At 39.9% G+C, this 72089-nt stretch overlaps 1 protein-coding gene across 7 annotated transcripts; it reads right to left on the bottom strand.

Moving 5' to 3' along the window:
* Positions 1-29215: 29215 nt before the first annotated feature.
* LOC307014260 (NACHT, LRR and PYD domains-containing protein 12-like) lies at positions 29216-68711 on the bottom strand. Of its 7 annotated transcripts, XM_079642130.1 has the most exons (17): positions 68622-68691; positions 65994-66165; positions 65525-65656; positions 64960-65064; positions 60280-60384; positions 59023-59258; positions 57095-58898; positions 56422-56589; positions 55475-55648; positions 53060-53233; positions 50078-50251; positions 47017-47190; positions 43964-44137; positions 41627-41800; positions 39290-39463; positions 37846-37886; positions 29216-31543 (listed from the first exon to the last, which is right to left on the bottom strand). In XM_079642130.1, the coding sequence occupies exons 3-16, from the start codon at positions 65632-65634 to the stop codon at positions 37880-37882; spliced, it is 3753 nt and encodes a 1250-aa protein (XP_079498256.1). In that variant the 5' UTR covers positions 65635-65656; positions 65994-66165; positions 68622-68691; the 3' UTR covers positions 29216-31543; positions 37846-37879. The 7 variants fall into 7 exon arrangements, with proteins under 7 accessions (XP_079498256.1, XP_079498255.1, XP_079498257.1 ...); XM_079642129.1 differs by lacking the exon at positions 65994-66165 and having other exon boundaries at positions 68622-68711; XM_079642131.1 differs by lacking the exon at positions 65994-66165 and having other exon boundaries at positions 57095-58895; positions 68622-68711.
* Between the last annotated feature and the right edge of the window lie 3378 nt (positions 68712-72089).

Below are 72089 nucleotides of genomic sequence, written 5' to 3'. Positions count from 1 at the left end.
ACTGGTCGTAAAGAACCGGGTGATTTGCTACCGTAATTTCTCGTTTGGAATATGAGGAAATGAACTGCGGTCTGGCTCTCCCAGCTTGCACGCGGTTTGATAGGCTAGCGCTTGCACTGTCAGATTTGCATAAACGGGATTTGATTGGCTGATGCTTCCAGCTCAGCTTCAAAAGTTGAACATTGCTCAACATTTGAATCCTGAAAATCCTGAAAATCCTGGAAATCTTCGCTTCGCTTCCCCACAATGCAGTTTGGCGAAAAGCGAGGCGAAGTGACGTCACCCCCATTCAAAGTCAATGGGCAGAGAAGCGTTGGAAGCGTTGGAAGATTTGTTTAAAGCTGCTGTGTGGAAGTACCGTAAGACACAGTAACTTCAGAAGTGACACTGCAGTGAGATATCGGGTCTTGTTTTTAGACAATGCATCATCTTGTTAAGTAAAATAATCTTATTTTGAGTTGTATCTCAGATATAACGCATATTTTTTTACATATTTATTAGAAAATCACCAACTAACATCAGAAAACAGAAAACCTTTGAGCATTTGCGGCTTATATTGTAACAACATCTCCTGATTCTGGTCAAATATAGTTCAAAATGAGTTCTCCCAGCTAATTACAAAACCTGATTTATCTAAATATCCCTTCTTATTTCAAGAAATCTTACCAAGCTAATTTTCACTTGTTCTTTTGGCAGATTTTTGTACTTATTTCAAGTGAAAACAGCTTGTTTTCATATTTTCCAGTGTATGATATTACGATATCCAAAAATGAAGAGGATATCCATTCCATATAACATTGATATATCACCCAGACATTAAGCTATTCTAATTATCCTTGTGTGAAGTCTTACCTCTCCTATCGGTTCAGTCTTATTGCTTTTCCTGCAAAAACATCTGAATTCAAAAAAGGTTTATCTTATCTTACCTCGGTTGCATGTAGGTAGATATTGCGTGTGCAAACTTCACAGACTTAACTTTGTGTGTATAAGCATTCATGTGTTTTTCTTTATTGTCTTTGCATGCATGTTCAGAGGCTTTATGAATCTGCTGTTTGCATATGCGTGTTTGCATGTGTATTCCCCCTCCCCCTCCTCTCTTCTGGTTCAGTGCGTGTTATGGCACACGGATCTCTGCTTTTATTACTCTGCACAAACTCCTGCTAATAAACTTGGTCACAGTGGGCAAACACACAATTTCCAAATGCACTTTGCCTGTCCAAACAAGCTGAATTCTTCCTATTAAGTTCCAATTCTGGGATTTCACACTCCAGTCTATTCTGCGCTCGGCTTTCCCTGCTGAAAAGCAAAAAAGGATTTAATCCACATATTCATTTTTCAGTTGAGTAATCGGTAGGCTGGGCGTTTAGACTACGCTTTCAATATAGCAATTGCAATAATAGACACAATATCTCCTGCTAACACACAAGGCCCACAGCAGCCAGGCAATAAATACACATGCATTGACTCTTACTGCAAAATATATTTCTATTCCCAGGCCTGGCTCTGCTTTTCTCTGATTTTAAAATGAGTTACCATTTTCACAGCGGCTGGTTTTTAGGTTTTACAGCACATTTCCTGTGAAGTACAAGCTTTCAAAGTTGAAGAATAGCTGGGTGTCTACGCGAGCTGCAGAAATAATCAGTTTTGTGTCCTCAGTGATATTCAGCTCGTATCAATGTCTGGGAATTGAACCTGCTTTCTATGACGTCTGCAGACCTTGCAAGTACATACCCTTCTCACAAACACTGATTTGGTTTAGAGTCATGAGGTGTTTCAGGCGGGGGGGGGGGGGGGGGGGGAGAAGAGTGTGTTTGAGAGTAACACAACAATATGTTTGCCTTAACAGACCATTTACCTCAGGGATGGGGAACTTGGATGGTGGTGGGGGCCACATCATGTATACACACAGACACACACACACACACACACACACACACACACACACACACACACACACACACACACACACACACACACACACACACACACACACACACACACACACACACACACACACACACACACACACACACACACACACACACACACAGATTCCATGTAGGCCTATTGTATGTAATTATGAACAAATATATTAAGTCTGATATCTTCATTGACATTTTACAATCTTTCTCACTAAACAAATATCAGTTCACAGAAATGTTATTTAATTTTTACAAGTGGCATGTTTGTATTGAACAGGTTATTTAACAGTGGAATACAACTATTTGAAACTATTGGAAAGCACGGAAATGTGTGTGCATTGAGATTAACCATTACGATGACATAAACATGAAGTCATGAACACTAACCCAGACATTAGTTGTCTAACTTGAACCTGAGACACTTGTAGCCTGTCTCTGCCGACGCACAATAAGGGGAATGTCAACACAGACACCTGTCAACCCGCATTCTGCTGTTCCTCAGCGGCGCTCCCCCTCCCCCCCGCTGAAATTATGAATGAAAAGCGTATAGTAATCATAGATAACACGGCAGGGTCCATGACAGTTTGTTTTCATCTGATTTCAAATAAACAAAGTCTTGGTTTTTAGAATATTAAACTTTTTTCGCCAAATTCAGATGATAAATACAACTTTTAAGCTTGTAACGGCATAATTACAAGCGGCAATTTAACGTCACAGCAGGCATAACAACAGCCGGTGTTTCTTGTGAGGGTTTCCCCGGGAAACAAACACAATACACACAAACGCGTCACAGATTATTTTGCGGTATTCGGCTGCTGAACGAAATCATGTACGCAGTTTGCGATGTAACTAGGAGTCTAGTGGACGGTACCAGTACTACAGGCCACCATTTGCCCATCCCTGATTTACATGCACAAAAACGTATACAACACACAGTAAAGTGAAAGCCTCAACAAGAATAATAGGGCTTATTTAAAGTCTAATTTAAGTGCAAAATAAACTCAATAAAGTAGACATTTTACAGATTAGCTAGCTTTGTTATTTTTCTTTCCATCAGAAATTGAGTTTACCATGAGGTACAGCAAAAAGAAAAATTACATCTTTGCCTTTAAGAAGCTACATCAAGTGAATGTTGGACTTTTTAGCTTAAAGAACAGTCAGTTAACTTTTACCACAAAAACTTATATAACACACTACAGTAAAGGTAAACAGTCCAAAAGAATAAAAGGGCCTCTTATAAATGTCAAACTTAAGTTAAAAATTAACTCAATAAAGTAGACATTTTACAGATGAACTAGCTTTTTCTTTTTCTGTCTGTCACTCCAAAGCCCAAAGAAATTGAGTTTACCATGAAGTACATTACATCTTTGCCTTTAAGAAGCTACATCAAGTGAATGTTGGGCATTTAACTTATTAAAGAAAATTAACAAAGCGCTGTCGGTTAACTTCCTTTCTCCCGCTGTAGGGACAACACTCACATGTTTCCACCAGAAAGGAGATTTATTTTACATGAAGCAGCTTTTCGAGCAGAGACAGTTTTCTTTCTGATACTGAATTCATTATTCATCATCGCCCCCTGTGTGGAGCACATTTCCTGTCAGAAAACCAGATTCCTACTGCGTCTGAATTTGTAACGATGGGATGCATTTCTCTGTTGCCATGGCTGCGTGTGATATCGCTGAATATTGCATCAAAATATGCTCGGGGCCCGGGCATCGACGCCAGCAGTGATTAGGCCTCTGTTCCTCCTCCGTCATCTATCTCCCTCTATTGCTCTGTCACCTGTTTCCCATCATCACACATCATCCTCTCTCCTCCCTTCATCATCCTGTCTCCTCTCTTCATCATCCTCTCACCACCCTTCATCATCCTCTCTCCTCCCTTCATCACCCTCTCACCTCTCTTCATCATCCTCTCACCTCTCTCCTCTCTTCATTATCCTGTCTGCCTTTGTCCTCCCCTGCCATGCAGCAATACACCTGGGACCCTCTTCAGCTCCATATTCATCATCCTCTCACCTCTCTTCATCATCCTCTCTCCTCTCTTCATCATCCTCTCACCTCTCTTCATCAGTCCTCGCTTATGATTTCTGCTTCAGAATCAGAATATTTGTCTAAATATGGAAAGTTGTATGTTTTGTAACTTCATGCTATTCTCAGTTTCAGGTTTTTTCGCAGTGGATCCCAACCTGGGGGGCGCCAAAGATTGCAAGAGGGGCGCCAGGCCTCAGATGATTTGAGGCCAAAAATCATATTTAGAATTTTTTTTAATTCAAGTTAGTAGCTATTAAAGGCATAAAAAGACAGAAATGTATAATTTTTTCTTTAATAGAAATGTTTCTTCTGCCCGTAAAGTGTCCAAACCAGGCTTTTCTGGATAAGCACATTTAAAAAACATAGTCATTGTCCATGTCGGTTTCAGTTGGATTATTTGTCACAGTTGCTCCGATCAGATCGGTCTCCTCCATTTTGTAGATTATTTACGATTTTAGAATCCACATAAACACATCGGCAAAATCCGGCTTACTTTGAGCATGTGTTTTAAACAGTTTAATCCCTTTGTGAATTGTCCTTTAATTTCTTCATACAGCGGGAATCCATTTGGGGGGGCTCGTGGGAAAAAAGGTTGGGAACCACTGGCTTAGAGGACCTCTAATGAGTCCTTAACCCGGTGATGAGTCAGCATTTTAGCACTCTCTTGTCTCAAAGTCAATGTTTTGTTGAGCATGCTTTAGGTTATGACGTCATGTGACTGCATGGTTACTTCAGCCCTATGTTTTTTACTTCGAGCAATTGCATTTACCCTTAAGAAGTCATAAGAGTTGTTTAAACACATGGCGACTAACTCATTGACCAAAATGTGAAAATATATCATAAACATTTGTTTTCCACAGATCTGACTTTGTGCAATAATTTAAAATGCAATTGGCTTTTTGTTGAGGTAACCAAGAAGATGCTAACTATGTCGGCCCCCCAAATAAACGTCATCACTGAACACATATCACCATTTTTGATTAATCAGTTGTTTATATTCTTGATTTACCGAGCAATAATGTGGTCCATAAAACATTGGAAAATAGTGAAGTCACTTAAGGTGAAGTCTTCAAAAGTCTAATTTAGTTTGATAACGGTTCAAAACCCAAAGAGATTACAATTAAAGTCATGAAAGACTAAGAAAACTGGAACATTAGGAAAGTGATATCACAAAAATGCTTAAAGGGCCCATGTCATGCTTTTCTGGTTATCACCCGTCCCCTTGTGTGTTATGAAGGTTTTTCTGCATGTAAACGGTCTGCAGAGTCAAAACCCTCAAAGTACACCCTGTAGCGAGTAAAACTCTAACACAGAAAAGACCTGTCTATGCTGCCCCAGAACGCCTCGTTGGACATTTATCTTTTTCCATTGTTTGCCCAAATGGACCAATCCGCTGAGCCCCTCACTCACCAGGATCTCTTGGCTAACTAACAGGGAGTCCCATTGACTTGCATAGAGCTCCCTGAACGCTGGTAGACGAGTTGGGATGGTGGAGAAATGCTCTCCGCAGACCCATGCTCTCAGCGTTATAAACCTTTTTCTAACTCAATATCAAGCCACACTTATTGTTTTTACTTCGGCTGTGAGTGTTTGTGTGTGCTCAGGATGAGTTTCGCTTGTTCTCGCTGTATCGTCGACCCGGAAACCTGTCCGCTCCTCGCAGCAACGAGCCTCGCAACGTCCCGACCAATCAGAGCACACTGGGCTCACAGGGAGGGGGAGGGGGGACAGGAGCTCCAACAAGCCGTGTAGGACAGAGAGTGAATACACATACTTTACAGAGATGCTGTATGAGAAACCAATGTGAGTTTGGAAAATTGCACAATATAAATCTATTCTAGTAGACCTCAACAATGGAAATACGATCAGTAGAAATGGCCATGACATGGGACCTTTAAAATAATTGGCATTTTGGTTTGAAATTCACTTAAATAATGAGTTGCTCGCTAATGTAATCCATTTTAGTGTCAGTTGACTAGATAATAAATCAACCAAAAAATCAAGAAGCTCTCAATCAGTCCCCCAACAGTGAAGATACATTAAACGCAGTCTTTTGAACTCGACTTTAATCTTTCTTCGTTCAGATACGGTTCTTGTTTCAAACCAGCTCCAACTTTTGATCGTCTGATCTCTGCTTGTTGTGTACGTCTTGAACTTCTTCTGCCTCTATGAATCAAACATGAGAACAGCCCAAAGATAGTGGGATTGATAGATTGTTGAAGTTCACATTCCCTCATGCTCCCCTGGCTTCCCCCCCCCCGCAGTGTGACGGAGAAGACTTTGACAAATCTGTAGCGCCATGGAGCGATTGGTGTTGGGTTACCGCGGTGATTTCAGCAGAAACTCCTGCAGTTTCTAAACAGAAGGGGAGAAGACACCCGCTGTACCTGATGTTGTTCTGACTTTCCAGGAAAATGTCATTGAGGATTTGGAGCTTTTGCAAGTTATTCGGGAAATAATGTGATCATACAGTATATTTGAGATGTTCTGAAAACAAAGGAAGCTTGCAGACGGGGCTTATCTGTCCAAATGTCATCTGTTGATCGAATTATGAAAGTTTAAACCACCTCTTTACCTCTCTTCATCATCCTCTCTCCTCTCTTCATCATATTCCTCTCTTCAAGTCAATTAGCTAATCATATTGTAGAAAATGGTTGAAGTGATATCTTCAGATTGATTGTGTCCAGTCAAAACATTTTTTGTTATTGATGCAAAAGACAGGAACGAAGCAAATGTTCACGTTGAAGGAGAAAGTAGGAACCAGTGAATGTGTGGTAATTAAAAGAGCAGTTAATTGATTATCCAAATAGTTGTTTATTCCAGTTTCTGGTGTTTTTATTTAGTATGTTTAACCCTGATTCAGTGGACATGTTTCGCCCGTTGACCAGATATGATTACAACATTCAAAAATGTGAAAGCAGTCAATTTAAACTCATCAATTCGTTAAACATTGATAGTTGATATTGGGTACTGCTTAGATAATACTTCAGTTCAGCTGATTTATGTGGGGTCTGATTTCAGCCATCATGTATGAAGCTGTGGCTGGTGAGGGGGAAGTCTGTGGTTTCTTCTATCTTTTCAATCTTTCTATTACTTACTTTGAACATCTTTTAAGTGCCTGACAAGAATCGCCTAGATTAGCACCGTCTGACCTCCAAACTCGTTCAGTAAAACATCTCATTGCCTTTCCAAAGACTACGTCATTGTTTCCACCAGACAGGCAGACTCAACGATGATTTACTATATATTAATAATGCTCACGTTCATTATCGACCCCTCAAAACTGGAAGTGAACTGTAATACATAACCTACATGGTGTACAACTATAGAGACAAGATAAGGAGACACACAGACACACACACACACACACACACACACACACACACACACACACACACACACACACACACACACACACACACACACACACACACACACACACACACACACACACACACGTACACACACACGTACACACACACGTACACACACACACACACACACACACACACACACACACACACACACACACACACACACACACACACATACATACGTATAGCCTACATACATACATACATACATACATACATACATACATACAGACACACACACACACACACACACACACACACTTCTTTGTCCTTGTCAGACTCACCCGCTTTGTTTTCTGATACAAAAAACAAGCAAATTGATAACGTTGTGAAGGTGTAAGAGACAGAAGGGAACTATTTGGAAGATAAGGAGACGTGATTGAAAGCTTCAACTTGTGAGAAAAGAAGTCCCTCAAGGATGAGAAAAGATACATATGGGCCACTATGTTTATGTACAGTGTTATCACATAAATCAACATATTACACCGCGGAGGACGCAGCTTGCGAAATGAGACGGTCTACGGAGCATGTCCTTGTACGTCACCGGCAGTTACCCCTACATTTTGGGACAGCTTTCGTTTGGCGGAAGTGACGTGTGCGGTCTCCGAATGCATCCTCAGGAGGATGCGGCCGCTGAATTGGGACACAGCTACGGACTGATCCATTATTTTCATAGGAGGGTAAATGGTATGGCGTGACGGGGTTGAAACAAACTGGGGGACGTGAGGTCAATATTGGAATTTCATAGATAATTCAAGTATTTTTTCCGATTTTGTTTCTGTTCAGTTAAAGTTGACAACAGCTTCTACTTGCAAACAGCTCCCGACCAGGATCACATTCACTTTACATTGTGGAACACAAAGAAATTCCCTCAGCTTTAAATGAACCTGCCTGATCATCTCTGACTGCTAAATCTGTTTAATCTTTTAAATCACTTCTCAAAACCCCTCTGCTGCACAAAAAGCGTCTGTTAATAACCTCAGATTAATTGTTCACGAGTCCTTTCTTTTTATCTTCTGCTTTGAAGTTTTTTCGGCCGTTCTTTCATGTTCTTTCCTCTCTTATTGCTTTCACTGTTGATTTCGTCCTGATGGTTTTCTTTTAAGTATGAATTCATAAAGTTGTAATAAGAACAGTCAAGAATCTGCCAGATACAACCAATGAGCAGCAACTTATATTGTCTTCCAAAAACTTCAGACAACTTTTAATTTATCAGAAAAAAAGGAAGGCCTTGCAGGTACACAACATATATATATATATATGCTTAAAATGACAGATACTACGACGGCATGTCTCTTTAATTTAGGCGTTTGTCACATTTGTCTCAGATGAGAAAGTGTTTGAGAAAGTGTTTGAGAAAGTGTTTGAAGGCACATTTTATGCAGGTGCTGTTTGAGTTAGTTTCCAAACCAAAGCTGGACATATTGAGGTAACTGTGTTTTATTTAAAGGTCACCTATTGTGCAAGATCCACTTGTTCCTGTCTCTTCTACATCAACATGTGTCCCTTCTTCTTCATGTCTCTTCTACATCAACATGTGTCCCCTCTTCTCCATGTCTCTTCTACATCAACATGTGTCCCTTCTTCTTCATGTCTCTTCTACATCAACATGTGTCCCCTCTTCTCCATGTCTCTTCTACATCAACATGTGTCCCTTCTTCTCCATGTCTTTTCGACATCAACATGTGTCCCCTCTTCTCCATGTCTCTTCTACATCAACATGTGTCCCCTCTTCTTCATGTCTCTTCTACATCAACATGTGTCCCCTCTTCTCCATGTCTTTTCGACATCAACATGTGTCCCCTCTTCTCCATGTCTCTTCTACATCAACATGTGTCCCCTCTTCTTCATGTCTCTTCTACATCAACATGTGTCCCCTCTTCTCCATGTCTTTTCGACATCAACATGTGTCCCCTCTTCTCCATGTCTCTTCTACATCAACATGTGTCCCCTCTTCTTCATGTCTCTTCTACATCAACATGTGTCCCCTCTTCTCCATGTCTCTTCTTCATCAACATGTGTCCCTTCTTCTTCATGTCTCTTCTACATCAACATGTGTCCCCTCTTCTCCATGTCTTTTCTACATCAACATGTGTCCCCTCTTCTCCATGTCTCTTCTACATCAACATGTGTCCCCTCTTCTTCATGTCTCTTCTACATCAACATGTGTCCCCTCTTCTCCATGTCTCTTCTTCATCAACATGTGTCCCCTCTTCTCCATATCAACATGTGTCCCCTCTTCTCCATGTCTCTTCTACATCAACATGTGTCCCCTCTTCTCCATGTCTCTTCTTCATCAACATGTGTCCCCTCTTCTCCATATCAACATGTGTCCCCTCTTCTCCATGTCTCTTCTACATCAACATGTGTCCCCTCTTCTCCATGTCTCTTCTACATCAACATGTGTCCCCTCTTCTCCATATCAACATGTGTCCCCTCTTCTCCATGTCTCTTCTACATCAACATGTGTCCCCTCTTCTTCATGTCTCTTCTACATCAACATGTGTCCCCCCTTCTTCATGTCTCTTCTACATCAACATGTGTCCCCTCTTCTCCATGTCTCTTCTACATCAACATGTGTCCCCTCTTCTCCATGTCTCTTCTACATCAACATGTGTCCCCTCTTCTTCATGTCTCTTCTACATCAACATGTGTCCCCTCTTCTCCATGTCTCTTCTACATCAACATGTGTCCCCCCTTCTTCATGTCTCTTCTACATCAACATGTGTCCCCTCTTCTCCATGTCTCTTCTACATCAACATGTGTCCCCTCTTCTCCATGTCTCTTCTACATCAACATGTGTCCCCTCTTCTCCATGTCTCTTCTACATCAACATGTGTCCCCCCTTCTTCATGTCTCTTCTACATCAACATGTGTCCCCTCTTCTCCATGTCTCTTCTACATCAACATGTGTCCCCTCTTCTCCATGTCTCTTCTACATCAACATGTGTCCCCTCTTCTCCATGTCTCTTCTACATCAACATGTGTCCCCTCTGTGGAAAGAGACTCTGAAAGTTTTAGGAACAAAGATTCTCTCTCTTTTTGATCCATTTCTATAAAAAACCTGTCTGAAAATGAGCTGATCAGATTTTCGCCACTTTATGATGTCATAACAATGTTTTGTCTTGTGTAACCATTAGCCAATCAGCAACCAAGGTAACCCCCCCCCCCTTATCACCTGAATCTCCTCCTAGAGCACCATTGTGTTCTTTGTAACCAAATGTCTCTCAGAGGGGCGTGGGGAGGGGCTCCTTATTTTCATCTAAAGTAACAGACAGAGAATCAGCACTTTTGAAACAGGGCTGAAACAGAGGGGATTATGGGTAATACTGCAATGATCTGTTTGGTGTTTGGAGCCAAACACTTCAGAGACATGTTTTGTATATATCTGAGACCTTTCATATATTGATGAAAAACAGTATGATAGGGGACCTTTAAAGCAGCCAGCTGTTTGATTAGATTTAGCAATAAGATCTACGTCACATACTGTAAGGAGACAACACTCTACACAAAAGCTGCCCTGGCCGCACAAAAGATGTGCACACCATCTGTTTTCTGAATTGTAGTAAAGTTCCCCCTTTTCTCATTTTAATTCAGGGCTATGTTTCATATCCTATGTGGTTAAAAGCTGCAACTATGCTGTTTCATTAAATGAACTGACTGTAGGTCAAACACAGACGGAAATCTGCATTCAAATAAAAAACTGAATTAAGTAAGAATTATTTATTCGTCTTATTTCTAAAAGTTTTGTCAAAAATTTGCTGGACATATTATAATAGCTTATTTTGTCAAAATTCCAGATTCACATTTTGAAATATATATACATTTTTGTTCACAATAAAAGCAGCAAAATCTCCAGTTGTAGGAAGTCTTGATATTTTGTCAATCAATCAACTATCAAAATATGTTCTGTTGATCAGCAAATCGCCCAACTGCTGATTTATGATTATTTGAAGGTCTACTGATTGTTGCAGATAGGATAAACATAATTTTATATCCACAAAATGTGATTTATGCAAACTGACAGTAAGCAAAGTGGAGACATTTCCCTGTTCAATGACTGGTTAGTGTGCTCAAACAACATAATGATCAGCATACACCGAGAGAAGTTCCCCCTATTAACTGCTGATTTGTGAAAATGTGTTTACACAAACAAACAGCATATTCCTCATTAACGTTGGTTTTATATGGTGACTATCAAAGCTGTAATTGGCATGTGGGGAACCTTAAAGATATTTAATGAAACTATAAATATACGGTAAGTAGAATAGGCAGCGTTTATAAAAGCAGACGGAGAGTATTTACATATACAGTATAGGGTAATACACACATGCTGCAACACGAACCTCATTTAAATAATCCTATTCCATGTGTTTATGTTGTGTCAAGGTCTTCATTGCTATATTTAATATAAAGGGGGTGGTTTCAAGGTTGACGGAGAAAAGAAAGAAAGCAAATGTATTTTATGAGATGTTGTTATTACAGATTATGGTTTTATAATATGTGATATTTATGGCTCTGTTTCGTAGCTTTGTATAATTTACAATACATGTTTTTTTACAAAGTGCCTTATATTTAAAGCAGAAAAACACATATAAACACCTGCATGCTTTTAAACACTGTATTTGATTAGATAAGATGTACTTTATTGATTCCAAATTGGGAAATAGTTTTGTTACCGAAGCATGTTTACAAGACAAGAGGCGCTTTCACACAAAGTACTTTTCCCAGGAATAGTTCCCGGAACTTTTATTTCCGTGGAACTATCTAGTAAATCGCATTCACACCGGAATAAGTCCCTGAGGGAGGATTACGTAAATGAAGCCGCTGACATCACTTCTTCTTCTTCTGCTTTGGCAGGTCGCAAACAACTTCATTGCATTTTACTTTTATCCAAAGCCACTTACACATTCAGTACTGTGCACAATCCCCACGGGAGTGAAGTGTGTCAGGGACACAACGACATGCTTACTGCAGTGGGAATTGAACTTGCTACCCCCTGATTTGAAGTCCAGCACTCTATCCACTGAGCCACAGCCGCCTTCACGGCGTATACTCCCACCCGAAGTCCCGGAGTCCGGGGCTTTGGGTGGCAGTAAATCGCCACCCAAAGCCCCGGGTAAATTGCCAGAAGCACCGGCACCTCCTCATCACTCCACCGATCCCACATTTTATTTTGTGTTGCCATAAGTTAGTCTCTCTCCGTTGGTGCGCTGGGCTAATGCTAATAATGCTAATGCGAGGAAATGAAATGGCGGCTTCAAAAAAACGTTTCGGGTTCGAGTTTTACGGGGAGCGGTTTGCAATCCGCCCAGCCAATCAGAAATTGGAACCTTTTTTCCCCCAGGAAAGTTCCACCTCTCTAGCAGGGACTAAAAAGGGGGTGAAAAGGTTCCCAAAAAAAAAGATATTTTTGGTGTGAACGCAACATCCCAGGAACTATCGGAACTATTTCTGGGAAAAGTACGGGAAAAGTACTCCGGTGTGAAAGCGCCTATTGCACCTGAGTTAAAATGTTTTAGAATAAAAACAAACACACAAATAAACACACATGATACTATATACAGATTAAAGACTTAAAGAGAACATATAATGCAAATTTTCAGGTTCTTATTTGTATTTTGTACCTTTTGACGGATAACTTAGCCTTTACAGATCATTTACATGCACACTTACTGTATATACAGGAAAGGGAAAACCCCAATAGGCATAACAAAGGCTCTTTTAGACTCAACTCTTACTTGGTCCTCCAAGGCTTGACTTGGATTAAGAGTTGCATTTGGATAAATGTTCTGTTAGTAACATTACCCTGCATCATGTATTGGGGTTAAAATCCCCTCGTAGGTGGTCCTATTGCCTTCGCCCCCCCCCCCTTACTTTGGTGTTCGCGGTCAAATTTGACCGGTCCTGTTTTAACTGCTATTAAATTAACACAAACACCATTAATCATCACCAAATTTCATTTAACACCCTTTCAAACTGTACATATTGTATCAGACTACTGGTATACATGAACAACTGCAGTAAACATACAAAGAATAGACACTGAACATGTATTGCGTGTGCCAGGTGTGATCCATGTGGGGGGATGGGCACATAAGGGGGGGGGGAATCTAGAGTATGTGTGTGTGTGTGTGTGTGTGTGTGTGTGTGTGTGTGTGTGTGTGTGTGTGTGTGTGTGTGTGTGTGTGTGTGTGTGTGTGTGTGTGTGTGTGTGTGTGTGTGTGTGTGTGTGTGTGTGTGTGTGTGTGTGTGTGTGTGTGTGTGTGTGTGTGTGTGTGTTTGATCTGATACAGATGGTTGCTAATTCCTTTTCTTTATGGCGGTCTTTTTTGTTTGTTGACTAAATCACCCAAAATTCAATGAAAGTGGTGATCAGCAATTTCATATGTTTAAATGTCTACTGTGAAGGATATCATAAAGCCTTAATGCAATCGAATGTAAAATAAAAAAGTTATGATTTATGAAAGTAGTAAATCGGTTAGATTTGACCCGAAGACAACAGGAGGGTTAAAGTGTCCAACGCGTGCCGTTTTGGTTTCAAGACCCTGGTTCGCGGAGGACACAAAAAAAGTCCTATAAAAGACAACTTAAACTTAACTAATGTGCATTTAAAAAAGAGGAATAGTTTTGGCGAAAACTAAAAGGTACCATTGGGTACAGGAATTTCGTTTTGGTTTCAAGACCCTGGTTCACGGAGGATACCAAAAAAGTAGAAAGACAAGGTCAACTTAAAGGTGGGGTAGATCAGTTTGAGAAACCGGCTCGAGATACACTTTTAGTTATATTCAATGGAATGCTCTTAACATCCCGATAGCAATGAATATCTTAAGTGCTTTGACAAAAAATCAATACAAAAATGTCATCTGTGGAAGCCGTGGCGCTGTAAAAAGCACGACCAATCATCTGAGCCGGTCCGGCTAAAGTAACTGGATGGCCTACCTGCCTGTCAGCCTTCCATCTGTGCACAAACTTATCTCGTGCCCTCATTGGTCATGTGCACGTTCGTGTGTGTTGGAGGAGGGGCTATGTAAGGAAGTCTGAAGGAAGTGGCAGATTTTTTCCGGCTGTGTATTTTCAAATTCTTGCACACTCAAGCTGGTTTCTCCAAAATGACCTACCCCACCTTTAGCTATGAAAAATGGAAAGAAAAGAGGAATAGTTTCGGCAGGTACCGTGGGGTCAGATTATAATGTTCCAAAAGGGGGTAAAACACACTCTGCGTCTGAGGTGTTAAGTGTGGTATTTCCAATGTTTTTATAACCAATATTTCTACTTGCAGTCAACACAAACACAGACATGAACTTACACATGAATACAGATCTGAACCCCTCCTCTCTGTCATATCTGGATAGGGAAGGTCATATGGGATACACTTTGGTCATTCCTGCATGGACTCAAATGATCATGGCCGCCTCTCTTTGTAATAAAAGACATTATTGGACCCATAAAATTCACTCTTGGCCTCATATTGACACACAGGGTGAGTATTGTGAGACTCATGTTGAGACTATATCAATAATAAGGACAACAAGTCAATAAATGTATGTCTATTGAGAAAAATGTACTGATGTGCATGCATGTGTTCCTATAGATCAGGGGTGTGAAACTCAAGGCCCGGGGGCCAAATCCGGCCTCTGACTTAATTTCCTGCGGCCCCACAAGACCTTGCAAAGAATATAATATGCTTATTATACGGTTACATGCCGATTTACAGAAACACGTTGCCCATTAACTACGTGTCCCACAATGCATCTCAAATATGCCTTTTTTCTCAGAATTTAACTTTTTTTTCTTCAAAATATGCTTTTTTCTTAGAATATATATATTTTTTCAAAATGTCACTTCTTTGTTTACTTTTTTTTCAGAATGTGCCTTTTCTATTTAAATCACTTTGACTTTCTCACTGAAGAGACTTGCAATTATTTGCTCTAGAATTCTGCTTTCAGACGTAGTTAATGATGAAGTTATTACCCTATCCAATAATAATCCAATGCAGAGGCAATAATGTAATACAATACATTATTTTATATATATTAAATATTTATATATGTATTTTTATAAAGTCTGAAAGTTACAACCGGCCCTTTGAGTGCAACCATAATGCTGATGTGGCCCGTGATGAAATTGAGTTTGACACCCCTGTCGCTTCGCTTCTTTTGCGTTGCTCGCTTCAAAAGTTGAGAAAAGTTCAACTTTTGAAGTTTCGATGGAAGCGTCAGCCAATCAAATCATATGCCAGTACAAGCTCTAGCCAATCAAACCGCGTGCTTGTGTGTCCGGGGCGGGAGATTAATGTGATTGGTTGTTGGTCGAGTTTCAGACACGCTCACCGGCAAGCTTCAACGCACACCGCCGTTTTGACACTGCGTAATTCAACGACCACTTTAAAACCTCCCTCACCCCACACTTCAAATGTTTTTTCTCGTCTGTGCCTCTGTATTATCCTTATACTGTTTTACTTGTGATGTCTGTCTTGGAAAAACAATATGAATATGGCCTTTAAAGGATTATATGTTCCTCAACAAATCTGCTAATCTTACAAGATGCATCGCTGGGTCATCAATACTGAAGACAGTGAGGGCACAGGCTGTTATTCCCCGTGCTTTCATCATAATGACAGGAGATGTATATCTGCAGGGAGAACAACAATAATCCTCCATTCATCATGGTTTAGTAGCCTGGGAGAAAAGCATGTTTTTATGCATGTAATACACACATCAGCGTCAGTTTAACCCAGATAATGGGACCGTTAATAAGGTCAGAGAAGATGTACTGCATCTAGAGAGATACACAGTAATTGTATGAGCTTGGTCGCCAACTAAGTAGATCAGATGCTCAGTGAGCGAAACCTGAAGATAAATGGCTTCTCTATAAGTTACGTTTATTTATATAGCACATTTTGGCTAAAGGTAATTCAAAGTGCTTTACGAAAAAACACTACAAACATCAGGATTACTTTGAAATACATTTAAAAACAGTCAAGAAAAAACACTTAAACACAATAGGACAAAAATACAAGAATTACAATGTAAGATATTGAAAGTTATTTGATTTATTTAATGGCAGCAGCAAACAAGTCTTATTAGGCTTAATATAACTTTAAATAACAGTTCATATTATTTTTATTTGAGTAAACATAAGAAACAATAAAATATCAGTGTAAAAATGCTAATCCTCCTTATTATCCTTTCATTTTACAGTGTTTTTAAGCAAAGCAATGTACTGATTATGTATTTCTTTGTGTACAGTTGTGTATTTAGTTTGGTTTAACACTCACCCAACAAAACAAGCAATTAACATTACCCTGTAGCCCCCGATTCTCTCCAACCTCCAACTGTAGTAACATTGTGTATTAAGTATTGAATTGTGTGTAAATAATGCCATTTTATCACAATGGTAGTAAGGCTTTGGTAGAATAATGTGGAAAAAGGTCAACGGGCCCAAAAAGGATGAGCAGAAATATGTAAAAAAGTGAAGAATGAGTATCAAAGGAAAGCATTAAGACAAACTGAAGAAAGATACAAGAAGATTGAAGTTAACAGACAAAGTCAAAAGTCAAAGTCAACTTTATTGTCAATCTCAAAATATGTTGTGCACACAGAAAGATCGAAATACTGTTTCTCACAGTCCCGAGGTATAAAAAACTCATACATTATAATGCAAGAACACTCAATCATTTACAAAAAAACACAAAATAACCGTTTACTTCAAGTAAGCAGGATGTATACATAAAAAATATGATGTACATACTACATAGTGCAGATGAGTGCATTAGAGAATGCAACAAAAGGACAATCATAAAGGATGCAAGAAAGGAAAGGAGAAAGCCAGAGGAGATGTGGAAAAGCGTATGAGCATTAATCCGGTGGAAATGTTGCGGTGGTGGTGCTGAAGGCTAAGCCAACAGTGATGAATTAGTCCTGTCAGGATAAGCCAAACAAAGGGAGATCTGTATAGTGTCTGACATGCCTCCTCCAGGCGCTGAACAATGACATTTCCCCACACACGGCATAACGATGGCGCCACAGATCTGGCAGGACATGTATGTTGTAGGTAGTCGGCTGTTTATCTTGTTGTCTGGATGTGCATTAAGTCGACATATCTCAGTGTTTCAGTAGAGGCTTTGGACCAAACATTTCAAACACTGCTTTTTCGAAAAATTATGTTTATTATTAAAACTGCATAATGCAAGTGACGCTGACCGCTAGAGGGCAGGAAGTAGACTCTGAGTATATTAGACTTGGTATATTATATCAAGGTCTAATGTCTTATGTGTTAAAGTGCGCCTATTATGTTCATTTTCCAGTTAATAATTGTGTTTAGTGTCTCTACTGGGACATGTCTCCATGCTTTAATGCTCAAAAAGTTCTTTAATTTTCTCATACTGCCTGTGCTGCAGCACCTCTTTTCACCCTCTGTCTGAAACCAGAGCCCAGTCTACTCTGATTGGTTAGCTGGCCGGCTCTGTTCTGATTGGTCGACCGCTTAAAGATGTCCCGCCCCTTCACGTACAATGTGTTGGAGTGCTATCCTATAGTGATGATGTAAGGCCAGAGAAGTCTATGTACATATGTATTGTCTTGCAGCTAACTTTCTGCTAAGCTAACGTTCTGCTAAGCTAACTGACTAGACACATACAGTCCTACATTTGTGCAATTCAAGTTCATGCGAGAATCACAACATTACCGAAGAATAGCTTTCCACAAAATTCCTTCTACCATTTTTGAAAAGAGACAAAAGAGAAGAGAGAGTGGGGAAACGTTTTGGCCTGAGGCGTGTCTCAGAGTGTTTTCATGTTGTCACGCTTGCCTCAGCCGTTCTGAAGTCAGCAGGTTGTAACAGAAGCAATTAGCAACCAGGAGGTTTTGGCAGCAGAAGAGTTCATTCACACTGACTTACATGCTATCATCACAGCAGTGCAGTAATGTACAAGAAGCTCTTCAAGTCAAACTGATAAATGAATGTTTCTGCTTTTTCTGAAGACACATTGGGTGACATGAAGTTGGTTTCCATTGCTGATAACATTGTTTTAATACCCTGCGGATTTCGTATTCCATCCTTGTCTTTCCTTTAGAGTCTTCTACAGTATACAGTATTAGGGCTGCACGTATTTTCCAATCTTTTTTCTTCTTTCCCATGTCGATTTCTGTTATTAAAATGTCTTATTTCGTCCTATCCATAGTCCACAAGCCTGCATATTCAGTTATAGTCGACGCAAAATAAGCAAAAGCTTCAAATCAACACATTTGTAATGATCGAACTTGTAAATATTTGGTGTTTTGGATACCATTCAACATTAAGAATCAATCACAATCAACCAATCATTTTCCATTTTTAAATGATCAACTAACTTTTATCTGCGTTATATATTTAAGTTTATCCTTGGCACATTATGAGAAATACTTCATCTATGATAGGTAACACAAATATACTTCGTTAAATGTTAAAATTGTCATTACAATGGTGTGTATTCCTGCGTGTATTGCTTATTATTCTTCTGCATGCATTGTTCGTGATGGAAAATGTCCGACTGGTTTAAGGATTTCTCTCAATCTGTAGTCGGTCCTTGTTTCAATTTTGAATGTTTTCCCAGATAATTTGAAATCTGTCTGCATCCATCCAGCTCCATCTGACTGTCAAGCTGTCTTGGGGAAGAATTGCAAATACATGTTGAGTAGCTGCAGATGAAGTAATGATTGTCACTGATCTGTTATTGAGTAAGGATGAATTCGTTGTTGAAATGAATCGCAGAGTGTGCCTTACGTTCACATATCAATCACCGTCCTTTTGAAGAACCTGTCACATTGTATCTGCATTTTCTTATTGCATCACTTTGGCGGCAGAATATTTTAGAGAGCACTTCAAGAAAATGAAAAAAAAAAAATCCCAAGTCAGGGCTTCAGTTGCAAACATAAATGTGTCAGTGTCAGTGTTGGATGTCTTGAGATTGTCCAAAATGTGCTTGAACAGCTGAACAAGCTCAATCCGTTTATCATGGTCACAACCCACCAGAAACTAACCTCACCCTCGAAACTCTTCTGTCACTTAATTCAGAAACACAACTGCAAGATTCACTATACGATATGTTATCTTCTTAAAAAAAGGTGCATGTTGGACTATACAAGAGTTAGGGTCTATTTATAACAATGTACGAGAAGAACCAATGGCATTCATAATACGACTAGGCAAACAAGTATGAACCCAAAGGCACGACTCCACAAACAAAGTACAAAAGAAAGTCTTTACTGAAAAAATTGCACTATGTGTACAACAGGAAATCACTCCGTAGAGGTAACGGGTAAATGACAAAAAAAACACTCTTACGAGGAAAAGGTAACCGAGGTAGTTTCAAAAATGCAAAAGGATATACAGTATTATACATTGGTATATTCCAAAACTCGGCTCTTAGCTCTTAGTAATTATGATACCATGATAAAAAGACATGGATTTGACGCTGGCTGTCTGACACATGGGACTAAACAAACTGGCAACAAGACAAGGGAGACAGGAGGTGTTTCTCAATGTCAAGGAAGGATGCTCCAGAGCCACTTTTTCAAGGATGCTATGTCATCGAGTCCCGCCGAAAGACTGTTCCAATGTCCAGGCTCCTTGGAATTCTACCGAGCCCGGCGTCCTTCGTAGCGAGACATTTCGAGGCCGCACATGTGTATCCTCCGCGGTCTTAAAATCCCCACAATGCTTTGCGCACGGACCAATTTCCAAAATCTTTGGCGGAAGTCGCGCTCCATTTAAGGCGGGGCCTCTCATATGACGCATAGCTGTTAGCCTGTTCCACCATTCTTCGTTTTCCGAGGCTAGGAAGGATTCTTGCCTCGCTTCTGAAGGAAGTGACTCGGAAGACATGTCTTACCAAGGAAGCGTCCTCAACATTGAGAAACACCCAGGAACTATACAGGCTATGGGCCACAGATGCAGACAATTAGGGTGGGGTCAACAACCACAGTGGAGGGAAAACACACAAAGGGAGGAAGTGAGGTGATCTGCAACAAGAAGGAGAGGTTACTACAAAATAAAACAGGATACAAGACTGAACTAAATACATTATCTTAACAGATTTTACGAGACACAACAAATACTTAGTTATTTAGCTATGGAGTATCGATGTAAGAAAGTAGCAGAAAGACCCTTAAGCAGTGATATAAGAGGTGTTGGGATACAGTGTGTGGAGACTTGCTTTACTTTTACTTAATTGCAAGTAGAAATACATGGCTAAACAAACTCAAATCAGATAAAGGTCCTTATCTAAAGGTTTCTTTATTAAAAGGACATAAGTATTAATGAAAGTCCTTATCATTTTTCATGTAATCGTTTATTTGGCAGGGACAGTGCACAGTGATGAACACTTAAAACATTCAAATGTGTCAAGCGTAACAGTGCCAGATTTAGCTTTGAGCTAATTTCTATCCGCAGTCCCTCACATAAAACATTTAAGAAATACAATTTTTACAAACATAGCAAAAACAAAATACATGATATGCAAAAAGGTGCAAAAGAGCAAAAGCAGCATACACAAGTATTTATGACATGGCAATACAATATAGCAGTTACGACATAAAGATATGACTACTTTCACAGTGTTTTATTATTATAGAATACTTTCTATCAGTATCAAATATATGTAAGAGCATTATAAGGTTTAGTTCTTCATTGTTAGGAAATGTATTTAGTTGTGATGAACTGCATATCATGAAAGCATGAAATATGGTTTTAAAAAGACTGTCATCCATCCAAAAATGGCTGCATATTTTATCTCTGTGAGCAGCTTGTTACGAACAATATTCCTGCTTGTTGACAGGTGTTGACCTATAGTGGCAAAAATCTGTTTACGTAGCAAAAAAACTAAAATAATCTGCAAACGGAGGAGATGGGGGGTGCATAGGATACCGCTAATCATGTCCAATGTCAAACTAAAAGTCAACGTTGACCTATTTAAAACTTGCGTGGCATAATCAACTTGCAAAGCGTGTTTATGTGACATAACAAACGTACACATGTTATCCTTATCCTGATCTTTTCCTATAACTAACTAAGGATATTTGTCCCAACATCAACCACATGTTTAAAACTGCAACTGTTTCACAATGTGTCTGTCCTAGTTTTTTTTTAATGTAAAAAGTAATGTGTTGCAATTATGCAGTCAAGTAAAGAGTGCTCTGACGCACTATGAAATGTAGTGGAGCAGAGTAGCATGGCAAGGAAATACTTAAACATACTTAAACTTTATATAAAAAATATCACTCGTCACCGCCTTGGTCTTCAATATCAGGATACATGTATTTATTAACCTTGCAAGAATGGAAGTAGTCATCACACACAGGGCTGCGTGGAACAATAGGCGCGTTCACACCGCAGTATTTTTCCCACTTTAGTTCCAATATAGTTCCGAAATGTCGCGTTCACACCAAAAAGAGCCGGAACTAAAATGAGTTAATCAGAACCTTTTTACCCCCTTTTCCGTCAGTTTTCGGGGACGTGGCAGTATACGCCGTGAAGCTGTTTGGCCTGCCAGTAAAACCAAAGCAGAAGAAGAAGAAGTGACGTCAGTGGCTTAATTTGCCTAATCCACCCTCAGGGACTTATTCCGGTGTGAACGCGATCTGTACTTAGTTCATGAGAACTAAAGAGTTCTGATGAATTAAGTTCTGATGAACTAAAGTGGGAAAAGTACTGCGGTGTGAACGCGCCTAAAGATTACCCAGAGTATAGACCTTCCAGAAAAACGCGGGCTAAATTCCTTGATTTTGCGATTAAACATGCAGGGTTTTTATGTGATTTTATGCGGTGAAATTGCGGGAAGTTGCGAAATAGAATAGATTTTTTTTTAAATATTGGGCTGTCTTATTTATTCTCTCTCACACAACCTGCCACTATCGTTAAACCCCTTTCCTATTCAATTAAACACATTCAATGTTTAATTATTGTAAAAGCAATTGGGCTATTTTAATCACACCCCCCCCCCCCACACACACACACACACACTTCTACGCCTCATTCTGTTTTCATTTACTCGTTCGTTATCTGACCAGCTTCAATCTTGTAGGCTACTCACTTCGTTTCTTGTAGCCCTCGTGAGTTGTTTGTCTTTCTTGTCCGCAGCAGCAGGAAGCATTTTCGAATGTTTGAATGAATCAAAGTGGGTCGTCACCGTCGACTTTCTCTTATGCTCCAACACACAGTTGCACAGGGTGCAGAATAGTTTCCCCCCACTTTCGTGAAAGACATCGGGGTACTGCTTTGCCCGGTCTTTAGCCGAAATGTTCGTCGGCAAATGAGATGGATCAGATTTTTTCATCTTGGTGTTTTCTCTCTCGTGTGAGCTCCACATGTTCGCTCTACGGTGTTATTTACCTTCTGTGATGCGCGAGCTGATGACGTCACGTCATCATCATCACTACTTCATGTCAAGACGAGTTCACTTTTTTTCCCCTCAACTTTGTGTGGGAAAATGCGGGGATTATGCGGCCTTTTGATAAATATGCGGCCTTTTAAAAAATTTGCGCCATTTTGCTGATTATGCGGTAAATTCTGCGATCGCAGAATCGCGTTTTTCTGGAGGGTCTAAGAGTAGAGTCCTTGATATGCTGATATACAAGAGAGGGTGTTACAGTCCACAAGGTGGAAGAATACTGGTTCAAAGCAGTATTCTGACATTAGTTAAGATTAGCTAAGACCTGCGTAAGCAATAAACATGACAGTCATATGTCTATCTCCTTAGAGGCTGAATCATCATGTTAATCACAGAGCTATCATATGCCTCAAACAATCCTGATGCTCTTCTAGGTAATCACACATCTGGTTACGTACAAAGCTACGTAGGGCCTTTGCTATCATGTGTACTCTGATATTAGAAGAGAACATTCAGTATTTTCCCATCAATAAGTATAGTACTTGAGCAAATGGGGTCCAAACAGATCACAGATGTCAGGGGGAGAGACGGATGACAAACGGATGAAAACAAACAGATTGTCCCTATGGTGTCGAGACAGGGAGCTCTTGGTCCTTGAGAAATGTCAAGTTAAACATACATCAATGGAGGCATGCAGCGCTGTCAGGGCGCATTAATGCAACACGCTGATGTTTTAGTAATGAGGACATGCTGCACACTGTGGCAGAGATGCAGGGATGCAAACAAGTGCCGGAGAGGAATGGGCCGTCACCCAGAGAATCAGACTCTCAGAGGGAATCGGAAATGGAGGCGGAAACAAACAGACAGGGAAACTGCAGGGAAATAGAAACAGCAAGTCATATATTTTGATTTGATTTGATTGGATTTATTTCGAATGTGTACAAAAATAATAATTCAAAAATGTCAAATTGATATACAAAAATATTACTGATTCTAAGTTATGTATTAATAAATAATCTACTTAATTACACATCCGAAAAGGGATGGGAGGAAGTTTACACTTATTTAATCCCACCCCTTCTCCCAAAAATTAAATTATAAAAAAATAAAAATAAATAATAATAATCTTAAAACGATTAATAAATAAACAGATACATAAACAAACAAATAAGCTAATAAATAAACAAACAAATACATTAACAAATACATAACAGCGGTAAATGATATTCAAGAAAATATAAATATATATAGTCAAACAGAGGAGGACTTTCTGGAGGAGAGAATGTTATATTCAAAGCATTATTTGCATGCGTTTTATTGATATTAAGCCTTGTTTTGGAAATCAAGCAAATCATTTTTGAAAAAGCCTTAAGCCATTTTTCCTAATACAGAACCTTTCTGCAGGGGTTTACCTCACTTAGACCCACTACTAAACATATTTAGATTAACTGAGTTTGGGGCTCTGGTTATATTGATTGCTGCAGTTGTTTTCAAAGCAAGAGTTTTAGGCCCCGTCCACACGGAGACGAAACCAATTTCGAACCGAAGTCAATTCCAAAAAAAGTCTTCCGTCCACACGGAATCGGCTCAAGAAATGTGTCCGTCCAAACGAAACCATTCGAAACCGCTGGAGACGCCGTAGTACATATGCCGAGCCTGTAAGTGGCACTGTACTTCCGCCACAAAATACACCAAAAGCAGCGAATAAGACCTTCCGAGCATGGGCATAAGGCATAAACAAACAAACAAGGTATCATGGTCGGTAGGGTCTGTAGCACGAACGCAACCCTGTGATCCGCCATTGTTGTTGTTGTTAGCGAAACGCACCAGCAATGACGCGGGGGTCAGCAGGAGAGGTGGGGAGAGGCGGGGCTATGGCGTCATCGATCCAGGAAAAGGTCGTATAGGGCTCCGTTTCGGCTTCGTGTGCACGAACCGTCTATACGATAAAGAACTTTAGCGGATACAACTGAAATCGTCTCCGTGTGGACTTAATTGCAGATAATTTGCTTCATCATAACATCGGATTCAATTTAGCTGACATCCAAAGCTTACAGGATACAAATTCAGAACAGCAGCTTGCTTTTATGTGTTTCTTGGAAAGCCATCATCACTTGTTTTATGTGCAGTTATCAACTTTACTGAAAAAAACCGATTTCAAAACTTCTTTATTGCCAGGTCATTATTCATTTGTTGAAATGCTTTCACCAGAGTAGTTGTTTTTGCCATCTCCAAATCTCTTCTCTGAATGCTTTACCCTGCTGGCTGAATTATCTGGGAGTTAAATTAACTCATCAAACATTTAGTTCAGTAAAACGTGTTGTTGCATCTATAGTCGTTACACTTTAACTGACTAATTCTCAGAGGGAAATATTCACAAGCATATTTTATCTACTCTCCAAATGCTCTCGTTGGAACACCACAAAAAAACAATCGTAGAGAGAAATAAATCCCATCTGTTGTCATAAAGCTAATCCAATGAACAGTTGGGAGATAATGTCCTGCTGAATCCTCATCGTTAGTGATTGTAAATGTAAACGTTTCATGAGTAATGGTGTTATAGCAACATTTAGAGACAAACATATTTCTTCAGAAGTTAACTGAGATATATACATGCCTTTTTATTCTATCTACTCTCCAAATGTGCTCATTGAAGAATCATCTATAAGTTGAATTTCACTTTTCTGTTATTGCTGATTGTAATTCACTAGAACATTTTGGTCTCACCTCAGTCATTATCATTGAGCTAGTTTTCGATTTTTTGTGTCAAAAATGTCAACTGAAATCTTCCGATTTTACTTGCACTGTATTCTCTTTGTTCTGACTCAGAGCCCAATCTTTCCTCAGACATTTTTGTTTCTGCAGCCCATACAAACAACTCATTACTGATGGCTAAGCTGCCAATTTTCTTGAATTTAAAACTTGTAGTTAGACCCATAATGCCTCTTCAAACAGTAAGACTTAGACTAAATGACATTACTATATTTGTATGTATGTTTTCATTGGAAATATACCACCCACAATTTCCTCTGAATGTTTAAAGAGACTCTAATATGCTCTACTGGGACATGTCTTCTTGCTTTAATGTTCAAAAAGCTCTTTATTGTTCTCATACTGCCTGTGCTGCAGCACCTCTTTTCACCCTCTGTCTGAAACCAGAGCCCAGTCTGCTCTGATTGGTTAAGTGGCCGGCTCTGTTGTGATTGGTCAACCGCTTATAGATGTCCCGCCCCTTAGCCTATCACATACAATATGTAGGAGCGCTAGCCAATAGAAGTGCGAGTGTTACATAGTGATGTCATTACGGTAAATGGTAAACCCCGAGAAGCATAACAGTGCCATTTTAAAATAAAGGTCTCTCTGAAGTATCCTATCAGTTTTGCAATACCATATTCTCTTACACAACTGCAGGGCAATCGGAAGTTTATTTAACTTTTGCAATCGTTCCTAAAGTGACATTTCCCCCCAAACCTTCTGACACTTTCTTCTGGGCTGTGCTGCATTTGCAGAAGAAAAGCAATTGTGTTGACAAAATGGAGTCCGTCCAAGTGAAAACTCTCTGTATTCATTAAATGTGTTCGGTCTCCCAGTCGGCAGCAGCAGTCATCAGAGTGTCAGCTCATCCTGTTATCTCCACATCAAATGTACCGTCGTCTTCACTTCAGCTCCACTTGACCCGCCTCACAACTGCCTCTTCATTCACTCTCAGAACTTCATTAAACTCTTTCAAAGTCAGCCTCTGCGTCACTTGTTCTCGCTCTCTGCCTCTCTGACTTTTGCTTCACTTCTTATGAATGTATTAAAGCACTCGGATGGATCAAACAGTAAAACGAGACGTGCACATTTAATCGGATTTCCGGGGGTAATTCAGAGTCACACTGAGAAAGGAAATTAAACGTGCAGAAAGGATCAACTAGCGCCGACCCTAAGATGTTAAAAATATTGGATGAAAGCTAACTGTTTCCAAAGGGTACGTGATGTAAAGTGTTGTAAGAAGTGCACCGTTTAAAAGATATATCACAAGAAACCTTTCCATAAAAAGGATCACAAAGACAAATGAATCCCGTCTGTGAATCGTAGACAGAATCCAGCGAACAGTTGGAGGAAGCCACAGGGTGAGCAGTGGTGTTATATCGACATTTATAGATATCATGTTTTTTAATTGAGATTCATTTTCAAATGGAAGCCGCAACAACCACAAAAACATCTCTGTATCGTCTGTATGATATGTTTTCAGTATGTGTGAATATGATGTTTTTCTACTAAACCCACTCCCAGTCAAACAAGCACTTGATAACATCAGTTTCCATACATCTGAACAACAAGAATTATCTCAGCAAAATATACGTTTTAACTGTACTGAGTGCTCATTTTCAGGGGGACGTTTGGACCAATACAAATAGTTTGATTGCTCGATAGCTGTGGCGCTCCACAACGATGTGTCAATTCCCCTTTGTTTCCCGTGTGTGAACCTAAAGAGGACATATTTTGTTAATTTTCAGGTTTTATTTTGTTATTGTTTTGGAGAGAAACTCCTTCTGGAGGGAACTTTGGGATTTTAGCCTTTTCAGACCATTTCAATGCACTAAAACCTATAACACACTACAGGAAAGAGAACGTTTTATTTTTTTTATTTAAACTATTATCAGTTTTATTGTGTTGCACTGTTGGAGGAGGCTTGGATCTAAGAATTTCATTGTCATAACTAAACTTTAGCTATGTACAAATGACAATAAAAGCCTTGAATCTTGAAAAAAAAAACACAAAGCATAATAGGGCCTCATTAAGGAGGCTAAGGTCATTAGGAGACAGGAAGGAAGGGCTCAGTTTGATCTTCCTCTCCATCATTGAAAGCGTCCTGCAGTACGGAGGCTCATTCTGGTTCACTGGCCTGTCAGTTCGACTTAAAGCTGGGGCAGTACGGCTCCTCAGGATCTGCTCGGAGGTGGTTGGTCACTCTGTGGGAAACTCCTAAACAGCTGCATTAACTGAACCCTCAGACTGTCTGACTAAATCACCCCGGACTCTTCACATGTCTTACATCAGGAGCACCAACGTCTGCCCTCTGGGAGGCTTTTCAAGAGCCAGCATGAACTGAAGTCAAGCAACAAGCCCTCCCAACGTCACTGTGGTCATGGTTCAGCCTTCGGATTTAAAGGTCACCTATCATGTAAAATCCACTTGCTCACGTCTCTTCTACATCACCATGTGTCCCCTCTTCTTCATGTCTCTTCTACATCAACATGTGTCCCCTCTTCTCCATGTCTCTTCTACATCAACATGTGTCCCCTTTTCTTCCTGTCTCTTCGACCTCAACATGTGTCCCCTCTTCTTCATGTCTCTTCTACATCAACATGTGTCCCCTCTTCTTCATGTCTTTTCTACATCAACATGTGTCCCCTCTTCTTCATGTCTCTTCTACATCAACATGTGTCCCCTCTTCTTCACGTCTCTTCTACATCAACATGTGTCCCCTCTTCTTCACGTCTCTTCTACATCAACATGTGTCCTCTCTTCTTCATGTCTCTTCTACATCAACATGTGTCCCCTCTTCTCCATGTCTCTTCTACATCAACATGTGTCCCCTCTTCTTCATGTCTCTTCTACATCAACATGTGTCCCCTCTTCTTCCTGTCTCTTCGACATCAACATGTGTCCCCTCTTCTTCATGTCTCTTCTACATCAACATGTGTCCCCTCTTCTCCATGTCTCTTCTACATCAACATGTGTCCCCTTTTCTTCCTGTCTCTTCGACCTCAACATGTGTCCCCTCTTCTTCATGTCTCTTCTACATCAACATGTGTCCCCTCTTCTTCACGTCTCTTCTACATCAACATGTGTCCCCTCTTCTTCACGTCTCTTCTACATCAACATGTGTCCTCTCTTCTTCAAGTCTCTTCTACATCAACATGTGTCCTCTCTTCTTCATGTCTCTTCTACATCAACATGTGTCCCCTCTTCTCCATGTCTCTTCTACATCAACATGTGTCCCCTCTTCTTCATGTCTCTTCTACATCAACATGTGTCCCCTCGTCTTCCTGTCTCTTCGACATCAACATGTGTCCCCTCTTCTTCATGTCTCTTCTACATCAACATGTGTCCCCTCTTCTCCATGTCTCTTCTACATCAACATGTGTCCCCTCTTCTCCATGTCTCTTCTACATCAACATGTGTCCCCTTTTCTTCCTGTCTCTTCGACCTCAACATGTGTCCCCTCTGTGGAAAGAGACTCTGAAAGTTTCAGGAACAAAGATTCTCTCTCTTTTTGATCCATTTCTATAAAAACCTGTCTGAAAATGAGCTGATCAGATTTTGGGCACTTTATGATGTCATAACGATGTTTTGTCTTGTGTAACCATTAGCCAATCACCAACCAAGGTAACCACTACGAACATTTGCTTCAGCGCCTGGCGCACTTCCTGAAGGGAAACGCAGATAATCAAAAGAAGAACAAGAGTGTCAGCTAATGCTTTCCAAAAAAGCAAAGAAAGAAAGGAAAGAAAAAGAAAGCAAACGGAGGGAAAACAAACTAACAAATTTATTTCAAAAGAAAGTTGAACACAACAAACGCAGTTTAAGAATGATTTAAGCTATTGTTTAGATGAATGCAGGATTCTAGTGTGGACTATATTTACATTGTATAACATGAATTAATCAGTATCATGAATTCATATATCGTATGACATAACAATGAGCTAGCAAAGCTTAACATCATAAAACACATGGCCCTTAGTTTCAGAAAGAGCCAGAGAGAGTGGAGCAGCGGCAGATCCCTCATTTCCTGATGATGAGAGACCAGGTGAGCTCATATAGAAGTTATTCCAAGCAATCAATTGTAGCAGTTACCACTATTACTACTACTTATACTTTAGTTCCACTTTATTTCATTAGTGACTAATAACCGCTACAGATTTATGTGTACAGCTGTTGGCTCAATCATTTGTAAATACATTTCAAAAGCTGCAAGAGAAACATGGATCAAGAGTGGAAGGGGGCCCACAGAGACAGCTTATGTATAGGGCCCAGAGTTTTGTGCTACGCCCCTGACAATGGATCACTGAAGGACAGAAAAGAGCAGGCTGCAGAGAGAGGAAGAGCCTGTGTGTTTCGACCGTCCCAAGTAACGAACATTCAGGTAAGACGGGTTTGCCATCAGGATATCAAACATTATTCACAATTGTAAATGTATTATCTCTGCCCGGGTGTTGTAGTTGGGTATTTGTTGTTGTCAGTCCCCTCAGGAGAGAAAGCTTCATGTTGTCTCCGTCCATAGAGTCAGGTGTCAGCAAACACAACCAGCAAAATGTGGTATAAAAGCACAAAAGAAAAAAATACAAATAAATTCATCTAAAACTAGATACATTAAAAACATGTGATAATAACAATAATAACATTCAGATCAGAATCAGATTACCTTTATAAGTCCCACATATAGGAGACATGTACATTGTTACAGCAGAAAAGAGCCAAAGACAGCTTAATGTTACATAAAGCATGCATACACAATTATTAACCTGATAAGCCCAAGAGGCCCCTATACAGGGGGCTGTGGGGTGTTTTTTCACGAAACTGTGTCTCAGGGCTTCTTAATATTTAAAAACCTATTAATGTGTCATACCCATTGAAAAGGAAGAAACTCAGCTAACTGACAATATGAACCATTTTTACCGAAACAAAGCACAAGTCTCACAAGCAGCGTCTAAATGAGCAGAATTGTTTTTTTAACGCACTTAGCACATAACTCAAGGTAAAAATAATAAAAAAAAATACCCTTATTACTTATCGTAATACAATATATTATCGTGTTCAATGGCATTAAAATGATAAAAACGCTGCTGAAGGTTAATCCATAGGTTAATCCAATGTGTCTGTCACTTTGAAATGATTACTGATGATCTATCATTCAATTTTTATCTCAAAAACGGAGATTTCTTATTAGCTTCCTTTTCCGGGGGCATGTTCCGGGGCATTCTGGCTGTGCAGCACTCATTCACCAATGGGTAATGTTTAGATGGATTTTAGGAACTCCCCCTCGATTCTATTGGCTCTAACGGTTAGAAAGAGATGTCAATCATCAAAATCGAACAAGGGGGGCCAGAGATATGGAAAATGCACACAAATGACCCAAGAAGTGTTTTTTTTTTTTTCTCTAAAAAGGTCAAATGTCACATGTTTTGCATCAATCTTGATAAAGGGTACTTATTATATGTTACAGTTTGGATTCCTAAAGCTTTTAGTCTACTATGCCATCATTCAAGGGTGGTTTTCACTATACTGTAAGTCATTATTTTCTTTGGACGGACACAATCACTTACATTGTTCAATCTGAATTTACTTTAAAATGAAAAAATCTATATTGATTCTGACTCTTCTCCATCCAACTCACAGGTTTCTCATTGCTTTGAGAAAAAAGATGATTAATTTACCCCTTTTAGAAGTGAAGATATAGTCCTTTGTTTTGGGAATGTCATTTTCGAGCCTGAGACCAGAAAAACAGTCTCAGGTCTGAACTGGTTCAAAAAAACTGAAAAACGCCATCATGTGCTTCTTGGTATAGAATATCTTCTTACTCCATGGAAATGTTACTCACTGCAGTTTATTTAGACTAGGTTTATGAAGAAAACGTGTTATTACCGGGAACATGAGTGAAAAATGGTCACGTGGGATTAATTGAGTCGGGGTGATTAACGCAAACATCTCATAATTGAAAACTGTTCTTCATGTTCTCCGTAGCCGTTCTTCTGACTGTTTCCAAAGATTTGAGGGACAGAAATTGAACCTCATGCAGGATTACGGGGCTGAACGCACTGCCATTTGTTGAGATGAAGATATTCCCTCATGGACCTGGAAGATAAACAGGGAGAATTCTCTTGTTATATAACCAACAATCACTTTAAACAGAGATCTCTTAAGAAATTAGTAATAAGTTACACAAAAGTTCAATGTGATGTTTAGAGAGATGTTTATATTCCTCAACTTTCCCAGTGGTGGGTTTATTTATTTAAAATATATAATATGTAACATTTCCTTATTCAAATGTCAAAAAACGATTACCCTATGGTATTTATACATTATTTTTGAGTTGTGTTCATCCAATACCTGTTCTTTCACACAAGTGAAAAGCTAGCATTAGGCTATAAAGGACCTCCCGTAATTTTCGGACTATAAGCCGCGCCTTTTTTACCCCATTTTTCAACTGGCTTATATAACGATGCGGCTAATCTATGGATTTTTACAGCTAACGGGCACCAGGGGACCTCCTAAATCTATGGATTTTACAGGTTACAGTCCACCACCTTTAACTCTATGGGCTCTATGGCCGGTCCGCGGACCCCCACCTTTAAGCGGCGGGCTCCAGCAGGAAAAGCTGGAGGCCGGAAAAGAGTGAGACAGGTAGCGCGCAAATCTAAAAGAGGAACCGAGAGTGGTACGAGAGACAGAACGAGAGCAAGACAGACAGACATTATGAGAGCGAGACAGTTTGTCCACGTACCACTGGTTGAAAACCACTGCTGTAGATCACTGCCGGTACGTGCGCTGGGAGCGCACCGTTTAAGTTTGAAAGTTGAAAAGTGTGTGTGTCTGAAACGCTACGTGATACAGTACAGTTTACACAGCACATGTTCTGTAGCTACTATTGCACTCAATGGTAACACTTGAATACGTTATGCAAATATGCAACTTGTTTGTTGAAATGTTAATAAATGGGAGCTTCCTCAAACAGCCATCTCTTTCCCGACAATCCCCTCTGTGCACGAACCCTTACATATGGTAATTAAACATTAAAACACCTGCGGCTTATATATGTACACATCATTCAATTTAGCTGCTGCGGCTTATATTCAGGTGAGCCTTATAGTCCGAAAATTACGGTACATCACAGTCACATGATTTTACATCACAGCCAATGAGGAGATGAGTTTCTCCGTGATCAGCGTGATGACCTTATTATGAATTTAGCCACTCGTTAGAACCGCCTGTTTAAAGACACTCTTTGAGCATTATATTATTTAATTGTTAAACATTTATTTTCTTGCTGTTTTTGTGTATATTGAAGGTATTATTATTTAGTGTCGTTATTGAAGTGAGTTAAAGGCATTTTGAAGGCATGTTTGGGCGCTGGGTGTAATTGTATATATTGGAGACAGGTGGTGGAGGGAGTAGAGCACTAGTGGGCTCATGGGCTGCGGTCCAATTGTCCTTTTAGTTTAGGAACCTTCCTAACGGAGTGAAATGACCCGGAAGAATCTCAGTGGCCGCCATGATAGGAGCTGTTAGAATTCTCTAGATCAGTGTTTCCCAACCGGGGGTACGCGTACCCCTATTGGTACGCGAGGGAACTGCAGGGGGTACGTGGAATTCCAAGGTGACAAGTAAAAAAAAAAATAATCCCGTCAAAAATGATAGTGCGCGATTAGTTTCACTTGGGAGACAATAGTCTGTGGCACAACCACGCCAAAATCCCACAATGAAAACAGCTGCTTACCTGCAGCCAGAAAAATACTGGTAGGTCTGCGCTATGGATAAATGGCTGAAACGTCCGCTTGCTCTGGATTCAGGCCAAGAGGAGCCCGCAGAGAAACGTAAGAAAGAGGCCAAACTGAAACCAAGGCAGTACAGGGAAACATATATATTATTTGGAATCATTTCTACTTCTGCGGACCCACCGCAGCCTCAGTGCTTCTTTTGCGGTGAAGTCCTGGCTAATAGTGCGATGAAGCCAGCACATTTACAGAGACTCCAGAGCACCAAACACTCGGGAAGTGTCGATAAAAGTGAAGAATTTTACAGACGAAAGCTGTCGGAATTTAAGTCGAGCCAGACAGTAATGATGAAAGCCACGAATGTGTCAATGAAAGCACTCGAGGCATCTTACGCCGTGTCCCTGCTTGTGGCTAAATAAAAAAAACCTCACTCTATTGTTGAGGAGCTCATTCTCCCTGCAGCGACTGCGTTGGCCGAAATTATGATAGACAAGAAAGCAGCCGAAGCACTCAAGAAAGTTCCCCTGTCGAATAACACTGTATCCCGTCGGATCAATGATATGTCTGTTAATATAATTGGACAAGTGGTGAACAAAATAAAACTAGCCGGTCAGTTCGCTTTGCAGCTGGAAGAAATGACAGACGTGAGTGGAGAAGCGCAGCTCCTGTCCTTCGTGCGTTACAAAGATGCGTCGGACATAAACGAGCATATTTTATTTTGCAAAACGCTGCCAGGAAAGAGAACTGGGGAAGAATTGTTCCAGGTTATCGACAGCTTCTTCAGAGAACATGATCTGCAGTGGAAAACCTGCAGCCACATCTGTACTGATGGAGCAGCTGCGATGACGGGGCGTGTAAGAAAGGTAAATCCCGACATGAAATGGATGCATTGTATTATTGATCGTGAAGCACTAGCTAGCAAGAGGATGAGCCCTGATTGAAGCGCTGTTATGGATGATGCTGTGAAGAGGATCAACTTCATCCAATCTCGGCCATTGAATCACAGGCTGTTTGAAACTCTTTGTCATGAGGCACAGAGCACGATCAGCTATTGCTTCACACAGACGTGCGCTGGCTGTCTCGTGGGAAAACGCTACTGAGACTTTATGAACTTCGCAATGAAGTTTTTGTGTTCTTGACGGAGCATCTGCATCCTCTTGCTGTGCAGCTTGAGGATGACAAGTGGGTGGCGTGTCTGGCATATCTTGCTGATGTGTTTACCAAACTCAACGAGCTCAACCTATCACTTCTGGCCAAGGAGTCACATATCCTGAAATTGTATGACAAAGTTCAAGGATTCACAAAAAAGCTCAAACTATGGGAGAGGAAATGTGATGAGGGAGACGTGAGCTGTTTCCCACTACTCAATGCCCATCAGTGGTCAAACTGGTGCAAGCACACCTGTCCAAACTCTGCACTGATTTCAGCCATTATTTTCAGGACATTGAAAATAAGTCAGAAAGACTGGATTGGGTGAGGAACCCATTCATTGTGAGTGAGAGCAGCAACAGCCTTCCAGCAATGCTGCAGGAGCCTCTGATGGAATTATCATCTGACCCTGAAGATGGCATATGCTGAGAAGTCATTGACTGAGTTTTGGTGTGATGTGGAGAAGGAATATCCTGAACTGGGAAAACATGCACCGATTGAACTTTTGCCATTTGGTTCTACTTATTTGTGTGAGGTGACCTTCTCAGCTTTAACACACATCAAAACCAAGCAGAGGAACAGACTGGATGTGGAGGCCAGCCTGGTCACAGCTGTTTCCACACTGCCTCCAGAACTATCAAAGCTTATGAAAGACAAGCAAGCTCAAGTGTCTCATTAAAGCTCACATGACTGGTGAAAAGAAACTGCTAGGCCTATACTGATTCTGGATATTATTTTGCTAAGTGTTTTGTTCCCGAATTAAAGTTTAAATGCCTGTTTAAAGGGGACTTATTCAAAGGGGCTCCAGGTTTAAGCCTAAATGTTACAAGATATATATAGCAAAGATAAGTTGATTATTTTGATGTATTTATTTGATTATATTATTTATTTTCAAGGCAACATATTCATTTTTATTGAGTGATTTAAGTTAAAAATTAAGAAAATGCCTGAGAATTAGATGTTCAAATTAAGGAGATGAAATTAAGTTATTTTCATTCAATAATCAGTTACGTTCTACTTGTGAAGGATCATCAGCACGTATGAGTGAGGGGGTACTCATGGTATGACAAAAGGCTCAGGGGGTACACAAGACAAAAAAGGTTGGGAACCACTGCTCTAGATGATAGGAAAGGAGGTTTGAAACGTCCTTTATAACCTCCTTTAGCTTAGGAAACACTGGGCCTTTACGAAAGGAAAGGAGAACATGCTGTCCCACAATGCCTTGCGGCCGCAACATTTACCGTGACACAACATTCGGCCGTTCACGGAAACAACCGATGGTGACTGAGAAATTATATCATGAAAGTTACGGTGCTTATTAAGCATTTTACAACTTATTTGGTAACTTGCCAAACGGCTTTGTTTTGAACGTCCAACACGATGGTAATCAAAACGAGAAATATGAACGTTACTTTTTTTACTGAAATGAAATGTTTACTGAGCTGTGTGGGGTTTTCTTAAACTTTAAACATGTTTTAATGGTGGTATACACAGTGGTAGATGTTAAGGACTAACACGTTTATAGTAAATACATTATATTTATTTTAATATCTTTTCATACAATCATCATACGTATTGGGATTCACGTGGATTAATACGTGTGGACCGGAGGGTGACGAGCATAAGTTTCACTTCACTTTTTGATTTCAATTCCAACCTTGGTCATGAAGAATATGTTTCTCTGTTGTCCACGTTCACAAAGCATAAAACAACAGCATCAGAGCACGGTGCAGAGTCTCTAGATGCGTTTACAGTAGTCCGCTGTTCTTATTAAACATCCATGTAGTCCGCTGTGTAGAGAACTGTGGTTTCCCCACAGCAGCAGACGCACATTTATGACGTCCGCTGGCGCATCATAAATACATCGATAGTGAAAGTGCAGTCGGATTCTCAAAGCAAAGCAGTCTCTTTTCCTAAATCCTTTTGAATCCTCCTATCCACTATCCCTTAACCCCGTGACGTTACACTCAGAGGTCGAGGAATAGTGGATAGGAATAGTGGATAGGAATAGACGATAGGAACTGATTTTTGGACAATTCGACTGCAACCCTCGTTTTTTACCAGGGTGATACAAGCCACAAGGAAAGCCATACAAAAGGGCTAAAGGAAAGGAATCGATAGGAAAGCTGCTCATTGTACTTTTGTTAATGAAATTGGACCATGAAAATAAATGCACAAACGGAGATTCTTGTCTGAACTTGTATCAGTTCGTAAGATTCAATAACTGGTGCCTCAGCTGCAGTGTTATTTTAAGTTAATTATCTGTTTTATTTCTATATGGTTTTGGGCTCTTCAGACACATATAAACCTCAACATTCAGAAGTGTGGTATTTATTGGATAAAAGTATGTCTAACGTTAACATTTCTTAAAATGTTGTTAATCACATTATTTCAGGCGTCAAACCAAATACACATTTGACTTTAAGATGAAGGAACAGGAAGTGTCATTTCAGGGTTTTAGGATTTGTTCCTGTGGTCGCTCGCTGCCATCAGTGTGTGAATAAGAAGCAAAACATATAAGGCTGCTGTTATTTTGCAGCTTAAAGAATGAAGATATTGAAGTAACTGTTATTTTGTATATATTGATTGTTGTGCTTTATCTTAATGTGTGCATATGTGTAAATGTGTTGTTTGTATATATAGAGGATATACATATTTATACATATTTGTAAATTTGTATTTTGTATTCAGGATTGTTGCAAACGTTATTTCGATCTCTCTGTCTGTACAAACACACAGAAAAATGTAAATTAAAGTTGACTTTGAATGAGAAAGTTGATTGGTCTATTGGTGTTTACACAGATTCGATTCAATCACTATATTTCATTTCCGTTTTCAAGGGATACTCTACGCATCCTTTGTTTGTATCAGACCTAAACGCAGTTCTTGAGCAAAACGTTTAAATCTGTTAAACTGTCACTGGAAACAAAGAATGTAAGTTGTATCGGTTTATTTGAACAATGTGATCGCATGATTCCTTCAGGTATTATTGCAGATCTGCTGTAAGCTAGCTAGCTAACCTTGTCCTTTCAGATATACTGACAAAACACTTAACAATATGAAACAGACTCTGCCACCAACAGAGACAGTTTGCCAACTTTATAATGTTGACAAACTGTCATTATACTGTTCTCTATCTTTATAATATCTACACCTTTTAGTGTCCGCGTTTCAGTTTTGTTTTAAGCTTCTTGCAGCGTTTGCCTTTTACAGCGTTTCATTAATGTAGGGCTTTCAGTAAGCTGCGCATATTTCCTCAAGTTGGTAAATATTTTCTAAATGCCGTGCATGTGTTTTGGAACATTTGTGTTTTTATATTGCATTGGAAGCTTCAGCACATTTCTCCTAATGTAAGTGTTTTGGGCCGTTGGAGCAGGTTAGCCCCTGTTAGCCACTCTATGTTAGACATAAATGGGAGGCACAGATTTCATTAAGTGATACATATATTACCTATGATTTGATTGCATGTACGAGAGTTTGGATATATTTGGAGGATATGGGTTCAATACTCACATTTCTTCTGCATCTTGGCTGTGATCGTCTTGCCTCACATCCTGCAGAGATGAACACAATCCAACAGTTATAGATCAAGTTCAAATACGTGTTTGTTCTTTGGGTTAGTCAGCTTCACAGTCCTGAGTGATCCAATGTTGAAAAAACTAAGGTAATGCTCTTTTCAAAAGCTAAAAAGACACCAGAGCCTGTTTTGGATATTGTAACTGTGCAAGGAATAATACTTGAAGTGGTTACCTGTTATAAATACCTTGGTATCTGGCTTGATGATTGTCTCACTTTTAAACTTCGGGTCAATAACCTGCTTAAAAAGCTGAGGTTGAAGCTAGGTTTCTTTTTCAGAAACAAGTCCTGTTTCTCTTTTGAAGCCAGGAAAAGGCTCTGTGACCTTTTGACCTGTGCTGGACTATGGTGATCTGGTCTTTATGAATGCACATGCCCATTGCCTGAACAAGTTAGATGCCGCCTATCACAGCGCACTGAGATTTGTTACTAAGTGTAAAGCCCTTACTCATCACTGTACCCTGTATGCCAAGGCAGGTTTGCCATCACTTACTGTAAAGAGGCTCAGTCATTGGTACACGTTTATTTATAAAGCCATGCTGGGTAAACTCCCGTATTATATCTGCTCTCTGATAACACAGAGAGTTGCAAGCAGCTATTGTCTGAGATCGCATGACGTAGTGTTGTTAGATGTGCCAAGAGCAAGGACTGTCTTAGGTAAGACAGCTTTTATGTGCGCAGCTCCACTTGCTTGGAACAGTCTACAGCTAACATTGAAACTGAGCAATTTTATTCCTCTGAATGTTTTTAAAGCAAGTCTAAGTGAAATGCTCTTTGAAACTATGGGTATTTGTAAATGTTGATAAGAATGTAAATGTAGCTTGTAAATATGTTGTATGATATCCTTTCTTGTTTTATGTTGTTTTATGTTTCATGTGGAACCTAATTGCTGCAGGTCTCTCTTGAAAAACAGATCTATGATCTCAAGGGACAATCTGGATAAATAAAGGTTTGAAATGAAATGAATGCTTTACATCACATCTTCTCTGCAAACACTACGACTGACTGTCCACAGCTCTCAGCTGCATGAGAGACCTAACTAGGCATTAGTCCAGGAACAAAGAAACGTCATAGGAAAAACAAACAGACTACCTTTTGAACTGTAAAATCCCATTTGTCTGTTAATGAGTTGCAGCTGTCTGAAATGTGGCTTTGCATTGTCAGCTTGTATTATCTTGCTTGATAATAAAGAAAGTAAAGAACCGCGAGATGAACAAAAGGAGGAACTGCAGATAAATGGTAACATCACTGATTTGTTGTGCTAAGCTAGGCTACGCCTGGAAGGTGGAACTGGAGAGATTCCCCAGTGAGAGGAACACATCCACCTCCCTGTGTTTGATACAATCCTGCTGAACCAGCAGAGAGTCGACCCCTTACTGACCTGAGAGTCTCCAGTCTGCAGTCTGGACTCTCCTGAAGATCTCTCAGCAGCTTCACATCTGAATCCTGCAGATCGTTGTCTCTCAGGTCCAGCTCTCTCAGATGGGAAGGGTTGGACTTCAGAGCTGAGGCCAGAGCAGCACAGCTGATCTCTGACAACCTGCAGCTCCACAGGCTGAATAAAGAACACATGATGCAAGTTTAGAAAACAATGTTCCTGATTGAAATAATGAAAGTTCTAATAATCTGATTATAGCTGGAGAAGTAGAGAATGTAGAAGTTTATAAAGTGGACCCTCCCGACAGGTTAAAAACAGTAAGTTACAGAAAGAGAACAGAGCTCTGATTAATATTAAAGACAACGTGCTTCACCTTCAATAAAAAGTGGTGACTTCACATCTGAAGCTCTGCTCCTTCTACACTAACTCGTGATGTGCAGCCAGACAGATACAAACCCACAGAAACTGATTCAACTCAAGATCACAGAGTTCACAAAGATCACAAAGATGTCAGGATGAATTTTAAAGAAATGTGATCAAAATAAATAGAGAATATTTATTTTAGGAATAGTGGAGACATAGATCACAGCATCTTCAGTTTAAACTATTCAGTCAGTATGAGCAGGGGTGCACATCACTTTTTTAGTGAGTTACTCAGATGAGTACCAGGAGACAGCGTTTGGTACTCACCTCGAAGCGTGGTCCTCCTCAGTGTCTCCTTCACTGTCCTCTATTTACACTTCTTGCATGCTAGATGATGAAGATGCACCTCCCTGTCTCTTTTTAAACCTCCGATTTGCTTTCTCCAAAACGTGTTGCCAAAACTGTGAAGTCCTTGCATTTCCTTTGAGTTCCTTTGAGTTGAAGGATCAAATACTAAGAAATGATCACATGACTTTAAGTCATATCTGATTTCAGATGTGGGAAGTTACTAAGTCCACTTATTCAAGTATGTACTTAAGTACACTTTTGAGATATTTGTACTTTACTTGACTTTGATGCTACTTTGTACTTCTACTCCACGACAGTTCAGAGGTAAATTGTGTACTATTACTCCATTACATGTATTTAACACCTTTAGTTACTTCACAGATGTGGATGAATGATGTGAAATATAATCTTAAATCAGACTTTAGTTCCACCTGGAGTAAATCCACAAGCTACCCTGCAGTATACAAAGTCATTCAGACTAGCTGCACCTTTAGCAGCTTTGAGAACACTTTCATGATCAATCATTATAAAACATATCATATCTATTATTCTGAAATGGACCAATCTGCACAATCACTACTTTTACTATTGGTACTTATTTTGATAATACTTTTCCAATTTTTCTTGAGTAATATTTTGAATGCAGGACTTTTACTGTAACAGAGTATTCCTACACAAGACCTACTTCTTCCACCTCTGTCTGATTTCAAACTCTTCCATTAACACCCTAAGTAAGTTTGAAGTGTTTTACTCAATTTTGTTGTAAATAAAACTGCAGCAGCTTGACCACAGAGCGTGAACGTTGTGATCAGCTGATTTTGCGCAGTTCTCCAGTGTGTGCACAGGGGAGTCTCCCACAGCAGCGAGTTGGCAGAGCTTTGGCACAATTCTGTTGTTCCTACCGAAGTGAACCCTGTCTGTGCACACAGTGAACAACGATGTCGTCAAGTGATCTAAGCCTCACAGGTCCGTCGGTTATGTCCTGCGCGGCTCGCCCAGCTCCAGTTCAATCAGTCATAGAAAGTCCGAAGATTTTTTGCAGGGAGCAAAACGACAACGTAGCATGCTTAATGTCTGTGTTTTTTTACATGTCTAGTAGTTTACTCCATTGAGTGTTGACAAGAAACACGTGTGGATGAAATATGTGTTTTGTTTTGATGTTTCGAGGTACGCAAAGGCGCGTAGTGACACAAGGGACGTTACGCAATTTAGATTTGTGCCGCGCATGCGTACCTGCGTACCAGTTATGTGCACCCCTGAGTATGAGCATCTTGTAGCTTAATACAAATGTTAGAAACAGCAAAAACTGAAAATATTTGTTAGTTTTAATAGAAATATTTAATTATTGTATTCATGTGTTTATAATGTTATTTATTTAAAACAACATGATGGAGGATATAAGATGAATTCAGGTTTTTGAGAGGCTCAGAGTGAATTACGCAGAGTATGATTTGTCTTTAACATTGCTCTGCCACGGTCAATGAACTAAACCACAGAAGAAGAAACTAGACTTCAGCATTAAGATGCTCAGTGAGGATCAGGATCATATCAGCCTGATGTCTGCAGCTCAGAGTCAACACAACTCTCACATATTCATCTCAGCACAGAAGTAAAAGATGGAGAACTGACCTGAGAGTCTCCAGTCTGCAGTCTGGACTCTCCAGAAGATCACTCAGCAGCTTCACGACTGAATCCTGCAGCTCGTTGTGACTCAGGTCCAGATCTCTCAGATGGGAAGGGTTGGACTTCAGAGCTGAGATCAGAGCAGCACAGCTGATCTCTGACAAACTGCAGTTATCCAGTCTGAATAAAGAACACATGATGCAAGTTTAGAAAACAATGTTCCTTATTGAAATAATGAAAGTTCTAATAATCTGATTCTAGCTGGAGGAGTAGAGAATGTAGAAGTTTATAAAGTGGACACTCCCGACAGGTTAAAAACAGTAAGTTACAGAAAGAGAACAGAGCTCTGATTAATATTAAAGACAACGTGCTTCACCTTCAATAAAAAGTGGTGACTTCACATCTGAAGCTCTGCTCCTTCTACACTAACTGGTGATGTGCAGCCAGACAGATACAAACCCACAGAAACTGATTCAACTCAAGATCACAGAGTTCACAAAGATCACAAAGATGTCAGGATGAATTTTAAAGAAATGTGATCAAAATAAATAGAGAATATTTATTTTAGGAATAGTGGAGACATAGATCACAGCATCTTCAGTTTAAACTATTCAGTCAGTATGAGCAGGGGTGCACATCACTTTTTTAGTGAGTTACTCAGATGAGTACCAGGAGACAGCGTTTGGTACTCACCTCGAAGCGTGGTCCTCCTCAGTGTCTCCTTCACTGTCCTCTATTTACACTTCTTGCATGCTAGATGATGAAGATGCACCTCCCTGTCTCTTTTTAAACCTCCGATTTGCTTTCTCCAAAACGTGTTGCCAAAACTGTGAAGTCCTTGCATTTCCTTTGAGTTCCTTTGAGTTGAAGGATCAAATACTAAGAAATGATCACATGACTTTAAGTCATATCTGATTTCAGATGTGGGAAGTTACTAAGTCCACTTATTCAAGTATGTACTTAAGTACACTTTTGAGATATTTGTACTTTACTTGACTTTGATGCTACTTTGTACTTCTACTCCACGACAGTTCAGAGGTAAATTGTGTACTATTACTCCATTACATGTATTTAACACCTTTAGTTACTTCACAGATGTGGATGAATGATGTGAAATATAATCTTAAATCAGACTTTAGTTCCACCTGGAGTAAATCCACAAGCTACCCTGCAGTATACAAAGTCATTCAGACTAGCTGCACCTTTAGCAGCTTTGAGAACACTTTCATGATCAATCATTATAAAACATATCATATCTATTATTCTGAAATGGACCAATCTGCACAATCACTACTTTTACTATTGGTACTTATTTTGATAATACTTTTCCAATTTTTCTTGAGTAATATTTTGAATGCAGGACTTTTACTGTAACAGAGTATTCCTACACAAGACCTACTTCTTCCACCTCTGTCTGATTTCAAACTCTTCCATTAACACCCTAAGTAAGTTTGAAGTGTTTTACTCAATTTTGTTGTAAATAAAACTGCAGCAGCTTGACCACAGAGCGTGAACGTTGTGATCAGCTGATTTTGCGCAGTTCTCCAGTGTGTGCACAGGGGAGTCTCCCACAGCAGCGAGTTGGCAGAGCTTTGGCACAATTCTGTTGTTCCTACCGAAGTGAACCCTGTCTGTGCACACAGTGAACAACGATGTCGTCAAGTGATCTAAGCCTCACAGGTCCGTCGGTTATGTCCTGCGCGGCTCGCCCAGCTCCAGTTCAATCAGTCATAGAAAGTCCGAAGATTTTTTGCAGGGAGCAAAACGACAACGTAGCATGCTTAATGTCTGTGTTTTTTTACATGTCTAGTAGTTTACTCCATTGAGTGTTGACAAGAAACACGTGTGGATGAAATATGTGTTTTGTTTTGATGTTTCGAGGTACGCAAAGGCGCGTAGTGACACAAGGGACGTTACGCAATTTAGATTTGTGCCGCGCATGCGTACCTGCGTACCAGTTATGTGCACCCCTGAGTATGAGCATCTTGTAGCTTAATACAAATGTTAGAAACAGCAAAAACTGAAAATATTTGTTAGTTTTAATAGAAATATTTAATTATTGTATTCATGTGTTTTTAATGTTATTTATTTAAAACAACATGATGGAGGATATAAGATGAATTCAGGTTTTTGAGAGGCTCAGAGTGAATTACGCAGAGTATGATTTGTCTTTAACATTGCTCTGCCACGGTCAATGAACTAAACCACAGAAGAAGAAACTAGACTTCAGCATTAAGATGCTCAGTGAGGATCAGGATCATATCAGCCTGATGTCTGCAGCTCAGAGTCAACACAACTCTCACATATTCATCTCAGCACAGAAGTAAAAGATGGAGAACTGACCTGAGAGTCTCCAGTCTGCAGTCTGGACTCTCCAGAAGATCACTCAGCAGCTTCACGACTGAATCCTGCAGCTCGTTGTGACTCAGGTCCAGATCTCTCAGATGGGAAGGGTTGGACTTCAGAGCTGAGATCAGAGCAGCACAGCTGATCTCTGACAAACTGCAGTTATCCAGTCTGAATAAAGAACACATGATGCAAGTTTAGAAAACAATGTTCCTTATTGAAATAATGAAAGTTCTAATAATCTGATTCTAGCTGGAGGAGTAGAGAATGTAGAAGTTTATAAAGTGGACACTCCCGACAGGTTAAAAACAGTAAGTTACAGAAAGAGAACAGAGCTCTGATTAATATTAAAGACAACGTGCTTCACCTTCAATAAAAAGTGGTGACTTCACATCTGAAGCTCTGCTCCTTCTACACTAACTGGTGATGTGCAGCCAGACAGATACAAACCCACAGAAACTGATTCAACTCAAGATCACAGAGTTCACAAAGATCACAAAGATGTCAGGATGAATTTTAAAGAAATGTGATCAAAATAAATAGAGAATATTTATTTTAGGAATAGTGGAGACATAGATCACAGCATCTTCAGTTTAAACTATTCAGTCAGCATGAGCATCTTGTGGCTTAATACCAGAGGTGGGGACTCGAGTCACATGACTTGACTCGAGTCACATGACTTGACTCGAGTCAGACTCGAGTCACATGACTTGACTCGAGTCACATGACTTGACTCGAGTGGCATATTTTTTGACTTGAGACTTGCTTGACTAACATTGATAAAAGACTTGACTTTGACTTGGTATTCATGACTTGAGACTTGACTTAAGCTTGAGACAGATGGCTTGAAAGGACTCGACTGTTTAAAATGAAATATTTGCGTTTGTTTTTGTAGTGAGATATTACGTTTAGTTTTGTCGAACAACGTGATTATAGCGTCATGCGCGCAAACCTGGCAACCCACTAGAATGCAGGAGTCTCAGTTAACATGGCAGCGGCTAGCTTTGCTCCAAAAATAGTGAAGTTTGGAATCAAGGATTATTTTGTCGATGACGGTAATAAGAAGAGAACAGTGGTATGCAGGGTCTGCAGCATAAAGATCAGTGACAGGACCACCACAACATCCAACTTCATTCATCACTACAAAAAAAAACACAGAGAAAGGTGCGTGCATGTGTTGTGTTCGCTAGAAAGCTAACGTTAAGTTTAAGCTACGTTAGACTTGGTTTCAAATCGATTAAGCAAAGGGAAGACAAAACGGTAAATTAACCGCCAAGGGATTCATTTTGACTAACCCTGATACTGACGGGCTGTCAGGAGAGAGAGAGAGAGAGAGAGAGAGAGAGAGAGAGAGAGAGAGAGAGAGAGAGAGAGAGAGAGAGAGAGAGAGAGAGAGAGGAAAAGAGATGCCTCGTTTATTTCCCCTGTGTTATTATCAGAAGTTACTGTACACTTTTGAATAATGTAGTTCATCTGCTTTTAGTAGTTTGTTTAAATGTTTTAATGATGTTGTTTTTGTTTGTAGAAGTGCATCATTCCTTGATTTATTGTAAAATGAATCTGAACTTTTTGATCTGTTATGATGATAAACTGAAGCCATTTCTAAATTAACCCAATTAAGTGAGTTTGAAATCGTCCTGCTTAGTTTATAAGGAAATTATGAAGAGGAACAAATTAAATGATTTGAAAATGATATCTATGTAGGTGCTGACGCTGTTGGCGGTTCTAGTGTTAACAGACATTTAAATTAAATATGTGTAATGGCAAATGCCATATATGATTTTCTTACCTGGAATTCTGCCTTTTTGAACAGACTTTTTGAGTCCTAGCTATATTGTCTGCAGTTCTGGGGTTAATATGAATCTAATATGATTGTCATCGGTCTAAATTAGATTTCAAATGATTAACTGTGTATGTAATGAAGATCATAGTGTGGGTTGAATCCATTTTCATAACCACTGTCTTTTAACTGATGCGGAAACTGGGTTTATTCATCAGAATTTAGTATGACTTGACTTGACTTGACTTGACTTGACTTGACTTGACTTGACTTGACTTGACTTGACTTGACTCTCACCACAGTGACTTGGGACTTGCTTGATACTTGTAGGTCAAGACTTGAGACTTGCTCATGACTTGCACATGTCGGACTTAGTCCCACCTCTGCTTAATACAAATGTTAGAAACAGCAAAAACTGAAAATATTTGTTAGTTTTAATAGAAATATGTAATTATTGTATTCATGTGTTTTTAATGTTATTTATTTAAAACAACATGATGGAGGATATAAGATGAATTCAGGTTTTTGAGAGGCTCAGAGTGAATTACGCAGAGTATGATTTTTCTTTAACATTGCTCTGCCACGGTCAATGAACTAAACCACAGAAGAAGAAAATAGACTTCAGCATTAAGATGCTCAGTGAGGATCAGGAGGTTATGGCTAGTAAGGATCCGTATAGTGTAAATATGACGTCACGTTCTCGTTGTAACTCTCGTTGTAATCGGAGCGGCTCGGAAACACTTCTACAGCAGTAACATGATGCAACATACACATTAATGCAGCAGCAATATTAATAGAGAAACATCAGACATAATAGTAAAACACTGCAAGGGAACATTTTATTGCACCAGGAGCTATCTTGGGACTTTTACTGCGACAACGTTGACTTGCCTCGCCTGTGAATAAAAAGTAAACCATAGTGTTGGTGATCTACAGTGTTGTCATTCTTCTTTGAACACCAACAAGACCGCTAACACCCTATTTCAACAATCACACTCCCTGTAAATTACATAATAAATACATAGTTTAGCTTCTCACCATCATTTGCTGTGGCCCACTGATGTTAACGATCATAACTGAAAGGCTGCCTGCCGAACGTAAACATTTAGCCACGTGACATTCAGCCAAACTCTCGCGAGAGTTTTACACAAGACGGATCCTTTCTAGCCATAACCGGATCAGGATCAAATCAGCCTGATGTCTGCAGCTCAGAGTCAACACAACTCTCACATATTCATCTCAGCACAGAAGGAAAAGATGGAGAACTGACGTGAGAGTCTCCAGTCTGCAGTCTGGACTCTCCAGAAGATCACTCAGCAGCTTCACGACTGAATCCTGCAGATCGTTGAGACTCAGGTCCAGAACTCTCAGATGGGAGGGGTTGGACTTCAGAGCTGAGATCAGAGCAGCACAGCTGATCTCTGACAAACTGCAGTCCCACAGTCTGAATAAAGAACACATGATGCAAGTTTAGAAAACAATGTTCCTTATTGAAATAATGAAAGTTCTAATAATCTGATTATAGCTGGAGGAGTAGAGAATGTAGAAGTTTATAAAGTGGACACTCCCGACAGGTTAAAAACAGTAAGTTACAGAAAGAGAACAGAGCTCTGATTAATATTAAAGACAACGTGCTTCACCTTCAATAAAAAGTGGTGACTTCACATCTGAAGCTCTGCTCCTTCTACACTAACTCGTGATGTGCAGCCAGACAGATACAAACCCACAGAAACTGATTCAACTCAAGATCACAGAGTTCACAAAGATCACAAAGATGTCAGGATGAATTTTAAAGAAATGTGATCAAAATAAATAGAGAATATTTATTTTAGGAATAGTGGAGACATAGATCACAGCATCTTCAGTTTAAACCATTCAGTCAGCATGAGCATCTTGTAGCTTAATACCAGAGGTGGGGACTCGAGTCACATGACTTGACTCGAGTCACATGACTTGACTCGAGTGGCATATTTTTGGACTTGAGACTTGCTTGACTAACATTGATAAAAGACTTGACTTTGACTTGGTATTCATGACTTGAGACTTGACTTAAGCTTGAGACAGATGACTTGAAAGGACTCGACTGTTTAAAATGAAATATTTGCGTTTGTTTTTGTAGTGAGATATTACCTTTAGTTTTTTCGAACAACGTGATTATAGCGTCATGCGCGCAAACCTGGCAACCCACTAGAAGGCAGGAGTCTCAGTTAACATGGCAGCGGCTAGCTTTGCTCCAAAAATAGTGAAGTTTGGAATCAAGGATTATTTTGTTGATGACGGTAATAAGAAGAGAACAGTGGTATGCAGGGTCTGCAGCATAAAGATCAGTGACAGGACCGCCACAACATCCAACTTCATTCATCACTACAAAAAAAAACACAGAGAAAGGTGCGTGCATGTGTTGTGTTCGCTAGAAAGCTAACGTTAAGTTTAAGCTACGTTAGACTTGATTTCAAATCGATTAAGCAAAGGGAAGACAAAACGGTAAATTAACCGCCAAGGGATTCATTTTGACTAACCCTGATACTGACGGGCTGTCAGGAGAGAGAGAGAGAGAGAGAGAGAGAGAGAGAGAGAGAGAGAGAGAGAGAGAGAGGAAAAGAGATGCCTCGTTTGTTTCCCCTGTGTTATTATCAGAACTTACTGTAAACTTTTGAATAATGTAGTTCATCTGCTTTTAGTAGTTTGTTTAAATGTTTTAATGATGTTGTTTTTGTTTGTAGAAGTGCATCATTCCTTGATTTATTGTAAAATGAATCTGAACTTTTTGATCTGTTATGATGATAAACTGAAGCCATTTCTAAATTAACCCAATTAAGTGAGTTTGAAATCGTCCTGCTTAGTTTATAAGGAAATTATGAAGAGGAACAAATTAAATGATTTGAAAATGATATCTATGTAGGAGCTGACGCTGTTGGCGGTTCTAGTTTTAACAGAAATTTAAATTAAATATGTGTAATGGCAAATGCCATATGATTTTCTTACCTGGAATTCTGCCTTTTTGAACAGACTTTTTGAGTCCTAGCTACATTGTCTGCAGTTCTGGGGTTAATATGAATCTAATATGATTGTCATCGGTCTAAATTAGATTTCAAATGATTAACTGTGTATGTAATGAAGATCATAGTGTGGGTTGAATCCATTTTCATAACCACTGTCTTTTAACTGATGCGGAAACTGGGTTTATTCATCAGAATTTAGTATGACTTGACTTGACTTGCTTGACTTGCTTGACTTGACTTGACTTGACTTGACTTGACTTGACTTGACTTGCTTGACTTGACTTGACTTGACTTGACTTGCTTGACTTGACTTGCTTGACTTGACTTGACTTGACTTGACTTGACTTGACTCTCACCACAGTGACTTGGGACTTGCTTGATACTTGTAGGTCAAGACTTGAGACTTGGTCATGACTTGCACATGTAGGACTTACTCCCACCTCTGCTTAATACAAATGTTAGAAACAGCAAAAACTGAAAATATTTGTTAGTTTTAATAGAAATATGTAATTATTGTATTCATGTGTTTTTAATGTTATTTATTTAAAACAACATGATGGAGGATATAAGATGAATTCAGGTTTTTGAGAGGCTCAGAGTGAATTACGCAGAGTATGATTTGTCTTTAACATTACTCTGCCACGGTCAATGAACTAAACCACAGAAGAAGAAAATAGACTTCAGCATTAAGATGCTCAGTGAGGATCAGGAGGTTATGGCTAGAAAGGATCCGTCTAGTGTAAATATGACGTCACGTTCTCGTTGTAACTCTCGTTGTAATCGGAGCGGCTCGGAAACACTTCTACAGCAGTAACATGATGCAACATACACATTAATGCAGCAGCAATATTAAGAGAGAAACATCAGACATAATAGTAAAACACTGCAAGGGAACATTTTATTGCACCAGGAGCTATCTTGGGACTTTTACTGCGACAACGTTGACTTGACTCGCCTGTGAATAAAAAGTAAACCATAGTGTTGGTGATCTACAGTGTTGTCATTCTTCTTTGAACACCAACAAGACCGCTAACACCCTATTTCAACAATCACACTCCCTGTCATTGACATAATTAATAGATAGTTTAGCTTCTCACCATCATTTGCTGTGGCCCACTGATGTTAACGATCATAACTGAAAGGCTGCCTTCCAAACGTAAACATTTAGCCACGTGACATTCAGCCAAACTCTCGCGAGAGTTTTGCACAAGACGGATCCTTTCTAGCCATAACCGGATCAGGATCATATCAGCCTGATGTCTGCAGCTCAGAGTCAACACAACTCTCACATATTCATCTCAGCACAGAAGTAAAAGATGGAGAACTGACCTGAGAGTCTCCAGTCTGCAGTCTGGACTCTCCAGAAGATCACTCAGCAGCTTCACGACTGAATCCTGCAGATCGTTGAGACTCAGGTCCAGATCTCTCAGATGGGAAGGGTTGGACTTCAGAGCTGAGATCAGAGCAGCCCAGCTGATCTCTGACAAACTGCAGTCCCACAGTCTGAATAAAGAACACATGATGCAAGTTTAGAAAACAATGTTCCTTATTGAAATAATGAAAGTTCTAATAATCTGATTATAGCTGGAGAAGTAGAGAATGTAGAAGTTTATAAAGTGGACACTCCCGACAGGTTAAAAACAGTAAGTTACAGAAAGAGAACAGAGCTCTGATTAATATTAAAGACAACGTGCTTCACCTTCAATAAAAAGTGGTGACTTCACATCTGAAGCTCTGCTCCTTCTACACTAACTGGTGATGTGCAGCCAGACAGATACAAACCCACAGAAACTGATTCAACTCAAGATCACAGAGTTCACAAAGATCACAAAGATGTCAGGATGAATTTTAAAGAAATGTGATCAAAATAAATAGAGAATATTTATTTTAGGAATAGTGGAGACATAGATCACAGCATCTTCAGTTTAAACTATTCAGTCAGTATGAGCATCTTGTGGCTTAATACCAGAGGTGGGGACTCGAGTCACATGACTTGACTCGAGTCACATGACTTGACTCGAGTGGCATATTTTTTGACTTGAGACTTGCTTGACTAACATTGATAAAAGACTTGACTTTGACTTGGTATTCATGACTTGAGACTTGACTTAAGCTTGAGACAGATGACTTGAAAGGACTCGACTGTTTAAAATGAAATATTTGCGTTTGTTTTTGTAGTGAGATATTACGTTTAGTTTTGTCGAACAACGTGATTATAGCGTCATGCGCGCAAACCTGGCAACCCACTAGAAGGCAGGAGTCTCAGTTAACATGGCAGCGGCTAGCTTTGCTCCAAAAATAGTGAAGTTTGGAATCAAGGATTATTTTGTTGATGACGGTAATAAGAAGAGAACAGCGGTATGCAGAGTCTGCAGCATAAAGATCAGTGACAGGACCACCACAACATCCAACTTCATTCATCACTACAAAAAAAAACACAGAGAAAGGTGCGTACATGTGTTGTGTTCGCTAGAAAGCTAACGTTAAGTTTAAGCTACGTTAGACTTGGTTTCAAATCGATTAAGCAAAGGGAAGACAAAACGGTAAATTAACCGCCAAGGGATTCATTTTGACTAACCCTGATACTGACGGGCTGTCAGGAGAGAGAGAGAGAGAGAGAGAGAGAGAGAGAGAGAGAGAGAGAGAGAGAGAGAGAGAGAGAGAGAGAGAGAGATGCCTCGTTTGTTTCCCCTGTGTTATTATCAGAACTTACTGTACACTTTTGAATAATGTAGTTCATCTGCTTTTAGTAGTTTGTTTAAATGTTTTAATGATGTTGTTTTTGTTTGTAGAAGTGCATCATTCCTTGATTTATTGTAAAATGAATCTGAACTTTTTGATCTGTTATGATGATAAACTGAAGCCATTTCTAAATTAACCCAATTAAGTGGGTTTGAAATCGTCCTGCTTAGTTTATAAGGAAATTATGAAGAGGAACAAATTAAATGATTTGAAAATGATATCTATGTAGGAGCTGACGCTGTTGGCGGTTCTAGTGTTAACAGACATTTAAATTAAATATGTGTAATGGCAAATGCCATATATGATTTTCTTACCTGGAATTCTGCCTTTTTGAACAGACTTTTTGAGTCCTAGCTATATTGTCTGCAGTTCTGGGGTTAATATGAATCTAATATGATTGTCATCGGTCTAAATTAGATTTCAAATGATTAACTGTGTATGTAATGAAGATCATAGTGTGGGTTGAATCCATTTTCATAACCACTGTCTTTTAACTGATGCGGAAACTGGGTTTATTCATCAGAATTTAGTATGACTTGACTTGACTTGACTTGACTTGACTTGACTTGACTTGACTTGACTTGCTTGACTCTCACCACAGTGACTTGGGACTTGCTTGATACTTGTAGGTCAAGACTTGAGACTTGGTCATGACTTGCACATGTAGGACTTACTCCCACCTCTGCTTAATACAAATGTTAGAAACAGCAAAAACTGAAAATATTTGTTAGTTTTAATAGAAATATGTAATTATTGTATTCATGTGTTTTTAATGTTATTTATTTAAAACAACATGATGGAGGATATAAGATGAATTCAGGTTTTTGAGAGGCTCAGAGTGAATTACGCAGAGTATGATTTTTCTTTAACATTACTCTGCCACGGTCAATGAACTAAACCACAGAAGAAGAAAATAGACTTCAGCATTAAGATGCTCAGTGAGGATCAGGAGGTTATGGCTAGTAAGGATCCGTATAGTGTAAATATGACGTCACGTTCTCGTTGTAACTCTCGTTGTAATCGGAGCGGCTCGGAAACACTTCTACAGCAGTAACATGATGCAACATACACATTAATGCAGCAGCAATATTAAGAGAGAAACATCAGACATAATAGTAAAACACTGCAAGGGAACATTTTATTGCACCAGGAGCTATCTTGGGACTTTTACTGCGACAACGTTGACTTGACTCGCCTGTGAATAAAAAGTAAACCATAGTGTTGGTGATCTACAGTGTTGTCATTCTTCTTTGAACACCAACAAGACCGCTAACACCCTATTTCAACAATCACACTCCCTGTAATTGACATAATAAATAGATAGTTTAGCTTCTCACCATCATTTGCTGTGGCCCACTGATGTTAACGATCATAACTGAAAGGCTGCCTGCCAAACGTAAACATTCAGCCACGTGACATTCAGCCAAACTCTCGCGAGAGTTTTGCACAAGACGGATCCTTTCTAGCCATAACCGGATCAGGATCATATCAGCCTGATGTCTGCAGCTCAGAGTCAACACAACTCTCACATATTCATCTCAGCACAGAAGTAAAAGATGGAGAACTGACCTGAGAGTCTCCAGTCTGCAGTCTGGACTCTCCAGAAGATCACTCAGCAGCTTCACGACTGAATCCTGCAGATCGTTGCCACTCAGGTCCAGATCTCTCAGATGGGAAGGGTTGGAGTTCAGAGCTGAGATCAGAGCAGCACAGCTGATCTCTGACAAATTGCAGTTCTCCAGTCTGAATAAAGAACACATGATGCAAGTTAAGAAAACAATGTTCCTGATTGAAATAATGAAAGTTCTAATAATCTGATTATAGCTGGAGGAGTAGAGAATGTAGAAGTTTATAAAGTGGACACTCCCGACAGGTTAAAAACAGTAAGTTACAGAAAGAGAACAGAGCTCTGATTAATATTAAAGACAACGTGCTTCACCTTCAATAAAAAGTGGTTACTTCACATCTGAAGCTCTGCTCCTTCTACACTAACTCGTGATGTGCAGCCAGACAGATACAAACCCACAGAAACTGATTCAACTCAAGATCACAGAGATCACAAAGATCACAAAGATGTCAGGATGAATTTTAAAGAAATGTGATCAAAATAAATAGAGAATATTTATTTTAGGAATAGTGGAGACATAGATCACAGCATCTTCAGTTTAAACTATTCAGTCAGTATGAGCATCTTGTAGCTTAATACCAGAGGTGGGGACTCGAGTCACATGACTTGACTCGAGTCACATGACTTGACTCGAGTGGCATATTTTTTGACTTGAGACTTGCTTGACTAACATTGATAAAAGACTTGACTTTGACTTGGTATTCATGACTTGAGACTTGACTTAAGCTTGAGACAGATGACTTGAAAGGACTCGACTGTTTAAAATGAAATATTTGCGTTTGTTTTTGTAGTGAGATATTACGTTTAGTTTTGTCGAACAACGTGATTATAGCGTCATGCGCGCAAACCTGGCAACCCACTAGAAGGCAGGAGTCTCAGTTAACATGGCAGCGGCTAGCTTTGCTCCAAAAATAGTGAAGTTTGGAATCAAGGATTATTTTGTCGATGACGGTAATAAGAAGAGAACAGTGGTATGCAGGGTCTGCAGCATAAAGATCAGTGACAGGACCACCACAACATCCAACTTCATTCATCACTACAAAAAAAAACACAGAGAAAGGTGCGTGCATGTGTTGTGTTCGCTAGAAAGCTAACGTTAAGTTTAAGCTACGTTAGACTTGGTTTCAAATCGATTAAGCAAAGGGAAGACAAAACGGTAAATTAACCGCCAAGGGATTCATTTTGACTAACCCTGATACTGACGGGCTGTCAGGAGAGAGAGAGAGAGAGAGAGAGAGAGAGAGAGAGAGAGAGAGAGAGAGAGAGAGAGAGAGAGATGCCTCGTTTGTTTCCCCTGTGTTATTATCAGAAGTTACTGTACACTTTTGAATAATGTAGTTCATCTGCTTTTAGTAGTTTGTTTAAATGTTTTAATGATGTTGTTTTTGTTTGTAGAAGTGCATCATTCCTTGATTTATTGTAAAATGAATCTGAACTTTTTGATCTGTTATGATGATAAACTGAAGCCATTTCTAAATTAACCCAATTAAGTGAGTTTTAAATCGTCCTGCTTAGTTTATAAGGAAATTATGAAGAGGAACAAATTAAATGGTTTGAAAATGATATCTATGTAGGTGCTGACGCTGTTGGCGGTTCTAGTGTTAACAGACATTTAAATTAAATATGTGTCATGGCAAATGCCATATATGATTTTCTTACCTGGAATTCTGCCTTTTTGAACAGACTTTTTGAGTCCTAGCTATATTGTCTGCAGTTCTGGGGTTAATATGAATCTAATATGATTGTCATCGGTCTAAATTAGATTTCAAATGATTAACTGTGTATGTAATGAAGATCATAGTGTGGGTTGAATCCATTTTCATAACCACTGTCTTTTAACTGATGCGGAAACTGGGTTTATTCATCAGAATTTAGTATGACTTGACTTGACTTGACTTGACTTGCTTGACTCTCACCACAGTGACTTGGGACTTGCTTGATACTTGTAGGTCAAGACTTGAGACTTGGTCATGACTTGCACATGTAGGACTTACTCCCACCTCTGCTTAATACAAATGTTAGAAACAGCAAAAACTGAAAATATTTGTTAGTTTTAATAGAAATATGTAATTATTGTATTCATGTGTTTTTAATGTTATTTATTTAAAACAACATGATGGAGGATATAAGATGAATTCAGGTTTTTGAGAGGCTCAGAGTGAATTACGCAGAGTATGATTTTTCTTTAACATTGCTCTGCCACGGTCAATGAACTAAACCACAGAAGAAGAAAGTAGACTTCAGCATTAAGATGCTCAGTGAGGATCAGGATCATATCAGCCTGATGTCTGCAGCTCAGAGTCAACACAACTCTCACATATTCATCTCAGCACAGAAGGAAAAGATGGAGAACTGACATGAGAGTCTCCAGTCTGCAGTCTGGACTCTCCAGAAGATCACTCAGCAGCTTCACGACTGAATCCTGCAGCTCGTTGAAACTCAGGTCCAGAACTCTCAGATGGGAAGGGTTGGACTTCAGAGCTGAGATCAGAGCAGCCCAGCTGATCTCTGACAACCTGCAGCCCTCCAGTCTGAATAAAGAACACATGATGCAAGTTTAGAAAACAATGTTCCTTATTGAAATAATGAAAGTTCTAATAATCTGATTATAGCTGGAGAAGTAGAGAATGTAGAAGTTTATAAAGTGGACACTCCCGACAGGTTAAAAACAGTAAGTTACAGAAAGAGAACAGAGCTCTGATTAATATTAAAGACAACGTGCTTCACCTTCAATAAAAAGTGGTGACTTCACATCTGAAGCTCTGCTCCTTCTACACTAACTCGTGATGTGCAGCCAGACAGATACAAACCCACAGAAACTGATTCAACTCAAGATCACAGAGTTCACAAAGAAGCAGCACCAGAGTCTGAATAAATAACACACAATGTAAGTTCAGAGAACAATGGTCCTGCTTGAGGTAGTTCAAAGTTTCATCATCTTTTCAGACCTGGAGAGGGTTCAGAGGTCAATGTCAGAAATGATGGAGATACTTTTATAACTGTAATATATAAAAGTATCTGTAATAATGCATCAGAACAACCTCCTTCATCTCCCTCACAGCTCATCAGTACTGACAGCATCTTCACTGAGTCATGGAGCACAGTGAGAGTCTGTGGAAGCTCAAACACTGTCCGTCACACATCTACTTTCTCTGCTTTCTGTTATTCAAGTCAAATATTCAGCAATTTAGAAAGAAATGTGAACTTATTAAAATATCTTTGTACTCAGGCAAATTATGGAATTATAAATATATCAATTATAAATACTGTAGAAAACCACATGAACTGCAGCCAGTGATCTGACCTCAGAGTCTTCAGTCTACAGTGTGGACTCTTCAGTCCAGAACTCAGCAGCTCCACCTCCTCTGAATCCTGCAGACCGTCTTCCAGCTCCAGCTCTCTCAGATTGGAGGGGTCTGACTTCAGAGCTGAGGACACGACTTCCCAGTCTAAGAATCCACTGTCAGGAATTCTGTTATAACACATATTACAGAATTTGTTAATACAAAAAAAAGGGGAAACAATATATTAACTTCATGCATTTGAGGAAAGACCTTTTGAATACCATGATCTGATTACCACTGGATGGTTGAGTGTGATCTGATCCCATGTCTGTCACCTCTTTGCTAGCTACCTTCTAGACTAGAGTCAACATAAATCAGATATTACTCTGTGTCTAATTTAACGATAAAGAAACTGCAATCATTTCATAATAACTTTACTCCATTGAATGACATGTACAATTATTCTGTATGTTGTGATCACATGTTGCTGTGATAAAACATCCTTCATGTGTTTTTGACAAGGAAAACGAAGAGAAGAAAAAAACTGTACAATTTTGAAATTATTAGAATAATTGTATTAATTCAATTTTGCTCTCACAGAATGTTAAAAAGCAAAAAGCTGTATAGTGTTTATTTGAAAAACTAAAATCCTTATCTACACTGATCTATAAAGTTAATCACATCTGGACTCACACAGCCTTCCTGCAGTTCCTCTCAGCTGGAGTCAGTCTCCGTCGTCTCTCCTGTGATGTTTTGTTCTTCTCCAACTCATCCAGAACCTCCTCTGACATCTCCAGCTCGTAGGCCAGAGCTGAGCAGTGTTTCACAGAGAGTCTCTTCTCTGATCTGCTCTCTGACTTCAGGAACTCTGTGATCTCCTGAAGTACTGAGTGGTCGTTCATCTCTGTCAGACAGTGGAAGATGTTGAGGCTCCTGTCGGGAGAGGAATCATCACTTCTCATCTCCTTCAGGTTGCTGATGGCTCTCTGGATGATTTCTGGACGTTTGTCTGTGCGACCCAGCAGGCCTCCTAAGAGTCTCTGGTTAGACTCCAGAGAGAGGCCGTGGAGGAAGCGGACAAACAGGTCCAAGTGGCCATTGTTACTTTTGTGTGATTTCATCATGGCGCTCTTTAGGAAGACATCCAGGGATGGGTAGTCCTGATCACTGCTAAACATGTTGTTAAAGTCTCCCTGCAGGAAGTCCTTAAATACCTCTGTGTCTCTGTTGGTGTAACAGTGCAGCATGTAGACTGCAGCCAGGAACTCCTGAATGCTCAGATGAACAAAGCAGTAGACTGTTTTCTGGAAGATCACACTCTCTCTTTTGAAGATCTCTGTACAAACTCCTGAGTGCACCAAGGCCTCTGTGACGTCAAGACCACAGCGCTCCAGGTCTTCTTGGTAGAACATGATGTCTCCGTTCTCCAGATGTTCAAACGCCAGCCTCCCCAGCTTCAGAAGAAGCTCCCTGTCAGCCTCCGTCAGCTGCTGTGGACTCGTCTCATGTCCCTCTTCATACTTCTGCTTCTTCCTCTTGGTCTGGACCAGCAGGAAGTGTGAGTACATGTCAGTGAGGGTCTTGGGCAGCTCTCCTCTCTGGTCTGTAGTCAACAAGCGGTCCAGAACTACAGCAGTGATCCAGCAGAAGACTGGGATCTGACACATGATGTGGAGGCTCCTGGAGCTCTTGATGTGAGAGATGATTCTGCTGGACAGGTCTTCATCACTCGATCTCCTCCTGAAGTACACCTCCTTCTGGGCGTCAGTGAAGCCTCGTACTTCTGTTACCCTGTCCACACACTCAGGAGGGATCTGATTGGCCGCTGCAGGTCTGGAAGTTATCCAGACGAGAGCCGAGGGAAGCAGCTTCCCCCTGATGAGGTTTGTCAGCAGCACGTCGACTGAGGACTGCTGAGAGACATCAGACACAACCTCATTGTTTGTGAAGTCCAGAGAAAGTCTGCTTTCATCCAGGCCGTCAAAGATGAGCAGCACTTTGCAGACAGCCAGCTGCTCTGCTGTGACCTCCTTTAAGGTCGGATGGAAAACATGGAGCAGCCTGAGAAGACTGTACTGCTCACCTTTGATCAGGTTCAGCTCCCTGAAGGAGAGCGGGATCACCAGACTGACATCTTGGTTTCCCAAACCCTCGGCCCAGTCCAGAGTGAACTTCTGCACTGAGAAGGTTTTTCCAACTCCAGCGACTCCGTTGGTCAGGACCGCTCTGATGAGAGTCTGTTGGTCAGGTGAGGCTTTAAAGATGTCCTGGCACTTGATTGGAGTGTAATGGAGGGTCTTCTTCTTGTAAGCTGCCTCAAGCTGCCTCACCTCATGTTGGGTATTAACCTCTTTACTCTGTCCTTGTGTGATGTAGAGCTCAGTGAAGATCCTGTTGAGGCTGGTTTCACTTTGATCAATTCCTTCAGTCACTTGTTCACACCTCCCCCTCAGACTGAGCCTATGTTCATCTAGAACCTCCTGCAGACCACGTTCTGCTGAAAGAGAAGGAAACGGGAGAATAATGAAAATGTTTGAAATGAACTTATATTATGTACAACACAACAGGAAGAATCCTGTGTTCAGGCATGAAGACACCAGGAGACAGAGGTTAAGGCTTACTTTGTACTGTTCTGGTCTGACTGGCTGTCTGCAGTCCAGCTCTGGTTCTGGATCTTTTCCCACACTGGGGACAGGAGGAGTCTCCTGATGGAGGTCTCTGCTCCCAGTATGAGGTGATGCACTGTCTGCAGAAGCAGTGTCCACAGCTTGTAGAGACTGGATCCTTCAGGACGTCCTGACACAGAGCACAGCTGGACAGCTGCTCCTCCACAGGAACATGACTCTTCCTCTTCCCTCTGTGGAGAGGAACACATCCTTTAGAGCACATTACGGTGACTGGTTGTTTAAGTTCTTTATCTGTACATGATGTTTCATCCTGATAACTGTTCCCAAGTGGTAGATATTTAGTTATTCATATCATTATGAAACAAAACGCCCTTCTGTCTGTAACATCATCGCCTACAGCATGTTCACTGTGCCTCACAAGTTTGACTACGGCTAAATTAAACTGGTTTATGTAATAACTACATCATGATTCTAATTTGTAAAAGCAGTTAACACTTTGTCAGGTCTGTCCACAACATGGAAAGCAAATCACTTTGAAAATGCTAGTTAATGAATGGGGATTAGATTGAGTGGAGTTAGACTTAGCTAACTTTGTGGCTGCTCCATTCATAGTCAAACTAACAATCAATGGTTGATACACATAAATGTTTAACTTCAGTTCAATATGAAGTACTGCCGATATTTTCCTTATCTGATCAAAGTACGTGTGAGTTTCTATACTGAGCTCTACTGAGTTTCTATACTGTCGGCTACTGCACTCATGTCATTATTAAAGCAGAGTTTGAAATGATCAGATGGCATATATATATATAGATCTATATATACGGTATATATATAGACAGTGGTGTAGTGGGGATTTTTTAAAGATGAATAAAAAAAACGCTATTTTAATTAGGTCATCCCAAACAATGCCACACAAGTGCGCACCCACGCAGTAGTCTGTTGTTACAAATTATTAGTGAGATTGAAAAGTTTTAAATGCTTGAAGTTCATTTACTTACCAAAACACAAATTCTTACGTATTGTGTTTGAGAATAATTTCTCTATAGTAGTTTATTAACTATTGCTGTTGATGCAAAGGAGCACAACGTTCAATCACATGTCTTTACTGTACTTTTCTGTATTTATTTACTGTGTTTCTGTGCTGTTATTTACTGCGCTCATGTAAATATTAAAGAACAGTGTATATTATCTGTTGGCATATCAAATGAATCCTCTTTGGGTCAGTTCACAGTAGAAACAGAGTCTTACTTTGTGTCTGAGTGTCGAGGTTCTTTACTGAAGCATATAGGTTGATCTTTGGACCAGTCACTCTTCATAGACAGACAGCTGGGGACTGGAGACTCTGCTCTCCGTCTGTGGAAACAAGACATTTTTACACACATCATTAGTTCTTGTAATAAAAAAATAGCGTTTGATTTCAGCCCGTTTACCAGGTTAAGGTTTTTGGACTTGCTCCCAACTTTCTGTTTTTCAAGTCATGCTTGAGGGTTGGTAACGATCAACTATCAAAAATAGCTGTGTTAAATAAACGCACAAGGCCTTCTTGAAATAATATTATAAAGGCAAAACAGAACTGATAACGGACAATCTACTCTTCCACAAATAGTCCCCACGGAAGTGTATCTACTACTGTCTACATCCACCAAATAAACAAAGACGGGTTTTTATACGTTATTCAATTATATTGACAGTTTTCAGCCGAGCAAAACACAAACAAAACTCAACAAAGTCTGCTCGGCGATAAACCGAAATTGTCATTATTGCCTAATCCAGGCCACTATATTTCATTGAGAAAAAGGCTGTTGCTCCTGCGCCCGTCGGCAGCAACAAAATGAAATGTCTGTAGGCCTTTTAGGCTAAAAAAAGGAAAACACGATGATCGGTGTGGCACAAAGGAGCGATCTCACACTGTAAAAAAGGATTTTGGAGGGTAGTATATATTATCCAAGCAAATCATTTAAATTGTACTCAAGGTATATAAGTGAGCATTACCTACACTACCTAATTTCTGACAGTACCAACTGAAACACAAACATTCTGGGTAAAATCTGCTTGAAGACATTAGGCCCACATTGCCCCTTCACGCATGCGATTTTTTTTTTGGTGAACCGAAAAAGTTTCTAGGCTACAGTGTTACAAATGTATTGAACATGTACAAACTAGGGTTTCCCATTAATGTACCGGGCGCTACAGTGGAATACGCACATACACAGTGTACCCGCGACTCTTACAATCAAGTGCTATTTTTATAAGTGTGGGGGGGGAATGCAGATTTAATTTAATTTTTTTATTTTAAAAAAGTAGAACAGAACAAGTTTTAATTATTTTATTGAACAATTATTTATTTCATTGAAGAACGAAAACAGGAATGTTGAGTTAAATATTACTCATCCCCCCACAACCACAATCATTAAAAAATGAACAAAAATGCACCCCCCATCCAAAAACCCCCACAAAGTCCCATTCAAAATGTTAAATGAAACGAGCCCTTCTCCCTCCAAAAAGTCCCATTAAACATGCACATCTTCCTTCAAGCAATCCTCTGCACTTTGGCTAAACCCTTTCAGTCAACGGGCTCTTCCTGGGCCTCATCAACATCACACTCTGAGTCTTCCTCTTCAGTGTCACTGTCCAGCCTTGTTGAGGATGGCTCTGTGTCCGGCTCAGAGAGCCTTAGGTTTGCCGAATGCCAACCAGTTTTTCCACTCTCACATTTGTGAGCCTGTTGCAAACCTTTGTGTGGTCTCAATAGCCATGAAGTGAGCAGTGTGCTATGGCATGGATATTCAAGTGTACTTGAATGGCATCGGTTTGTTTTAGTCAAGATTATGCTAAAATATACTTTCCCCAACTATATTTAAGTTCCCTATGAAGAGCCAACCTTCAATTTTGAAAATTCCCAGTTTATTCCCATAAATTCCCGTTTATTCCCGTGGAAAGTTTCCATCTTTGAAAATTCCCGGAATTTTGCAACCCTAGTTGTCCCAATGCTTTTTATTAGATCAAGGAGGAGTTCCGACACATAACAACTCTTTCACTGGAAGAGACTTTGATGCTGAAACTGGATGGGTAGCCTACACACCACGTCGCTCCAGCTGATGCGTGCCAAAGGAGGACATGCTGGCTCCAGCATGCGCCCTCTTCTGAGCACAATTGATGAGGTACATTTATTTAAATTTTTCATTCAAGAAAATGAAAATGCAGAAATAAGTCTTCTCACTAAAATGAATTTCCTCACAGGCCCAGAGTATTGTAAAAAAGGGATGCAGTGCCTGATTGAAGAACTTGGGGAACGCCAAGAAGACCTTTTTCAAGACAGCCAGGTATCATTAAAGACTGATTAGTTATTTCGGAGGTTGCTCTGATACCATTGTTTAATTTCTGTGATTAACCACTCTTACACCTAACAAATAAATATGCAATGTATTGCTGTAAATCTGTAAACATCTTATTGTTTTTATAAATGGTTTAGCATTCACAGGAAAATGATTTAGGGATTAATTTACTGATGTGCTTAGCTACTTAACATATAAAACTACCTAAAAACAAAAACCTTCTTTTGGTGTTAAAGTGAAATAAGATAAATAAAATCATGCACTGAAATGTTATGTATATGGGAAAGAATCAATTTAATGTAATTGATTAGATCGATGGGCAATTTGACTTGGCCCGACATTTTTTATATAAGTTAGAAATCTTTTTTATTTTTAATCGCTGCCACACATTTTTTTCAATCATGAACCAAACTATGAAGGTGCATGGAGTAGATCTTATAGGTTGATTTTTGCAGTGCACCCTGTGTTGGAGAGAATCTCTCTCTCTATCTGTGCGCTTCCTCTCCACGGGGACGTGCTTCCAGGTCGGTCGATGCAATATCCACTTTCAGTTACTTCCCCGTTGCATTTTAACATACATACATGCTGAGGAAACTTAAATATCCCGCTGAATACCCGCATAACCACACACACACACTTCCTCCTCCAGTGAGAACCAACCCCTGGCCTCCCGGACACGCGCCCACTAAAAAGCCTCTGGGCGCGCCGCGACAGGTGAATATGCAGATGAGGCTTGCAGACCCACACCCTCAAACCGTACATAACAGTGGACATTAACAAAGGCAGTTGCGAGGATAATATACATGTATCATAGATAGTTCATTTCATTTCATGATAATCAACATGCCTTAAACCTTTTCCCCTGCCACTACAGTTTAGAAGGAACACCTTAAATCAATGTGCGGCCGTCACAGATTTCTGTCATTACAATTCATTAGTAACGGTGACAAATCGTACATGTTTGAATTTACAGTAATTGACCAAACTGTGTTTCTGTTCTGTAAAATGTCATTATTTAGAGCAGTGGTTCCCAAAGTGTGGGGCGCGCCCTCCCTGGGGGGCGCAGAGGCATGACAGGGGGGCGCGAGAGACCAGGAGGAAAAATTGTTATTGAAAAAAAAAAAAAAATATCATAATTTGACAAATTATTGATTAGAAGATAATATGATACAGTACAATACTATTACGTCTGGGTCTCTGTGTTTCATTAAAGCTCAGCTCTGTGTGTGTGAAACCAGCCATTTTGTGTGCGTGCGCGAGCGAGAGAGAGAAAGCGCACCGGTACCGGAGATCGTTGTTGTTAGCTTCTGCTGCTAGCGAGCTACGCTAACGGATATAAGGAGTTTTTTCAACAACAAAGTGGAGGAGAGTCCTCTCCTGTCAGACTGAGAGACTCAGTGAGCTAAAGGACTCTCAGTGTTATCTCAGTGGGTCTCAAACGTTTTGGTCACCATTAATGTAAACAATTATTTCCGAGGCACACGTTTATATGATCATTATAGTTATAAAAAAAAAAGAGAATAAATGAAAAACAGGTATGAAATAGTATATGACAATAAAAAAAAAAAAAAGTTTAAAAAGGGTGATTTGTAAAATATCCATAAAGAAAAAGTAAATCTGTGTACAGTTCTGTTTCATATGGGTGTTGACAGAGGTATCCATAGATCTCTTCATTTTGCTCTCAAAGTGCACCAGATTGATGCATTTAGCTTCAATATTTAAAAATAAATCTTCCCGGGGGACCTTGCCTCCGGACCCCCCTATGTGAGGTCCACACACCACCTATAAAAACAGCACTTTACCCCTGCTTACACCTATATGCCGTGAGCTGATTATCGAGCCTTCATTGTAACAGTTGCAGGTACGTTGTGTATATGCGTGGGGATTGTTGCAGTAGAAAATTCCACTGTAGCACCCGGGACATTAATGCAAAACCCTACATGTTTGAGCACCCTCTATGAAACGTCAAGCTACCCCACAGCACCCCCAAAAGAAATCTCTGGCGCCGCCACTGAACCTGACTTGTGTTGGGGGGGACCAACTTTTTTTTTTCTCCAAAGGGGGGGCCTGACAGAAAAATGTGGGAACCACTGATTTAGAGAACACTCTAGACCAGGGATGTCAAACTCAATTTCATCGTGGGCCACATTAGCACTATGGTTGCATTCAAAGTGCCGGTTGTAACTTTAAGACTATATAAAAATATACATATTTAATATATATAAAATAATGTTTTATTTTACATTATTGCCTCTGCATTGGATTATTATCGGATAGGGTAATAACTTCATAATTAAAATATCTGAAAGCAGAAGTCTGGGGAAAATAATTGCAAGTCTCTTCAGTGTGCATGTCACAAAACTAGATGCATTGTGGGACATGTAGTTTATGGACAATGTGCTCCTGTAAAGCGGCATGTAACCGTATAATAAACATATTTTATTCTTTCATAGCTCTTGCGGGCCACATAAAATAAAGTCGAGGGCCGGATTTGGCCCACGGGCCTTGAGTTTGACACCCCTGCTCTAGATGATCACATGGCATAAAAACGGAATCCTCTTCTGGTCAGTTCACAGTAGAAACAGACTCTTACTTTGTGTCTGAGGATCCAGGATCTTTGCTGAAGCATATAGGTTCATCTTTAGACCAGTCACTCTTCATAGACAGACAGCTGGGCACTGGAGACTCTGCTCTCCGTCTGTGGAAACAACAAAATGTTTTACACACATCATTAGTTCTTGTAAAGGGCAGCTTTTGATTTCAGCCCGTTTACGTTATTAAAGATTTTTGGACTTGCTCTGAACTTTTAGTTTTGAAGTCGTGTTTGAGGGTTTCGGTTGTTAGAATTCATTTGTGAGAGGGAAAAGTGTTACATGTTTGAAGTTGATTTACTTAACCTAACACAAAGTCCTACATCTGGAATGTGAGAATAATTTCACAATAGTAGATTATTGGCTGTTGCTGATGATGCCAAGGAGCACAGCCAGAGCTCAGTTACACCTCTTCACTTTCCTCTTCTGGGTTTCTTTACTCTAATTGACTTTGTTTCATGACTGTACTCCACAGTGATGCTTTACTGTGTTTATATACTGTGACCTGCTACTCAGATCAAACCAGACTCCTCTTCAGGTCAGTTTACAGCAGAAACAGATTCTTACTTTGTGTCAGAGGGTCCAAGTGTATTACTCAAATCTGGAGGTTTTCTGGACACTGAAGATGTGTCCTCCTCTTCCTCATCCTCCTCCTCATCATCATTCATGGTCTCCATTCTGAGAGATGAACTAGTAACCCTGGAGACAAATACATAAACACACACACTTTATAATGCAAGCATTTCAATCAAATCTATCATAATGAAACATTTTGGTTTAAATTTGTGCTGCCAAAAAAAACGTGAAATGTTGCGAATAATCTGCAAACCTTAAAGGTGGGGTAGGTAAGTTTGAGAAACCGGTTCGAGATACACTTGTTGTTATATTCCATGGAATGCTCTTAACATCCCGATAGCAATGAATATCTGAAGTGCTTTGACCAAAAATCCATTAAAAAAATGTGTGGAAGCCGTAGTACTGTAAAAAGCACGACCAATCAATTGACCCGGCCGCCTAAAGTAACTGGATGGCCTACCTGCCTGTCAGCCTTCCATCTGGGCACAAACTTATCTCGTGCCCTCATTGGTCATGTGCGCGTTCGTGTGTGTTGGAGGAGGGGCTCTGGAAGGAAGTGGCAGATTTTTTCCGGCTGTGTATTTTCAAATTCTAGCACACTCGAGCTGGTATCTGCAAAATTACTACCCCACCTTTAACGTGTCAAAACAATAAAAAAAAATTAATCATATTACCAAGTTTCACCCAAACTTCCTTCGTAATTCCAGAGAGTATTTTAACATGAATTGCATGGCAGTGAAAGTCAAGGAAAGCGAGGAACTGGCACAAGCAGGGGACCTGTACTTTATTTCAATGTTCCCCTACATGTGTTTAATACCTTTAGTTACTTTACAGATCTGGATTAATGATGTGAAATATAATCAGCTCTTAAATCCAGTTAAATCCTTAGTTCCACCTGGTGTAAATTCACAAGCTACCCTGCAGTATACAAAGTCCAGTGTTTCCCACAGATTTGAAATATACTTGGGGGGGGGGGGTTGAGGTGACGTGCAACAACATTAACCTTTCTGTTGGTCGCTTGTTAGCAGACCCTTCACGCGATGGCAGAGCGAACAGGTACAGGCAGGGCTCATAGTGATAGCCCTATAGTTTAAATCTACTACCCACAGATAAGCGTATGGACATGGGTTACTATTTAATACAAAAATTGTAAATGTATTTAAGATTTTTTTTTTTATTTTAGAGTTAAATGCATCAATCTGGTGCATTTTGAGGGGGAAAATAAAGAGACTAGATCTATTGAAACACCTATGTGAAACAGAACTGTATACATTTCAATAATCATAAAATCATGGCCATAACCAATAACATACCATTTAATGAAAAAACACTGAAACTTGTTTATTTATTTATTTTTGGTTCATTTATAGTTGCGAGTGTGTCTGTTTTCCTGAATCAGACTCTCCTGTCTCCCTCCTCCTCTTTGAGGCAGCAGCAAAGACTAGTTTTAGCTCTCAACAAGTTTTAAAAGTGTATCTTACCTTTTTTTCTCCTAGTTAACTTTTTATTTTTTATTCATGCATATTTTACTAATCACTACCCTCTCGAATGGAAATATGTGTTTACATAAATGGTGACCAAACGGTTTGAGACCCTCTGAGAACTTAGACTAAGTTAACTATCTAAACACTCAGAGAGTCCTTTACCTCACCTGAGCTGAGGTTATCCCGAGCTTCAATGACACACAGAGACCAATCAAGGGCTTTGATTTATGATCTGTATGACAGTGGCCATGTCGGCAGGCCACATCATGTAGACAGCCAGTCACCCTGTGTGAGGCAGGCCACTTAACAGGCCAGGCCATCGGGAAACCCCCCTGTCCTCCCGATGGCCAGTCCGGGACTGGGTACAGGAGGCGTAGAGCGAGGGATCATTGTCCACAAGTTAATCGATCGCAGATGGCGTCGTGGTCACGGAGGAAGAAAAAAAAGAAAACCTAAATGGGTCGCAAAATATACTTGGGCGGCCGTTAATATACCTGGCAGGCCCGCTCAAGTATAGTCTATGTGTGGGAAACCCTAAAACTAGCTGCACCTTTACCAGCTTTGATAACACTTTAATGATCAATAATTATAAAACATATCATATTATTCTGAAATGGAGCAATCTGCACAATGACTACTTTTACTTTTGGTACTTTGGACGCTAATACTTTCTAATTTTAGCAACATTTTGTATGCAGGACTGTTACTTGTAAGTAACAGAGTATTCATACACTCTGGTAGTTCTAAAAGATACTTCTACTTTTACTAAAGTACTTCTTCCACCTCCAGAAATCAGTAAGAGCTGTAACTACCTCGGTGTAAAAGCACATTTAATCGATGACAAATGTTGTGCTCTTTAGGTCTGGTGAAACGGAGGGGTGGCATTATGCTGAATCCAGGAAATGGACAGGAAACTACTTTAGGAGCAGATATTGCTCGCAATATGCTCTGACGTCCTGCCAGTAATTCGAAAATCATCATAATTTAGCTGAGATGTTATAATAAAGTGAAAACCCCTCTTATTTCTCTCAGCAGTTTTTCATGGACCGCTTCGTTAGACTACAACACACTTTTTGTTTGTTTGATCTCTCCAAAATACCAGTTAAAAGGCCTACTGATATTTTAAACTTCTGATTTATGAAGATAAATCACAGTTTTGTTTTGAATTAACTAACACCACTAGTGTAAACAACAACAATTACGTCTGTATAGTTATGTAACCACGATGGCGCAGAAACAAGGCCGTGAAAGGGGAAGTTTAGGCCTACAACATTTCAATATGCCACATCGGACTCTAAGATGTTGCTTTTGATCAAGACTGTGTTCTTCGGAGATAAAGTCAAATAGTCAACTGTAGGGCCGATGAATGGGAGTCGGAGGCGGCGTGTTCAGTATGGAACCCCACACTTTATTTTCCACTCGTTTACAGAAAGGTAGGACCGTCTGCTACCTGCTACTGTCAAGCTAGAATGAATACAACAACACGGTACACTCTCTAACAGGTCCGTGGTGCAACACACAATATATACAACGGTGAATTGTTTCCCATAATGTTCCACCACAAAACATTAATTGTTCAGACACAGCCTGGTTTTAACACTCACCCTGTTTTCTTTCTGCTGCTCTGGCAGTCTGGCAGTCCGTCTGTTTTCTAAGTTTCACTTTCGACGTCCCTTCCTGGTGTATGGAATCAGTTTTGTGCCATTAAGATAAAGCAACATTTTCTCTGAATCAAGCAAAACGTTTAAAAAAGAGTTTAAGAGAAAAGAAAACTGAGCTAAACAAAATACATGTAATTGCAAAAGTAAAACTATAAGCTCCAAACGAATAAAGTGAGTAATCATGTAAATTATAAGTCTTTTTTCTTTGTTTGGTTTTACGTCATTTAATTGTTGTTACGAGCAGGCAGTGCAAGAACGAATGGACCATTGTTCTCTTTTTAATTACTATTATTAAATATTAGTATCAGAGTTTGACGTGCATCTGATACATGAATCTACAGAAGTACACAACGTTCTCTGAGCTAACTGTTCCACCAAGCTGCATGCCGAACCCTCCCAACATCAAGCACCCTTTAAGCGAGCTCTTCTGATGATGAATCGCGGCTGCACCGAGAAATCCTACTGTTTATGCAAAGCTTATGCAAATAACATAACACAATGTACTCTTTCAAAGAGAAAACGGAAAGCTTTCTTAGCAGCCATAATGTATGTGAGTCCAGCTGTGGCAAACACTAGGATGAAAACTGTATCTATAAGGATGGAAGTTATGAGATTTTATCAATAACAATTATTTATTGATTTCCCTGAGGAACTGTTGTGTGGATTATATACTTAAATAATAACATTTTAATTGTGTTAGTGATATATCTACTAGTTAATTGCCCAGTTAATTGTTCAATTTGATGAGATTATCTTGGCATTATTGGTTTTAATTATGTATTTTCGGCTGCCTAGATCTAGTGTTAAGATGCAAAATATTCATATTGTAATATCCTCTATCTTTTTTGCTGTGAAAACGCCTCCTTCAGTGTATTTATACAATGTTCTCCCCAAAAACGTAATCCTACAAGATGACATTTGAACCTGATTGATAGCATCATAATGTACTGTAACTCAATGCACCAGAATTGATCCTGCAGTGGCTCAGTTAGTAGGGGCTTGGAGTCAGAGCTGTAGGGTCGCCGGTTCAAGTCCCCGACCAGACTTAAAGATATGCGCTGTTTCTCAATCTCAAGGATGCTGGCTTGGTAGTCGCGTACTTCCAAGTCACTTCCTTCAGAAACGAAGCAAGTATACTTCCAAGCCACGGCTTTGGAAAACGAAGAAGAATGGAACAGGCTAACAAGTGTGCCGCGGTTTCAACATAAACTGTATCGAAAATAAATACCTCACGATGTCTATCTAATTATGAACTAGCTTTACTTTCACAGAACACATTTATGGTGGTAACAAATTTAACAAAGTAACACATTTACCAACACTACACATTTTCTACGCCACTACATACTTACATTTAAATGTGTGCTGCGTCGGTTCAGCCATTCTCCGCAAGGGTTTTTGAAATTGCTCCGTGCGCAAAGCATTGTGGGGATTTTAAGGACGCGAAGTGTACCCATGTGCAGCCTCGAAATTTCCCCCAAAACAAGGACGCGGCCTCGGTGGAATTCCAAGTATGCTGGACATTGGAACACTCCTTCGGCGGCACTCGATGACGTAGCATCCTTGAAGAATTGGCTTGGAAGCCAGTATCCTCGAGATTGAGAAACGGCCATGGAGTGTGGACTGCTACTTGGACAGGTCCCAGTTCACCTCCTGCCCTGCCGTGGTGCCCTTGAGCAAGGCACCGGACATCCCCCTTCCCCCCTCACTCCCATTGCTCCCCGGGCGCTGTACAATAGCTGCTTAATAGCTGCTTAATGTTGGTTAGCTCGTAGCTCAATTATTTAGCCAAATGATGGATTGAGTATAATGCTGTCGATTAACTGCTAATGTTTACTTCCTCTCTTTATACTGATTTAATAATGGATTCGTATTTTACATTTTAACATTATTATGCAAAAATTGAGTTTGTGGGTTTTATTCCAAATTGCCCTGAATGTGGCTAGTCAACACATTTTAGTATTGAGAGTATAAAGCCACGAAAAGCACCTCACCCTCCTTTCCTATTCTGTTTAATGTTTTTATATCATTTTAATCATAGCTTGAACAATGGCTTCCTCTCAAATGAGTCTAAATCTTTCATCCTACGAGACTCATATCTGCGAGCCAGACATCTTTCTACTTATCCGGCTTGCCCTTGATGTAACACAGAGGACAAAGTTGGAAACTCCAACTGCATTAAATAAACATTGCATTTCATACACTCTCCAGTAGCAGCTGACAATGAAGCGCTGTCACATTCAAAGGGCACGGGAACTTTCAAACGGCAGTCGCTAACTCTGTGTCCGTGAAAGTGACAACACATCGCTGACAAAGGAGTTTTATGTTTAAACGTGCAGTATTTGGTTTGGGACATGTTCCAAATAAGTGTTGGTGTGTGTGGCCCTGTCTCTTGAGTTTTAAATATGTATATTTTTGTTCTCTGCTTTATCTACATAGAAACAATCTAAGACAGTTGCTCTATAGTGGATCTTAAAAGCTTTTAAGAAGTAACTTTTATTTTAAATTGGCAATCAAATAGGTTACAACACACTTCTTAGCCTAACATGCATCTGGGTTTTTAGGTGAAATATAAACACAGAAGGAACAAGACACTGCCCACAAAAACAACTTTTAATATGATTCAACATTCAAAACGGAGCAAAATGAACAGATGTATCTGTTACGATATCTGAGAGGACCCAAACGCAGGACACGGCAGAGTGTTCAAAAAGGGTTTATTAGTGAACAAAAGGTGCGGGAAGGATAATCCGGCAGGAGTGGCGAGGAAGTGGAGGCTGGTGACGACAACACGGCGGTCAGAGAATGATCCTGGAGCACAGGAAGAAAACACGTTAGCGTCAGAACATCCAGAAATAAGGTAGCTGATAATGCTGAGTAGCCTGGAGGTTTACCACTGTGGTTTAACAACGATCTGGCGCCGACAGGTTGTGGAGCCTCTGCTGATATGCCGTTGTAGATGGCTGATGAGAATCAGGTGTGAGGGTGAACAGCTGATTGCAGCAGGTGAGCCGGGAGCCAGAGTGACAGCCACCACGCCCACACAACAGGCAAAGGGAAAACATCCCCAAGGAGGCGGCTGGAAATGGACAGCCACCACAGTATCTAATCCTGGAAATGATCTTTTGCCATGTTTAATTTAATGTCTGGCCATCCAACGTTTTTCTTTTTCAACCCTTTTCCTATTATTGCATTATATGTATTTAACTTGGATTCAATGGGAGAGTGAATCAGGTTTTTTCCAAAAATGAACAAGAATGATGTATTTTAATTTCACTGCATGGCTTTAAACCATGCCTTTCAATGTGAACATGTCCTCCGAGTCCAATCCTCTCCCAACCACACTCGTATTTTATTTGTGATATTAAATGTAATTTATAAAAGTAATTTCATTTCATTTCAAACCTTTAT

Source organism: Notothenia rossii (genome assembly GCF_949606895.1).
Source record: "Notothenia rossii genome assembly, chromosome: 8".
In the NCBI taxonomy this organism is placed as follows: Eukaryota; Metazoa; Chordata; class Actinopteri; order Perciformes; family Nototheniidae; genus Notothenia; species Notothenia rossii.
This window is presented reverse-complemented; position numbering and strand designations above follow the sequence as displayed.

Bases quoted from the DNA above. Each gene is read 5' to 3' on its own strand.
- LOC307014260 (XM_079642129.1), bottom strand. From the start codon at position 65,634: ATGGAGACCATGAATGATGATGAGGAGGAGGATGAGGAAGAGGAGGAC. The intron at 53,234-55,474 runs GTCAGTTCTCCA...TTCTTTATTCAG, and splicing joins TGCAGACTGGAGACTCTCAT to ACTGGAGAACTGCAATTTGT. The intron at 41,801-43,963 runs GTCAGTTCTCCA...TTCTTTATTCAG, and splicing joins TGCAGACTGGAGACTCTCAG to ACTGGATAACTGCAGTTTGT.